General features: G+C 34.8%; 3 protein-coding genes across 3 annotated transcripts; 1 reads left to right on the top strand and 2 right to left on the bottom strand.

The window, feature by feature from the left end:
- The first annotated feature begins 10,746 nt into the window (after nucleotides 1–10,746).
- On the top strand, nucleotides 10,747–18,393 carry LOC107897755 (protein disulfide isomerase pTAC5, chloroplastic). The gene is made up of 6 exons (XM_016823327.2): nucleotides 10,747–11,528; nucleotides 11,775–11,870; nucleotides 12,028–12,144; nucleotides 12,765–13,011; nucleotides 17,845–17,882; nucleotides 18,029–18,393. Exons 1-6 carry the CDS (start codon nucleotides 10,929–10,931, stop codon nucleotides 18,122–18,124), a joined length of 1,194 nt encoding a protein of 397 aa, XP_016678816.1. The 5' UTR covers nucleotides 10,747–10,928; the 3' UTR covers nucleotides 18,125–18,393.
- Nucleotides 18,394–46,413: 28,020 nt separating this feature from the next.
- Nucleotides 46,414–54,522, bottom strand: LOC107897752 (glutathione reductase, chloroplastic). Its single transcript, XM_016823325.2, has 17 exons — nucleotides 54,386–54,522; nucleotides 54,082–54,273; nucleotides 53,132–53,196; nucleotides 52,970–53,039; nucleotides 52,275–52,346; nucleotides 51,970–52,173; nucleotides 51,165–51,238; nucleotides 50,993–51,076; nucleotides 50,560–50,647; nucleotides 50,380–50,461; nucleotides 49,493–49,566; nucleotides 48,794–48,901; nucleotides 48,583–48,647; nucleotides 48,282–48,395; nucleotides 47,455–47,554; nucleotides 46,809–46,862; nucleotides 46,414–46,722 (listed from the first exon to the last, which is right to left on the bottom strand). Exons 2-17 carry the CDS (start codon nucleotides 54,220–54,222, stop codon nucleotides 46,627–46,629), a joined length of 1,491 nt encoding a protein of 496 aa, XP_016678814.1. The 5' UTR covers nucleotides 54,223–54,273; nucleotides 54,386–54,522; the 3' UTR covers nucleotides 46,414–46,626.
- Nucleotides 54,523–55,202: 680 nt separating this feature from the next.
- LOC107897754 (pentatricopeptide repeat-containing protein At4g01400, mitochondrial) lies at nucleotides 55,203–55,916 on the bottom strand. The gene has a single exon (XM_016823326.2). The coding sequence runs from the start codon at nucleotides 55,914–55,916 to the stop codon at nucleotides 55,203–55,205; it is 714 nt and encodes a 237-aa protein (XP_016678815.1).
- Nucleotides 55,917–72,089: the final 16,173 nt, after the last annotated feature.

Raw genomic sequence — 72,089 nt, 5'->3', positions numbered from 1 at the left:
TAATAAGCATAGAATATGGAAATCAATTATTTTTATGACTCGGTTTTGTGGTCCCGAAACCACTTCCCGACTAGGGTCAATTTTGGGCTGTCACATTAGGCTTTTGGATTTAAATTGAGTTGCATTATACTATGTTTATTTACTTAAATTGTGAATGAGTGGTAAGATGTACTTTTTAGCCATACGAGCTTACTAAGCTTAATAGCTTACTTTTCCGTGTTTTATAGAGATTTCAAAGCTTGCTCAGATTGGGAGTTGTAGAAGATCTCATCACAGTATCTAGCCTTTGTTTTGGTACTTTTGAACTTTGTGTATTTTGGCTATATGGCATGTATAGGTCATTTGGCTAATGGAAGCCTATATGTTTTAGTTATTTAATTAGTCATTTAATATGACTTGATTTGGCATATGTTGGTTATGTATGCATATATGTGGTTATTCTCATTTTGGTATGTATTTGGATTGCCATGGAAATGCATTAATTGTTTATTGGTATTTTGAGTACAAAATTATTGAACTTGGGAATATGGTATGCATGTTGAATTAGGCACAAAGTCTAATAAGTGAGTTTGATCATTTAGGTATACTTTGGAGGCATATTGGTATGTTTTTGAATGGTTAATTGTGATGCTTATGAACCTTTTGGATGTTGGTATTAATATTGCATGATTTAGACTTGGTAGAGATTGGTTTGAATGCCTATTGATGATATGGTCATATGCTATTTGATGCGCTTAGGTTGTTGCAAGTTTGGGTGAGAAAAATGGCTTGGAAAATAGCCTATTTTCGTCCACACGTGTAACAACCTGATTTTGGGTCTAGTTAGAACAATGGTTTCGAAACCCCAAATCCAACATAGAAAAGTCTATTTTTATTATATTTTTACGGTCTACAATTTTATGGAATGATTTCGTGAAAATTTTGTTCGAAAATTTTGACATTTGGGCACTCAATTTAGTTAAAAGAACTAAATTGTAAAAAGTGAAAAAGTTGAGTTCTACATGCTAGAGGTGTCTAATTGCTATGAAATTTTAAATTGGAGGTCCTTAAATGGCAACTAGACCATTGGTAAGTTGTTGGACAAAAATGGACATGGTTAGGTATGTTTCTAAAGTTTTTCATTAAGGGTATTTTAGTAATTTAGTAATTAAATGAATTAAAAAGCCAATTTTTGTCCATCTTCCTCCCATGGCTGAAATTCACAAGGAGAAACCACGGCTAGGGTTTTTCAAGCTTCCAAGCTCGATTGTAAGTCCGTTCTAGCCCCGTTTTTAATGATTTTTATGTTTTTGAAATCCTTGTAACATGATCTATCTATTTCTACCACTAATTTAAGACCTAATCAAAGTCTAAAATTTTACCCATAATGAATATTTGTGTATTTTGATGTTTAATGGTAGAAAATGCATGTTAGTTGTTTGATAAACAACTTTTGCTAAGTGATTTTCGATGAAAATGCCTAAAAAGGACTTATTTGTAAAAAGTTGTGAAATGGGTGTTAAAATGAGAATAAAAGAAAAATGTCCACTGCTATAAGCATGTATAAGGTTCGACTAGGCTTGGGTATTGAAGAAATTGAGTACATTTCATTTTACAAGCCTAAGGACTAAAATGTAAAAATGTGAAACTTTAGGGGCAAAAATGTAATTTTTCCATCATATGATTATGGGGTAATTTGAATAATATGATGATTAAATGAGTTAAATGTGATATTATAGATCAAGAAAAACGAGGTTCAGAATTAGAACGGGAGAAAAACGAGTATTTGACGGTTAGGTCCTATTCACCATTTTTATGTCGAGGTAAGTTTGTATGTTTAATACGCATTAAATTATATATGTACAAATGCTTAATTAATATAATCATGGTGAATGTTGTATTACTGAAATGAAATATGAGTGCTATTGAGTACGATACATGAAAATGACCGACAGCGATTCGATACAGCGAAAGTCCCGGTTGAACCTTAGGAATAGATAGGATACAAATGTCATGACATTAGGGTTACTAAGATTACGTGTAAGACCATATCTGGGATGTGGCATCGATACGAGACTTCGTATAAGACCATATCTGGGATATGGCATCGAGGTGAGACTTCGTGTAAGACCATAGCTGGGCTATTGGATTCGATACGAGATTACATGTAAGACCATATCTGGGATATGGCATTGGTACGGTACTGTAAGTACGATATTCCTGAGTATCCTTCAGTATTCCAAGTGGTTCAATGGGTAATTTAATGGGTATGTCAAAGAAAAGAAAGAACATATAAGTATTACAAATTAGTACAGGTATGTACATAAAGTTCATAAGCATTGACTTCATGATATTGTGAATTCATGGTTTCCATGAGAATGTTTTTGTGAAAGCCTTGTGATTATTGGTGTATATTTTTGATGCATGAAATATATGGTAAATTCGGTTGGCGATTGTGTAATTGATTTTTGGGCCAAATTGAGTTATGATATAGCATGCTTTATTCACACAAATTGTGATCTATCGGATATGAGAAAAAGAAGAGATTCGTATAATTTCCTATTAAAAATGATTATGGAAGTATGAGAAGATATGAACTTGGAACAATTGAAAGCTGTTAAAATATATGCTTGAAATGAGAATACTCATAATTCATGTGCATGTTTACTTTGAAGTTTGAAATGACATGTTAATTGTTGTAATATGTTACAAAGGAGAGGTTACGGTCGTTAGGCTAATGCCAAGGCATGTTAAATTACGCTAATGAGTTAATAGAGTAAACATCGTGATTGAATAAAATTATAACTATGCGATTTATAGTAATTGGTATTATTTTGAATTTAAATTGTTGAACTTAATAAAAGACTAATAAGAGTTGCTTATCATTTTCGTATGGACTTACTAAGCTATATAGCTTACCCCCTTCCTTTCCCATGTTTTATTGTGTCGTCAAGCTAGCTCGGGTTGGAGATCGCCGGAGATCCTATCAAAATATCAAGCTATCATTTTGGGTATTAATGAATTCAAGTATTTTAAGTTATAGCATGTATAGGGACTTGGTCATTTTGTTATATGCATTATATGATTTTAGCCAATGTAATAGCTTGTAATCGTCAAAAGCTTGTTTTTCTATTTGGCCATGTAAATTGGCTTATAGTGGCAACATGGTTGTAAGCCTAAGTATATTGATATATGTGACAATGTCTATGGTGATATGATCATGGTATGCTTGGTGAATGTGAAATATTTGGAAATGTGGTTTATGGCATGATTATGTAATGTTTGGAATTGTGACCTATTGATGAGATAAGGAATTTGAGTATAATTTGGTATCTAGATAGTATTTGAATGAAGGCTAATGAATGTGAGATTTGTATGTTTGATTTAGGGCTTAATAAATGTAATGAATATTTTAGATAAAGATATAAAGTTGATATGTTTTAACCATGAATGTGGATGTTTTGGTTGCCTAAGTATGTATTGTTTTATGCCTTTGAATTGGGGTAAGTGTATGTGTCAATAAGGGTGGCAAATGGCTTTGTAAATAGCCTTATTATTGTCCACATGGACCTAAGTTGTTGCAAAACAGAATGCTCAGCATCGAGCACATGGGTATGAGACACAGCCGTTTGTTTCAGCTGTGTGAAGGACACGGCCTCGGGAAACAGGCGTGTGTCTTGGCCGTGTGACTTCAATTTGTTCTTGGGTGACAAAGAGAGAGTTACATGGGTTAGGGACACGAGCGTGTGTGATCACAAGGCCTGCCCACACGGACGTGTCCCAAGGCACACGAGCTTGTGACCCCTGTTTAGGAAAAAATTTTCTAAATGTTGTAAAAATTTCCAAAGTTCTCGATTTAGTCCCGAATCACTTCTAAAGCATGTTTTGGGCCTCGTAGGCTTGTTTTTGGGACGATGTGATGGATCGTTAAAAAGTTTTACTTTGCTGCCAAATTTACAATTAGAAATGTATGTTTGTTTGTGTTTACGTCCAGTAATGCCTCGTACCCTTTTCCGATGAAGAATACGGGTAAGGGGTGTTACATTTAGTGGTATCACATCTATGGTTTAGTCGGTTCACGGGCGGAACATAGCATATGTGGAGTCTAGCTATACATGCCATTTTACTACCTGTGATACGCTGATGAAATTGTTTTGTTGAGACAGAGATGCTTTCCAACTAAGCTACTTTCGAAAATGCTGAAAGTGATACTAAGATATTTGAATATGTGTTTGTGATAAGTTGAAACTTGGAAAGGTATGAATAAGAGTTCGTGATATGTATGTGATGATGTACAAAATGAAATAACCATAAGTTGAGAAATATGGGTAAATTGTCATTATTCCGATTGAGCGTTGTGTTTCGATGGATTATGGTGATTTTATGAAACGAAATGAAAGTTTATATTGTGATAAACTCATCCATGTTTGTTTGCATTAATATGATGTTATGTGCCTGACTTGTTTGATTAAGTGAATGCAATAAGTAAACTTACTCAAAATTTATGGAATGTATGTATGAGTGCACTTGTTTGAATAATATACTCGGAAAGTTCTTGTAACATAAATATTTATGTTAATTTTCCTAAAGTGAATTATATAACTATGATGATATTATGATGATGATGAATGTTAAGTCACATGTGTGCATATATGAGAGTTGTGTTAGAGGCTTTACGACCTCACCCCCTTACCAATGTGGTATTTTATAATGAAAATTCACGAGATTTATGTTGAATGAGCTCAGAAGTGAGAGACTAAAGAGTTCAATAGTGAAATAACTAAAATGTGGTCAGAGTTGAGAATAGTTTGGCAAGTGAATAGAGTTTTGGAAAAGATGCCAGGTTATTCTAAAGATCATTCAGATTTTGCAATGTCACAGTTAAAGAAAAAGTTAATCTCGGCTAATCGACTCATTCAGGTATGATGTCTAAAGTATGTATTTGCTGGAATTTCTTCCAGATTAATTTTTGTTAGTGAATGGAATAAGACGGGATTAATGATGACAGAATTAGTCAAAGGAATGATATTTGAATCGTAAAGATGTCTGAGTGTAACAGTTGAAATTGAATAGATTATGATGATCTCTCTTGGGTATTTTATATATTCATTTATCCTCAAAGATATATGTGATTGTTCGTTTTCTGATGAAATTCTTATCGTATGAGAATGCTAGCTGTTTATAATGTTAGATGAAAGCACTGTTGGTCTGGTTGGTTGATGATCAGCATATCTTATCTCTCTCTTTGGGGTTCTATTCTATTATGTTTGGAATAAAAGTTGATGGTGAAAATTTATGTGAGGCTATTCTTCTGTTTCTATTGGATGTTGTTTTGTTTTAAAGATATATTTGGAAAATATATTATCTCTGTTACAATTGATTCTAGAGTGTGTAAGCATTGTTTTTCTTTTGGTTTTCTCTGAAGAATCATCAAGATCTTTATTATTTTCTTATGAGTTATGTTCTCAGACTTTCAATATGGTACCGCGTCTTGGATTTCTTTATCTCGATTTTCTTATCATCATTATTTCATAAATTATCAATCATGGCTCATCTTTAAAGTGTGCTCTTTAGCTTTTGATAACTATGTCTATTATGGATGTATTTCTGGTTCGATCATAGGAACGTGTTGATTCTGGTATCAGGATTTCTCTAATTTTCGTGAAAGGAATTGACATCGGCAAAGGTATAGATATTAGAAGCTCAAGCTCGAATTGTAAGCTGGCTTTCTTTTCTCAGGTAAGTTTGATTTAGGTCAATGAGTTCAATCAGGATATTTTGCTTTCTTGAGCTAATGCAGTTGTAAAGATCTTTGATTAGCATGTAAAGGGAATTATAAAAGATTGTATGTTTAAGTTGTTTAACGGCATGAAGAAAGGAGTATTTTGATATGTTATTATTTGATAGTTGAGATCGACTTAGTTGTTTTTATCTGCGCGAGCTAGTCAGTTGACAGGCAATTTGAGTTATATGCATTTAAGTTTATCCTCAGGTAAGAAAATAAAATCTTGTACATTTATGGGTGAATAGACAAACAGTTTGAAGGAAGAATTCATATTCTAGAAAGTATGATACAGAGGTATATCTATTAGATTTGTTCTAATTGAATGATGTTGTTATGAGTTAAAGCTGTTCCGATTGATAAAGTTATCACATTTGTGAAAGTTTGAATAGTCTGTTGCATGTTAGCAAATTTGAAAACAGATGAAGGTGTTATTAATCGAAGCACTGGTTCTAGTTTCTGTTTGAATTGAGTAAGGAATTCGTGATTTTTCAACGATGCACTATCGAACGGATTGGAATATGTTTTAATACAAGAATGTAAAGTGACAGATTTTGCTTTTAGACTGTTAAAAATCTCTTTAAAAGAATTGTCCGATGGGTAATTTAGAATCGGCCACTATTATGTCTGTTTTGAGAGTCGATGACATCGTTTGTTCGACGAGAAACGTCATATGCTTCTTGATTACAAGAGTTTAAAGTATCTAATGTTACAGAAAAATCTGAAATTAAGACAACGTTGATGGCTTGAACTATTGAAAGAATGTGAATAGTTAACGATTAACTTTGGGGAAGTAGATATAGTTGCAGGTGATTGAATGGAAAGCCTTTGTTCATTTTGTGAGTGTTAGTTACATGATTAATCTTATTTGATGGAAGTCTGAATTTAGCTAAATTAAAAAGCTAAAGCTACGTTTTCTTTGCAAGATTGAGAACCTCAGGAATGTGATAGTGAGTGGTAAACTAAACAAGTACAGTGTGAGATAACTTTTGATTCTGATTTCTGTTATTATTATGTCGAGATAGAATTTGCGCAATGAATTATCCAGAACTTATGCAGAAAATGTTGTACGAGACTCAATAGTAGCTCGTTTGTTCATTCAAAGAGTAATTCAAATTTTTGACGATATGCTCCGACACTGTGTTTCAGAGTTCAAAGATGATTGGAAAGAGATATACGAGGTGAAATTGATTTGTGATTCTGAGGAAAAGGGTGAAAGTGATTCATGAAAGTTGAAAGCAACTTCAGAATGACATAAGTAGTATACAGATTTAAAAATTTAAGATATTGAATTCCAGATCGATGACAGAGTGCTTCTAGAAGTATTGCCCTTGAAAAGGACTCTTCGATGAGGTAAAGTAAACTACGAGAACATTACTCTAATCTCTTTTCTGGTAATATTTTCGGGGACGAAAATCCCTAAAGGGGAGAGAGTTGTAATAGCCTGATTTTTGGTCTAGTCGGAACAGTGGTTTTGAGACCTCAAATCCGACATAGAAAAATTTATTTTTATTATATTTTTATGGTCTACAATTTTATGGAATGATTTCGTGAAAATTCCGTTAATGTGTCCCCTGCACCTAAATTGTTGCAAAACAAAATGCTCAGCATCGAGCACACGGGTATGAGACACGGTCGTGTGTCTCAGCCGTGTGAAGGACACAGCCTCGGGACACGGACGTGTGTCTTGGCAGTGTGGCTTCAATTTGTTCTTGAGTGACAAAGAGAGAGTTACATAGGTTAGGGACACAGGCGTGTGTGATCACACGGCCTGCCCACACGGGCGTGTCCCAAGCCACACGGACGTGTGACCCCTGTTTAGGAAAAAATTTTCTAAGTGTTGTAAAAAGTTCCAAAGTTCTCGATTTAGTCCCGAATCACTTCCAAAGCATGTTTTGGGCCTCGTACGTTCGTTTTTGGGACGATGTGATTGATTGTTAAAAAGTTTTAATTTGGTGCCAAATTTACAACTCGGAATGTATGTTTACTTGTGTTTACGTCCGGTAATGCCTCGTACCCTGTTCTGGCGAAGAATACGGGTAAGGGGTGTTACAACAAGGGCGTGTGTCTTAACTGTGTGTGACACATGGCCAAGTGACACGGCCAGGTGACACGGCCGTGTGTCCCCTAATGTTTATTTAGAAACCAAGTCAGTAGCTTCACACGGCCTAACACACCGGCGTGTGACTTGGCCGTGTGGCATAAGTCAGTATACCCTCCAGTTTTTACACGGCCTAGCACAGCCTGGCACACGGGTGTGTAAGGCCATTTCGAAGGGTACACGGGTTAGTCACACGAGCGTGTGGTTGGCTGTGTAACCCAAGTCAGAGAGTTACACGGGGTCGGACACTGGCCAGGACACGGCAATGTGATCCCATTTCGAATGTCCACACAGCTTGTGACACGGGCATGTCTCTTGGCCATGTGAGACACACGGCCTAACCACACGAGCGTACGTCCCCTGCATTTTGAAAATTTTCTATGTTTTTCTAAAAATTTATTAAGTATTCGAATTAGTCCCGAACCACTTCTAATGCTTGTTTTGGGCCTCGAGGGCTCGTGTTAGGGACTATATGATTGTATTTGAATGACATTTGTTTGAATTTGAGAAATGAATGTGAAATGTATGATTATTTAAGAAATAAGTCTGGTAATGCTCCGTAACCCTATTCTGGTGACAGATACAAGTTAGGGTTGTTACAATACATATGCTTGGTGAGTAACCGATGCCAAGGATAGCACCTAGTAAAGCGCCCAAGACTACAGCAATATGAGGCATCTACCTATGTCCACGGCAGAAGGATTTTTCGTCCAATAAAGTTCATGATACAACATAGCTAGCACTGCAAGGCCCCAACTATATGAGCAAATGTCATGCAAATCAGATAATAGAGGCAAGTACATTAAGTAGACCTTGTTGCAATTTACATCCAGCTTGAGTACACCCCCTGTGACGTGCATAATGTATGCTCGAACGGCATACATCATCTCTCGTTCAGTGACAGTACTTGGTAAATGCTCAAAATTGGTCTTCAGCCTACAAAACCTCTATCCCGTAAATTTCCCCTCACTAGGCGAACGTCCAAGTAAGTTATAGTAAAGGGCAATCGGCTCAGAGATTGAACTTACGCCCATGATTGCACTCTTGTGATGGGAAGCCCGAGTTGCAGGGCAACATCCTACAGAGTGATGGCGCACTCCCCACATGGCAAATGAAATGTGTTGGTCTCCGAGCGCCATCGCTAGACCAAAGCAGATATTAAGTCGTACCACAAATCAAACGTCTAAATCAATGCCACTGATCCAAATCCGGCTAACTCCAAGTATGGCATAAGGCACTTATCCAGCAAATAGCCTACACCATTCACACAACCCCTCAATGCACTGTACAGGCCCTGACACTATTAAATTACTAAAATAGTTAATATAACCTAATTTAACTCTGTAAATTATGTGAGTAAAAAATAACAATTTTATTATCATCTCATTAACAGTTTTTGATATGTGATCATCATTATTAATCAAAGAACTCATTTAGCAATTTGCAATTTAAAAAATTTAATTTAATTAGCTTGTTGCAAAAACACAGTACGATAGGTAAATAATTTGGATTTGAGCCTTATTTTCTCAATAATAGGAGAAGCAATATTAAAATACAAAAGTAAGATGCCCTAACAATTTGTTGAGAATAACAAATTTCGATAGTTAATTTCTAAATGGTCAATTTTCAATAATTATTAAAACATATTAATATTATACGGTAAATAATACGATAAATATAGTACAATAATAATATAATTATAATAAAAAATCTCATAAATTCCCATATTTTTACCTACATAAAAAATTATGTTAGTTTATAATGATAATATAATTAAATTAAATCAAAATTATCTAAACATAAAAAAGATAAGAATCCAAAAATAAAACTGAAAGATACCTGTTTAGTTTCTTTTAAATAACCTACAAAAATATATAAAAATAAAATTAATCAACATCTCAATAAATCAAAAAATTGTCAAATAAATCAAAAACAAAAAAAATTATTATATTCATAACAAATCACAATAAACATTAAACTAAACAAATAATTAACCTAATCATAAAAATTACTAACAAAATAATTTTAAAATAAATTAAAAAATAAAAAAAAATTACATTTATAACCTAACAAATCACAATAAATATTAAACTAAACAAACAATTTATAATAGTTACTAATAAAATCTTTAAAATAAATTAAAAAAACATAAAAATCACAATAAACAAACTACACAATACTAACAAAATAATTTATAACAATTCCTCATCGTAATCCCTCTTATTAAAAAAAACAAAAATATATTATCCTTCTCTTCTCCTTTCTCTTTTTTCTTCTCATTTATTTATTTCTTTCTTCTCTCTTCTTCTCCACTAGTGATGTTTTTTTTACTGTTTCTATTCTTCTCTACAAAGGGACTATTGTTATAAAGTCCCCCAAATCCCTCTCCCTCTTTCTCCTCTTTCTTCTCATGGCCTAAGGAGGATAGGACTCAACGCTGACAGGCTGCAAAAAACGAAGGGGACTAATACCTAGCAGCAGTGTCGCCTGTCAGTATGGCGTCACTAGTGCCGCTACCAGTCTAGCACCACCCTTTGCACCTTGAAACCGTATAAAAACCATATAAACCCAGTATATTACTCGTATATTTTGGATGTCGTTAATTAATATGACACAACTCATTAAAATATTAATTATTTTTAAAATAAAAATATTTTTTCAGAAAAAATAGGGTGATCCCGCCTATGCACCAACCTCCACCCCACAAATAACTCATTTTTGTATATAATTGGATATGCATATCATTTTCAATTTTAATTATTTATTTTATATTATTGATGTAAAAAAGCTTATTTTGTTAATTAATTAATTTTTGAAGGTTATTTTCCTAAAAAAGCCAAAGTGCGAAAACCATAAAAGTAAAAAGGAATGTTCCCGCCACGCCAGTGGCCACCAGTCTATCGGTGAATTTGGAATGTGTGGTTTAAAACCTGTAATGTAACTAAACTACAAAAATCAAACTAAAATTAATTGAATAAATATGTATCAGCTTTCTTCTTCTTCTTCTTCTTCAGTTTGTTTTCTTACATTCCTCAGGAAGTAATTAGCCTGTATTTTGCAATTCACATGACTTCCTTAGTTCCTCTCTCTTTCAACCCTCCTTTTCTCCACTCTCATTCTCATTCCTTTTCTTCCAAACCCTCCTCCCTCTCTCCTTCCCCTTCCAATCTCTTCGTCTGCTTCTTCTCCTCTTCTCCTCCTCCTCCTCCTCCTCCTTCTTCTTCTTCTTCTTCACATAATTCCTCAAATTTCGACCGCGAAGAAACCAGGTGGCTTCGTGAGGAACAGCGATGGCTCCGTGAAGAGCAACGCTGGCTAAGAGAAGAGCAGCGCTGGCTTAAAGGGAAAGAATCGCTACTTTGGGAAATCTCCCAACTCAAGCTTCAAATCCAAGCCTTAGAAAACCGGAATTCCTTTCATGGAGCTTCGGTTACGGAGACAATATCCCGTATCGGAGCTTTACTGCAGGTGTTGAAAGACAAGAATCGGATTGCGGAAAGCGGAGAAAGCGCGAGAGATATGGTTTTCGAAGAAGTAAAAGAGAAAGAGGTGGTTGTAGAGGAAGGAGTTAGGGTTCTGGAAAAGAAGGCAAAAGAGGTTGAAAAGAAGATAGAGAGAAAAACGTTGAGAGTAGGCAGCGAAGGAGAGCAAGTTCGAGAAATGCAGGTCAGCTAAATCATAGCCAATGTTTTTTCTTTTATTTGAGTATATGATTTTCTTTATTTTTAAAATGAAAAAATTATTCAATAAAAAATGTGGGGAATTCTGGATACAAATCAAGACCCATTTTTACATCCATATAAGAGTGAGTAGAAGTGAGGCAACCTCGTCCCGCTTCTTTGGCATTCTTAATTGAAATTTGAGTGGATGATGGATCTTGATTTGTTCCCTAATGGCTTTTTATCATGACAGGAAGCGTTAGGAAAACTGGGTTTCTACTCTGGTGAGGAGGACATTGAATTTTCCAGCTTCTCCAGCGGGACTGAACGTGCTGTGAAAACTTGGCAAGTAAGCTATAATTTCACTATTGTGTTTTGTCAATGGACATGAGTTTTCCACTATTATCAGAGATACCAATTCTGGGGACAAAATGATTTGTTATGAATCGCTCATCAGATTCTTCTATGATGTTCATTAGCAAATGATTTATGATCCCTCCTGACAGGCAACAATAGGTGCCCGTGAAGATGGAATAATGACGGCAGAACTTCTTCAAAGGTTGTTCGAAGAACAGGAAGTCAAGAGTTCTAGCTCAAGCAATATTGCAACTATTCGGGAGAAGGTATGTTGATATCATGCAAAAGGCTTAAGTTCCACGGTCTTCCATGAACAATTTAGTTTTTGTTAGTTTATACATGATCAAGATTTTGAATCTAAAGTTTGTTCAGTTTATTTGTGCTCATGACCAAACTCGTTTATATTGGTTTTAAAGTTCGTTAAACTTGTTTATTGTTATAATAAAATTATTATGGATTGTGTGCTTATATTTTATTTATAATATAATTCTTAATATTTATATTGACTATTTTATAACTAAAAATTAGTATATATATATTTACATATTATATATATTTATATGTTTATTTATTGTTTGTTTATTAGTTATTCAAGAATATTGTCCATAAACATGTTCAATTATATGTTCATGAAGATTGTTTGTGAACATGTTTGTTTAACTTAAACGAACGAACATGAACACATATAATTTTAAATAAACGAACACGAATAAGCATTTTGAAATTCTTAATGAACATGGACTGAACACAAATAAGCTTTAAATAGACAAACGGACATGAACAGAGATTTGTTCGTTCAAGTTCAGTTTGCTTACAACCCTATGCTGCTATATTTTGATTTCATCCAACTAAATGGTTGGTTTCATGCACTTCGTCTTATTTGTAGGAAGGGACCAATGGAACTGCAATAACGTCTTTGACAGAAATCTCAGAAATACAACAGAAAGTTGTGAAAGAGGAAGGTTCCACAGAAGCTGAGGTATCTCAACACCGAGTTTTTCTGCTTGGAGAAAACCGGTGGGAAGAACCTTCTAGGCTTACTGGTAAGGATAAACAAGCTACGGGGAGTAAAAACATAGATGCCAAAACAAGCTGCCATGCTTGTCGTGGAGAAGGCCGGTTGATGTGCGCAGGTAATAATTATTTCCTACAGTTGAATTGAACCTCAATCTTTGAAGGACCTGGTCTACGGATAGAATAAGACACTGTTCTTTGATTTTTAGAATGAATATACTGCAATTGCAATATTGCTCAAACGTGACCATTTTCATGTTAAATAAACTTAAATGAAAGTTAAGAGTCATGTAAGTGAAAGGTCAAGAGTTGAAAGGTCAAGAGTTATATTGTTTTTTAATGGGTTTAAATTAGTAGTTTTTTGTTTAGGAAAATGAAAGGTCAAGAGTCATTGGTTTATGGTTATTATTAGATTTTAATATTTTCAATTTTTGTTGTTTTAAATGGTAAACTATAGCCTATAAATAGTTTGTAAGCTTTTGATTTTATATGAGAGAACAATTTTATATTGAGAACATTTTCCACAATTTGGTATCTGAGCTATGGAGAGTGTGACTAGTAATGTGCCATTGCCTCGACTAACAAAGGTGAACTATGAGAATTGGAGCATCCAAATGAAAGCTCTTCTCGGGTCTCAAGATGGTTGGGAGGTGGTCCAAGAAGGTTTCGTAGAACCGACAACTACTGCGGGATATACGGCGGCTCAAAACAAGGCGTTGAAAGAAATGCGGTCGAAAGATAAGGCGGCATTGTACATGTTATTTCGAGCCGTTGATGAGTCGGGCTTTGAGAAGATTGCAAGTGCGACAACTTCAAAAGAAGCGTGGGACATTTTAGCAAATGTGTACAAAGGAGCCGACCGAGTTAAACAAGTCCGACTTCAAACTCTTCGTGGCGAGCTGGAAGGCATGAAGATGAAGGAATCAGAAGGTGTCTCCGACTACATCACGCGTGTTCAAACCGTGGTGAACCAACTCAACCGAAACGGAGAAGCGTTAACTGATGCACGAGTTGTGGAGAAGATTTTGAGATCGTTAACTGACAGTTTCGAAAATGTCGTATGTGCCATAGAAGAGTCAAAAGATCTAGCAACGCTTACAGTCGATGAACTCGTCGGTTCTCTCGAGGCACATGAACAACGTAAGAAGAATAAGAAAGAGGAGACACTCGAGCAAGCACTTCAAACCAAGGCATCAATCAAAGACGAAAAGGTTCTCTATTCTCAAAGCTTTCGAGGTAGAGGTCGTGGTCGTGGAGATCGAGGAAATGGTCGTGGTGGAAAAGGTCGTGGTCAAGAAGGGAATTATGAAGAGAAGGAGCATTCAAACCAACAAAATTGGCGGGGAAGAAGACGTGGTCGTGGAAGAGGCGGATGGTCGAATTATTCCAATGTCGAGTGCTACAAGTGTGGCAAATATGGTCACTATGCGAAGGATTGTAACTCTGATAAGTGTTACAATTGTGGTAAGGCGGGACACTTCGCGAAAGAATGTCGCTTCTCGAAAAAGGTGGAAGAGACAACCAACCTAACCACGGAAAATGAGGAGGCAAAAGAAGGTTTTCTCTTGATGGCACACAACGAAGTCAACACCAACAACAACATGGTGTGGTACCTTGACACGGGTGCAAGCAACCATATGTGTGGGCTCAAGCACCTATTCAAAGAGATGCAAAAGGTTGAAACGGGACATGTGTCATTTGGAGATGCGTCGAAGGTTGAGGTAAAAGGCCAAGGTACCATTTGTTATTTACAAAATGATGGGTTAATTGGGTCAATCCATGATGTGTATTACGTACCAGACCTCAAGAGCAACATTTTGAGTATGGGGCAACTCATGGAAAAAGGTTATTCGGTACTTATGAAAGATCGGGTGTTACACTTGAAAGATAAGGAAGGGTGTTTGGTCGCTCGAGTTGAAATGGAGAGAAATCGCATGTTCAGGTTGAATCTGAGAAGTGTTCGAGGAAAATGTTTGCGAGTTGATGTTGAAGACAAGGCGTTGCTATGGCATCTCCGTTTTGGCCATCTACATTATGGTGGTCTAAACAAGTTGGCAAAGAAGAATTTGGTGCATGGGCTACCAGACATGGACTATGAGGGAAAATTTTGTGAAGAATGTGTGCTCGGTAAGCATGCGAGAACTTCGTTTCAAAATAAGGCAGAATATCAGGCTAAGCAACTTCTCGAATTGATTCATACCGACATATGTGGACCAATCACCCCTGAATCTTTTAGCGGTAAAAGGTATTTCATTTCTTTTATCGATGATTTCTCACGAAAAACTTGGGTTTATTTTCTTAAAGAAAAATCCGAGGCATTGGAGGTGTTCAAAAAGTTCAAAGTGATGATGGAAAAAACAACTGGTAGACACATCAAATCTGTACGATCTGATAGAGGTGGCGAGTATACTTCGACGGCTTTCATGGAGTATTGTGAGGAGCAAGGCATAAGACGATTCCTAACCGCACCGTACTCTCCCCAACAAAATGGCGTGGCCGAGAGAAAGAATCGGACTATTCTCGACATGGTTCGATCAATGCTCAAGAGCAAGAAGATGCCGAAGGAATTTTGGGCGGAAGCCGTGCAATGTGCCATCTATGTGCAAAATCGATGTCCACATGCGAAGTTGGATGATCAAACACCACAAGAAGCTTGAAGCGGACAAAAACCATCAATTTCTCATCTTAAAGTATTCGGTAGTGAGGCCTATGCACATGTGCCGGATCAGCGAAGAACGAAGCTCGAAGACAAAAGCAAAATGTTTATTTTATTGGGTATGATGAGAAAACAAAAGGATACAAGCTACTCGACCCGATAAGTAAGAAGGTTGTGGTAAGTCGTGATGTACGATTCAATGAAGCAAGCGAGTGGGATTGGAATAACTCAACAGAGGTTATCACCAAAGATGGAGGATCATCAATCGCTACACCAACAATCATACCGACAAATCCTGAAACTACCGATGATGAAGATGAACCGCAACAACCAAAAATGCGAAGTTTGCAAGATTTGTATGATTCAACAAATGAGGTACATATTGTATGTCTTTTGGCAGATTCCGAGATTATAAGTTTTGAAGAGGCTGCACGGGACAAGAAGTGGCAAACTGCTATGGATGAGGAGATTAAAGCAATTGACCGCAACAACACATGGGAGTTAACAGAATTGCCAAAAGGAAGTCAACCCATTGGTGTGAAGTGGGTGTTCAAAAGAAAGATGAATGCTCAAGGCGAGTTAGAACGGTACAAGGCGCGACTTGTTGCAAAGGGATATAAGCAAAAGGAGGGGATCGATTATGATGAGGTATTTGCTCCTGTTGTAAGAATAGAGACAATCCGGCTGCTCATTGCACAAGCGGCACAATTTAAATGGCCAATATTTCAAATGGATGTCAAGTCGGCATTCTTGAATGGTGTGCTCGAAGAAGAAGTCTACATCGAACAACCACCCGGGTACATGAAAAATGGAGAGGAGAAAAATGTGCTGAAATTAAAGAAGGCACTTTACAGGTTGAAGCAAGCACCGCGGGCATGGAATACTCGTATCGATACATACTTCAAGGAGAATGGGTTCAAACAATGTCCTTATGAACATGCCCTCTACGTGAAGAAGAATGGAGGTAATATGTTATTTGTTGCTCTTTATGTCGATGACCTCATTTTTATGGGGAACAATGGTAAGATGATACTGGATTTTAAGAGCAAAATGACACAAGAATTCGAGATGACAGATTTGGGTTTAATGAAATTTTTCCTTGGTTTGGAGGTTCGACAAGAAAGGACAGGTATTTTTGTGTCACAGGAGGCATATGCAAAGGAAATTTTGAAGAAGTACAAGATGACACATTGCAACTCGGTATCAACACCAATGGAACCAGGTGTAAAACTCTCGAAATTCGATGGAGGAGAACGAGTCGACGCAAGTAAATACCGAAGTTTGGTGGGAAGCCTTCGCTATCTCACTTGCACAAGGCCCGACATTTCGCTAAGTGTTGGCATTGTAAGTCGGTTCATGGAGGAGCCGGTTTATTCACATTGGAAGGCGTTGAAGCGAATCCTACGGTACATTCAAGGAACGGTGTCACACGGGTTATTTTATTCAAATATGGAAGATTACAAGTTGATTGGGTATTCCGACAGTGATTGGTGCGGAGACTTAGATGATCGGAAAAGTACATCGGGATATGTGTTCTTTATGGGTAACACAGCATTTGCTTGGCTTTCAAAGAAGCAACCAATCGTGACACTATCGACATGTGAAGCTGAATATGTGGCAGCATCTTGGTGTGTGTGTCACGCTATATGGCTCAGAAATTTGTTGGGTGAGTTGGAGCAACAACAACTTGGTGCAACTGAGATACGAGTTGACAATAAATCAGCGATTGAGTTGGCAAGGAACCCAGTGAATCATGAGAGAAGCAAACACATTGACATTCGTTTTCATTTCATCCGAGATCATGTAAAGGAAGGAAGTGTGAAATTAGTGCACGTGGCAAGTCGGGACCAAGTCGCGGATATCTTTACAAAACCGCTACCGATGATACTCTTCGACAACTACAAGAAATTAATCGGCATGAAGGATGGCAGATGCATTTAAGTTTACAGGGGAGTTTTGTTAAATAAACTTAAATGAAAGTTAAGAGTCATGTAAGTGAAATGTCAAGAGTTGAAAGGTCAAGAGTTATATTGTTTTTTAATGGGTTTAAATTAGTAGTTTTTTGTTTAGGAAAATGAAAGGTCAAGAGTCATTGGTTTATGGTTATTATTAGATTTTAATATTTTCAATTTTTGTTGTTTTAAATGGTAAACTATAGCTTATAAATAGTTTGTAAGCTTTTGATTTTATATGAGAGAACAATTTTATATTGAGAACATTTTCCACAATTCAAAGTTATTCAAGTACTTGTTACCTTAAATTAACTATTACTTTCATTGACATTTCTCTACTGCAGAGTGTGATGGAACAGGTGAACCTAATGTTGAACCACAGGTAAAAATGGGTTTTGCTTGTTCTGTACATGATTTGTTTAAAGAGGTCTAGTATGATTCAAAGCCCCTATACCCCAAATCCAAAAAGACAAAAATACTTACATCTACTTAGCCACATTGATGATTTGACCGGTTTTTGTGATGCAGTTCTTAGAATGGGTGGACGAGGGAGCAAATTGTCCATACTGTGACGGCCTCGGGTATACAACTTGTGAAGTATGCCAAGGAGGGGCAGTGGTTTAGGTTGTAATGTTCATTAAATACAATAACATTAGAGGAAGGAACTCCAATTATACAAAAAAAACAAAAACCCATAATTCATGATGTTTCAGAGAATCCATTACGCATGAGATTCTTTGTTTTTGGCAAACCTCATAAGATTACTAGTCCCTGTTTCGGAGCATGGGGCACCGAATTTGGAGGCAGATGCATTGTTCTGTGCTCCTAAATAGGGGTTTAGATGTGTAATGTATTTTGTTTCTTATTCTTGAAAGAAAATTCTTTTGCGGCTACTTGTAATCTGGTGCACTTGCAAATTACCTACTGCCGGCCGAACTTCAACGTGCAACATGCATCTCTTGAGCCCAATTTGTCGAGTATATGACACCTTGTTACTCATGTAATCATGAGAAAAAAAGTTTATTTATTACAAATAAAATAAAGAATAGTTAATATATATTTAAACTTGAAATTAAAAAGATAAGTGATTAAAAATTATTAATTGAAATTAATTTTTTATTAACTTATATATTAAAACATAATGGAAAATTAACACTTTTACCAAATATAGCAATAATGTTATATTAAGTGAGCCATTGCTTGATTGTCTCAATTATAACTTAAAATCCTTATGAAAAATCTAAGTGTTCACTACTAAAAGAAAACTAGATCAGTAACGGTAACAGTAATTGGTTTAATTAGGAGTGTATAATTTCATCCTATGGCTAAAATAAAAAGTTAACCGTCTAATTATTGCGGTTTTCTTATTTAGGTTAAGTTTAATCCAACAGTTGATTTTCAAACTATTTCTTTTGTTTTCTTTAAGTTAGGTATTTAAATTAATTTTTGGCGGAATTTAAGTATCTATACTTTATTTTTTAACTAATATTTTCTGCCTTTTAGTATACCACACAATGGATCTAAATTAAAAAATTAAAAAATTAAAAAATATAAATTAATTAAAAAATATAATCTTTTTCACACTAAGAATAAACCTAAACAAATAATTATCTAGATACATTCCAAATGTATTTTATTAATAAGTTTATATATTTTTATTTTATAAAATATCATGTTATTTATATTATTATTGTAAAATTAAAAAATATATAAAATTTAAAATATATAAAATAATATTATTATTAAAAAATTTATATCAAGAATGAATCTAGATATATATCCAGATTCATTAGAGAAGTGTTCTTTAGTTCTTTTATATATATATATATAAACTTATAAACTTATAATATTTTATTTTTTTATTTATTTATATTTTTTTATAAGTTTTAAATTTTAAATTTATTTTTTTTAATAATTTATATATGATATATTCTAATTATTTATATGTTATTCAAAATATTATAGGCTTTTTATTTATTTATAATTGTATATATTTTTATAAATTTGTAATTTTCATATTTAAAATAATAATAATAACTTAAAAATTGATGTTTTAAAAATATATATATATATAAACTTACAAAAAAATACATCAAGAATGAAAATGAACAATTCAATTGTCCAGATTTATATATATTTAAATAATTACTTGTCCAGGTTCATTCTTGATGTGAAATTTTTTTATATATTTTTAAATATTTAAAAATATTTAATTATGTTTGCCATATAACACGCTAATAGGTTGTCATGTGTCATCACTAGATTAGCTATCAAGACTATGTTAGTCAGCACAAACTAACAGTGGTATGTGAAAATACAAACTTGGTGAAAGAATCCAAGTTCAAGTACTAATTAAATCCAAAAAATAATAATAATAAATACCAACTAGATACTTTTACATAAATTCAAGGGACAAACAACATATTAACCCCTTCATAAATGAAATCCAAACAACTTAATAAATGCGATGCTACCACCACTATTTTAACTAATCTATAAAGTATGGATTTTAAAAAACTTTTTAGCCAACGAAAAATTGTTTATTAAATAGACATAGGAATAAAGTTTTATTCTTACTATTAAATAATGAATATCAAAATTAAAACTAAAACTATGCTCTGTATCTTATAAAGAATGATACGGCACATGTGCGGAACAGGATCGTAGCTTGTCTAAGTTGTGGATTTAACCTAGATCTCTACACGAACGTAAACTGAAACGAAAAACAACGAAAACAGATTAGTTGTCACAAGTGAGAGTCAAACGATATTAAAACAAAAGAAAAATGAACCGACTGGTAAAGAGTACAATAAAGAACAAATATGGGTTTCTTGGACGGAAAGAAACCGTCCTTGGACCTCAAAAAAATGCCCCAACTAGATCTGAAGAAACAAAACACAAAATAGATTTGTTAGAAGTGATTTTAAAGACAAAAGCAAATTGTTTTGTGCAAGAATGTTTGAAACAATAAGAAAAGATTAAAACTCCTAATTTTGATGTGTTTCTTGATGAAACAAAATAGGAAAACATCTCTCTTGAAGCAATTTTAACCTAGAACAAAAATCAATAAAATCAGTAAGCCAAAATAGCAAGAACTAAATTAAATAAATAAGAAACAATAAATTAAGTCTAGAAGAGAGAAGATGACGTCCTAAGAAGCCTTAGAAATATTAAAAATCCACAATTCTTTTCAATGACTCTAATTTCCCCTCCAAGAAAGAGATTTTGGCAAGAAAAAGCTCGAAGATGATTCTCACAACCTAAAAGATTGTTAAAACAACTTCTAAAATAAACTTAAGAGCAATTCTTGAAGAAAAACTCAAAGAGAATTATTATTAACTTAAAAAACAAAAATCAATAGTTCATCTATAAGGGTAGACGTCCATGCTACTTATAGGCCCCCAAAATAAGTTTTCCTAACCCTAATGGAATAACTAACATGACAACTCATCAAATGGAAAAAAAAATCTAATTATGGACTTTTAATGAGAATTCAGCTAAATGAATTAAATGGACCACTTATTAAAATAAAATTGGACCTATAGTCTAAATATTTTACAATTTAGGCCACTTTGATAATTTGGCCTAATATTCAATTAAATCACTTTCCAAACTTCAGGATGGGCTTGTAGACATCTTAATGGGTCATTTTTTCAAGAACTTGGTCTTGTGATCTGTTTGCTCTCAAAATTAGGTTATTCAAGCTCGTAGATGAAATCTAATGGATCTTGGCTACAAGATTCGGTTTCTTGGACCAAGATTTGAAATCTTGATTTTCTTGATTCTTGAAATTGTCCGAAACAGCGAAATTGGACTAAAATTCAGTTTCTTGATTTTCTTGAAAACAAGAAAGTGAATCTTGATTTTCTTCCGATCATATGCACATCTAGAGCTTTCGTAGCGAAGTCTTGGATGGTCTCATTTAATCTTGCTCAGATTTGTTTGGCCTTTGACCTCGTTACTGGGCTTTGAGGAAATTTGAGTCCATCATTTCATGGGCTTGATTTTGGGCCTTAGGACTCGAATTAGTATCCATGTTAAATTATATTCGCTATAACTTTTGCATTTTTGAAAACACTCTTATTTTGATTTAAATTATTAATTTAAATTACATTTTTATTAATATTCAATAAGGCTTATTATACAAATTGTAACAGCCCATTTTAAATGAAATAGGAACAGTGGTTTCGGGACCACAAATTAGAGTCAGAAAGAGAATTTATTTTAATAATATTGCATGGTCTACATTATGATAGAAAAGAAGTATGAAAATTTCGATAAGAAAATTTTACCAATTTCATGTTTAATTATAGAAATGACCAAATTGCATAAAATGCAAAAGTGGAGTTCTAGTAGCTATAAGTATCAAAAAGCTATGGAATTCAAAACTTGAGGTCCACATATGGTAATTAGACCAGTAAGAAAAGGTAGCCGATATTTTTGATGATTCATCCATGGAAAATTAGAAAAAGAAAATGACTAAATTGGAATTTAGAATAAATAAAGATGATAATAGCCTAATATCATCTTATTTCATCATCTTCCCCAAATTTTCTATAGAAACCCTAGGAAAGAGAAAGAAAATCAAGAAAGCTTAATTAGGTAAGTAATCATGTCTCGTTTTTAGTAATTTTTATATTTCTAATATCGGAATAACCTAAGCTATCTATTTTGGGGATCAATTTGAAAAGATATTAAAGCATTGAAATTTTTCCATGGATGAATATGATGAAAATTTGAAATTTATGGTAGAAAATGGAAGGTTGTTGATAGGTAAACAACTTTTGTAAAGTGAATTTTCATGAAATTTTGATTTAGGGACTAAAATGTAAAGATGTAAAATTCAAGGAAAATCTTTTATTTTTATAAAATATATGTGCTATAAATGTTATATGTAAAAATCGGTTAGGCTTGGAATAAGGATTAAATTGCATGAATTTCATTTTCCGAGCCTAAAGACAAAATCGTCATTTAGGAAAAATATAGGGGCAAAATGGTAATTTTGCCTAGGATGTGAATTGAATTAAATTGAGTATGAAATGGATTAAATTGATGTTAAATTCATCTATATAGATCCGGAAAGACCTAATCCTAAGTTGGATCGAGGAAAACAAAAAAATATCAGATTAGTAGATCCTTGTATACGAACGTTTATCGAGGTAAGTTCGTGTAACTAAATTGTGAACATTTATATATTTGAATTAAATGTTGTATATGTAAATTCTGTAACTGCCATGTATATGAAATTGATTAAAAATCTGATAATATTCGATAAGTGTTAAATTTCGTTTGAACAAATCAAAATCAATGGTTATAAGTTTCCCGTATTGGTTGTGGTCTTGCATATGTTGCAGACACACCATAGTTTAAAAGAGCATCTCGTATTAGCCTTCTCGAGCTTCCTGTATAAGGTTCTTGCGAGCTTCCTGTTATAGTTCTTCGGAGCGACCCAATATGTTGTGATCCTACATGTGTTGTGGACACACCTTAGCTCTTATGAGCTTCCCGATATAGGTTCTTTGTAAGTTTCCTATTAAATTGGCTCTTTGTGAGTTTGTCGATAGTACTCTCTTGAACTTCCCGATGTATGGCTATCCGGAGCTCCCATTATATGGCTCTTTGTAAGCTACCCGATATGGTTCTTTGTGAACTTTCTGATTAGGGCTCTTGTAACGCCCCAAAATTCTTAGATTTGATTCTGTTAAAATGTGACACACAATTGAGTATCTACTTCAATGGTTAAGTGTTTTGGGTGTGTGTGGAAGGTCCCAAGTTCAAGCCATGACTTGGGAAATTTTGGTATTTTTATGAACAAAGCCTTAACTGGGTTCAATAGGCTTATATTTTATTGTTTGTTAAAGTTTATAAGAATGGGCTTGCTGGTCTAGTGGTTAAGTAAAGTGTTAGAGTTTTGGAGGTCCTGTAGTCAATTCCCTGCTTCGGCTTTATTTTTGTGCGGTTACGAGGAAGAGTATGAGTGGGATTAGAAATCAGAGTAGTGGGTAGTTAGTGGAGGGAATTAAGGAGAAAAATATTGGGCGTTATCAGTTTCAGTCAAGACTGATTTCTCTTCTCAAAATTCGGCCTTTCACCTTTGTTTCTCTAGTTTTGCTGCCGTTTTTCCTTCTTCCCAATCCCTCCTCTTGCTGTCGATTTTTATCTCTAATCTTGCGTACAATTATTTTCTTTTTGTAGTTAAGTTTCTGCTATTTATTGTTTCGATCTTCTCATCATGTTGGTAAGTACGATTAAGGTATTATTATTGTTGTGGATTAGTGTATCATTGCTAACTGGGTCGATTGGTGTATAGTGGATATTCAAAGGACGGGAAATCTATAATTAATGTTTGAGGGTGTGCCAAATTTGATTGATCGACTGAAGGTAATGTTTCTGTGAGTATTAGCATTTGGTCATCTTGAACGTTTTCGTTTAAGTATCGTTTGTAGTGACTAAATTGTGAAAAACTAATCAATGATAGGTACTGGAGTGCTCGGGGGTGTCTTAGCTACAAATCAATACCAGGTGTGTACCTGAAAACACAGAAAACAAGAAACGATAAAAGCCGAAAAATATTTCTGTCGACGCCACGCGGGCGTGTGGTCACCCGTGTGATTGGCCATGTGGAAGTACATGGGCATGTGATCGATGAGCCAGGCCGTGCGTGCAAGACACGGGCACATGAAACAGCCGTGTGATGACCGGAGAGGCTGTATGCGACACACGGGCTCGACCTTTTGGGTCGTATGGGCCACACGGGCATGTGGGCCCATACAGGTGAACCATACAGGCGTGTAGAATTTTGGGTCAGGCTGTGTGATCCATACGGCTAAGGCCAATTTGGGTCATGTGGGCCCACATAGGCGTGTAAGCCTATTTTTCTGAAATGACCTATAAGGTTACACGGGTCGCGCAAGTCGACTGTGGACCTACCGTAAGATCGGTAAATGCTACATAGACCCCTCATTGAGTGTTCTGACTATCAAATTTCTGTATCGAGCATAAACTGAATGTATGATCTGATATATTGCATAATAGCATGTCATTTTTATATGTTGCATTGCATATGGGTTGGGATAATGATATTTGGAGGAAGTATTCTGAAAGGCTTTTAAGCTTGATATCTGGCAGCTCAGCTGGGATTATTCTGTTATGTGCCGCATTTTGGTACAGTACAGTGTGTAAGGATAGATGGGTTGATTATATTCCCACATGGTGTGTAGGGCTGGACGGAGATGGTGTGTAGAGGCTGGTGGGTATGATTCTGATATTCTGATCTACATTTTTGTATCTGATTGGGTTGAGGCCCTAATATATTTCTGACTCTGTATCTGAGCTGGGCTAAGGCCCTAAACTGTATCTGATTCTGTAATGGGTTCAGGCCCAAACTGTACATACATGATTGGTTTCTGATATTATGCTGTGTGCATGTTTTCTGTGGGGATTTCACACTAATTTACGAAACTCGCCCTTTTTCTATTTAATCTATTCAGGTAATTCCCAGCATTAGCGGATCAGTGTAGCAGAGGACTCGACGGTGGCCACACGTAATCGCTTTAAACTATTTTCATCGATTTCTTTCTAGTTTAGATTACTTATTTATTGGAGTTTGTTGCAATTTCTGGATTTCAGACTTTTTGGCTTTTAATTTCGGCTTTTGAACTGTTGATGATTTTATTACTGATAAGCACGACTAAAATTTGGTTTTCTCTAAAGCAAATAGTTTTCCTAAAATAGAAGATTTTCTAAAGCTTCCGCATAAAATAGATATGTTTTGAAGCAAGCCAGTGAGACACATTTTTCGAACTAAGTAAAAGGTAATAATTGAAATGATTTTAATGTATCGATGTATTTCAAAAACACTCTCAAGTGACATCGCCAGATTCGACAATAACATCCAGGCCGGGTTTGGGGTGTTACATTTAGTGGTATCAGAGTCAGGTTGCAAAACTAGGCTGTGGATTTGGGTTTTAAGTTTGGTTTTAAAAAAATTATTTTAAATGGTTTGAAATATTTCTGACTGAGTATGTGGCACATCGAGTCTCTGGCACTGATCCTGTAAGTTTTTGAAACTCTGTTTAGAATTGTCTGAAAGTATGATTAGAACATACTGCAACAACTTTAGGTAGTATATCACACTGAAAACACCCTAGGTAGTGTAAACTGAAAACTATAATGAGACTACTACTTGCGATAACTGATTTTGAACATTCTGATATTGTACTACATAAAATATCTGTTAATAAAATATCAGAACTATTAACTAATGCATAAAATTGTTAATACAGATAAATTTTGAAATTTACGATGAGTGCACGTGGTACTCATGGATAGGGTACTAGAGGCCATGGCAGAGGCCGTGGAGGGGCTCAAACGGGGTCCTCGTCATCTAGGAATTTGCTTAATTTGGACACTAGCGAGACGTCAGTGTCGCCTGTTACAGAGATTAGGTCGGGGTTTCATGATCGTGCGGCTGGGGATGACGCACTGTCCTAAGCCATGCTACAGATTTTGGAGAGGGACGCTGGGCCCAACACTAGATGTGGGGGTCTAGGGCTGGTTACGGAACAACTCTAGTCTAATGGGCTGAGTTATTCAGGGGCGTCACTAAAGTCACCCCTAACGTGGCTGAGTATTGGATAAAGGCCATAGAGAGAATTATGGACGACCTGGATTTTACTGCTGAGAAGAAGCTTAAAGGAGCTATATCGCTACTTCGTGATGAGGCATACCAGTGATGGTTGACAGTTAATGAGGGCACTCAGCCCGACCGATTGACTTGGGAATACTTCAATATGGCTTTCCAGAGCAAGTATGTAGGGGCTAGTTACATTGACGCGAAGAGACAGGAGTTCCTTAATCTCACCCAGGGAGACCGTTCGGTGGCCGAGTATGAGACCGAGTTCTTGAGGTTGAGCTGTTGTGAGCGAGGCATGATGGCGACCGAGTATGAGCGCTGTGTCCTATTTGAGGATGGTCTCAGGGATGGTTTTCGAGTCTTAATAGCTCTGCAGAGGGAGCGCGATTTCTCTGCTCTGGTTGAAAAGGCGAAAATCACCGAGGAAGTAAAGCGCACTAAGTGCCAAAACCGATAGAAAGGAAAGAATAAGAGGGAATCAGAGCCCTCAAGTTCTGGGATGAAGCCTAAAAAAAGGCCAAATTTGATGGGCCAGTTAGAGTTGGGCCTCCTGTTGCGCCTACTGGGGTGGCGCTTTGTGGACATTGTGGTAGACGCCATCCGGGTGAGTGTTGGAGGACTACTGAGGCATGTTTGAAATGTAGGTCTACTGAGCACTGTGTTTGGGATTGTCCATTGATGACTGATCAGATGTAAGCTTCGATTACTAGGAATGCGCAACCACCGAGAGTAGTTCAACATCCACCTAGGGGCCAAGGTCAGGTTAGGGGTGGTAACGGCATGGGCCAAGGACAGAGAACACCGGGTAGAGGTGCAGGACCGACTGAGGTGAGGCAGCCTGCTTTGGTCTATGCTGCTCATTGTCGTGAGGACAGAGATGCTCCGGACGTAGCTAGTACTGTGTCTGAAACCTTGATCATTCCGGTTGACAGTACTTCTAGTGAGGTAACTGTAGTGAGTCCGTTGAGGTAGTTTATCTGAGTGAGTAAATTGTTTAGAGATGTTCCGCTGGATGTCCAAGGGACGGTATTTCTAGCAGATCTAATGGAGCTTCCGTTTGGGGAGTTCGATCTGATTTTGGGAATGGACTGGCTGGTTAAACACCGAGTGAGTCTAGTTTGTACGATGAGAAAGGTTATCTTGAGGATGGAGGAAGACAGTGAGGTAGTGGTGATTAGGGAACGACATGCTGACTAATGTAATATCAACATTGGTAGAGGAAAAGTTGGTTCGAAAAGGATGTGAGGCATTCTTGGCCTATATCAGTATTTCTGATTCCGGGGACTCTTCGGTTAAGGACATCAGAACCGTGAGGGACTTTCTAGATGTATTTTTTGAGGAACTACTAGGGTTTCCTCTGATCTGTGAGGTATAGTTTGGGATTGAGTTGATTCTTGGTATAGCTCCGATGTCTATCGCCCCTTACCGAATGACACCAAAGGAGCTTTCAGAGGTTAAAGCTCAGATTCAAGAACTGTTAGACTGTGGGTTCATTCGTCCAAGTGTGTCTCCATGGGGAGCACCTGCTCTATTCGTAAAAAAAAAAGATGAGACAATGAGGATGTGTATCGACTATCGTCAGTTGAACAAGCTAACAATCAAGAATAAGTACCCACTTCCGAGGATTGATGATTTATTTGACTAGTTTAGAGGGGCTTCTGTATTCTCCAAGATTGATTTACATTCAGGTTATCATCAGTTGAGGGTTAAGGAGGCTGATGTGTATTAGACGGCATTTAGGACTCGTTATGGTCATTACGAGTTCCTAGTGATGCCCTTTGGTTTGACTAATGCACTAGCGCCATTTGTGGACTTGATGAACCAAATGTTCTAACCCTATCTGGATTAGTTTGTGGTGGTGTTCATCGACGATATTTTGGTGTATTCTAAGTCTGAAGACGAGTATGATGAGCATCTGAGAGTGGTATTGCAGATTCTTCGTGAGAAATAGTTGTATGCGAAGTTCAATAAGTGTGAGTTCTAGCTCCGGGAAGTAACCTTTCTGGGACATGTGGTTTCAGCGGAAGGGATTCGTATTGATCCTCGTAAGATTGAGGCTATATTCGATTGGAAATAGCCGAAGAATGTGTCTGAAATCCGTAGGTTTTGGGACTGACGGGGTATTATCGATGCTTCGTAGAAGGGTTTTCCTTGATCGCAGCTCCGATGACTAAGCTTCTCTGTAAGAGAGTTCCTTTCGTTTGGGCTGATGCATAGCAGAAGAGCTTTGATAAGCTCAAGGCTATCTTAACTCAGGCTCCTGTTCTGATACAGCTTGAGCCTGGTAAAGATTTCGTGGTATACAGTGATACGTCGCATGTGGGTTTGGGTTGTGTTCTGATACAAGACGAAAAGATGGTTGCTTATGCGTCTCTTCAGCTCAAGTTTCATGAGGCTAATTATCCGACACATGATCTTGAGTTGGCGGCGGTAATATTCGCTCTGAAAATCTGGAGGCACTATTTGTACGGTGAGAAGTGTATTATTTACACTGATCACAAGAGTCCCAAATATCTCCTTACTCAGAAGAAGTTAAACCTTAGGCAGCGTAGATGGGTTGAACTGCTTAAGGATTATGATTGCACATCGAGTACCATCCTGGTAAGATCAATATGGTGGCCGATGCGTTGAGCCACAAAACCATAACCGATCTAAGAGCGATGTTCACTCGACTTAGTCTTTTTAACGATGAGAGTCTGCTAGCTGAACTTCAGGTGAAACCGAGATAGATTGATTAGATCAGAGATAAACAGTTGAGGGATAAGTCTTTTGAGTCGTGTTTTTGACAGATTGAGAGGGTGTTACTATTGATTTTGAGATTAACAGTGATGGGGTACTTTGTTTCGGAGGTCAAATTTGTGTACCGAGTGATGAGGATTTAAGGCAGTCGATTCTGATAGAAGCGCATAGTAGTCCCGATGCTATACACCCCGGCGGGAATAAGATGTACTAAGATCTTCGAGAGTTATACTAGTGGCCAGGGTTGAAGCGTGAGGTTACTGACTTCGTTGTTCGCTGTTTGACTTGTCAGCAAGCTAAGGCTAAATATCAGTTACCTTTGAGTTTGTTGCAGCCGTTTAAGATACGGACGTGGAAATGGAAGCGAGTAACGATGGACTTTGTTAGTGGGTTGCCTCTAACACCCACTAAGAAGGATTTTGTCTGGGTCATTGTTGATCGATTGACCAAGTTTGCCCACTTCATTTCGGTCAGGACAGACTTTTCTCTGTAAAAGTTGGCTAAACTCTACATTTATGAAATAGTGAGGCTACATAGGGTACTTGTCTTGATCATCTCTGACAGGGATCCTCATTTCACGTTTTGGTTTTGGAAGAAACTGCATGAGGGTTTGGGTTCGAGGTTAGACTTTAGTATTACTTTCCATCCTCAGATAGATGGTCAGTCGAAGAAGGTGATTCAGATCCGAAAGACATGATGAGGGGCGTATTATTGATTTCTAAGGCAGTTGGGAGGAGTACTTACCATTAGCAGAGTTTGCTTACAATAACAGCTACCAGACTAGTATACAGATGGCACCTTACGAGGCACTGTGTGGTCGTAAGTGTCGCACTCCCTTATGTTGGACTGAGTTGGGTGAGCGGTGTATTCTGGGTACAGAATTAGTTTCAGAAACTAAGGACAAGGTCCGTTTGATTTGAGATCGACTGAAAGCGACTTTTGATAGGCAGAAGTCATATGTGAATCTGAAATGTCAAGAGATAGAGTATTCTATGGGGGACTTCATTTTTCTCAAGATCTCGCCATGGAAGAAGATTCTGAGATTCGGTCGCAAGAGTAAGCTAAGCCCTCGATTTATTGGGCTGTACCAAATTTTGAAACGAGTGAGGCCAGTCGCATATCAGTTAGAGCTACCTTTGGAGTTAGACCGCATTCATGATGTTTTTCATGTTTCGGTGTTGATACGCTACCGCTTTGATTCCACGCATATTGTTCCGGTGGAGGACATTGAGATTAGACCAGATTTGACGTTTGAGAAGGAGCCGGTCTAGATTTTGGATCGCAACATTAAAGTACTACGAAGGAAGTCTATCCCCTTAGTGAAAGTGTTGTGGCAGAATCACAGTACTGAGGAGGCCACCTAGGAGCAGGAGGACTCAATGCGTCAGTAGTATCCTCACCTTTTCTGATCAGATAAAATTTCGAGGATGAAATTTCCTTTTAAAGGGTAGAGTTGTAAAACCCCAAAATTCTTAGATTTGATTCTGTTAAAATGTGACACACAATTGAGTATTTTCTTCAGTGGTTAAGTGTTACGAGTGTCTGTGGGAGGTCCTAAGTTGAAGCAATGACTTGGGAAAATTTTGGTATTTTTATGAATAAAGCCTTAATTGGGTTCAATAAGCTTATATTTTATTGTTTGTTAAAGTTTATAAGAATGGGTTTGCTGGTCTGGTGGTTAAGTAAAGTGTTGGAGTGTTAGAGGTCCTGTGTTCGATTCCCTGCTTCAGCTTTATTTTTGTGCAGTTATGGGGAAGAGTTTGAGTGGGATTAGAAATTTGAATAGTAGGTAGTTAGTGGAGGGAATTAAGGAGAAAAAGATTGGGGGTTATCAATTTCTGTCAAGAGTGATTTCTCTTCTCAAAATTTGGCCTTTCACCCTTGTTTCTCTAGTTTTGCTTCTGTTTTTCCTTCTTCGAAATCCCTCCTCTTGCTGCCAATTTTTATCTCTAATCTTGCGTACAATCGTTTTCTTTTTGTGGTTAACTTTCTGCAATTCATTGTTTCGATCTTCTCGTCATGTTGGTACATACGATTAGGGTATTATTATTGTTGTGGATTGGTGTATCATTGCTAATTGGGTTGATTAATGTATAAGGGATATTCAAAGGACGGGAAATCTCTAATTAACATTTGAAGGTGTGTTAAACTCGATTGATCGACTGAAGGTAATGTTTCTGTGAGTATTAGCGTTTGGTTATCTCGAGCGTTTTCGTTTAAGTATCGTTTGTAATGACCAAATTGTGGAAAACTGATCAATGATAGGTACTGGAGTGCTCGGGGGTGTTTTAGCTACAAATCGATACTAGGTGTGTACCCGAAAGTAAAGAAAACGATAAATGGTAAAAGCCAAAAAACTTTTTTGTCGACGCCATACAGGCGTGTGGTCGCCCGTATGGAAGTACACGAGCGTGTGATTGACGAGCCAGGTCATGCGCGTAAGACGCGGGTGCATGACACGACCGTGTGATGGCCGGTGAGGCTGTGTGCGACACACAGGCTCGACCTATTGGGCCATGTAGGCCACACGAGTGTGTGGAATTTTGGGGCAGGTCGTGTGATCCATACAGCCAAGGCCAATTTGAGCTGTGTGGGCTACACGGACGTGTGGGCTCACACGGGCAGGCAACATGGGCGCGTGAGCCCATTTTTTTGAAATGATCTGTAAGGTTGCAAGGGTCGCCCAAGTCGACTGTGGACCTACTGTAGGGTCGGTAAGCGCTACATAAACCCCTTATTTAGTGTTCTGACTGTCAGATTTTCATATCAAACATAAACTGAATGTATGATATGATATATTGCATAATAACATGTCATTTTTGTATGTTGCATTGCATCGGGGTTGGGATAAAGATATTTAGAAGAAGTATTCTTAAAGGCTTTTAAGCCTGATATCTAGCAGCTCAGCTGCGATTATTCTATTTATGTGCCGCATTTCGGTACAGAACAATGTGCAGGGATGTGTGGCTTGATTATATCCCCACATTGTGTGTAGGGCTAGACGGAGATGGTATGTAGAGGCTGGTGGGTAAGATTCTGATATTCTGATCTACATTTTTGTATCTGATTGGGTTGAGGCCTTAATATATTTCTGACTTTGTATCTGAGCTGGGCTAAGGCCTTAAACTCTATCTGATTCTGTAATGGGTTCAGGCCCAAACCGTACATACATGATTGGTTTATGATATTATGTTGTGTGCATGTTTTCTGTGGGGATTTCACACTAAGTTACGAAACTCGCCTCTTTTCTGTTTAATCTGTTCAGGTAATTCCCGGTATTAGCAGATTAGTGTAGGCGGAGGACTCGATGGTGGCCACACGTAATCGCTTTAAACTATTTCCTTCAGTTTTTCTTCTGGTTTGGATTACTTATTTATTAGAGTTTGTTGTAATTTCTGGATTTCAGACTTTTTGGCTTCTAGTTTCGACTGTTGAACTGTTGATGATTTTATCACTGATAAGCACGACTAAAATTTGGTTTTCTCTAACTGTTGATGATTTTATTACTGATAAGCACGACTAAAATTTAGTTTTCTCTAAAGCAAACAGTTTTCTTAAAATAGAAGATTTTCTAAACCTTCCGCCTAAAAGAGATATGTTTTGAAGCAAGTCAATGAGTCACGTTTTTCAGACTAAGTAAAAGATAATAATTGAAACGATTTTAATGTATCGATGCATTTCAAAAACACTCTCAAGTGACATCGACAGATTCGGCCTTAACTTCCAGGCCGGGTTTGGGGTGTTACAACTCTTATAAGCTTTCCGTTATATAGCCCAGATAAGCTTCTCGATAGGCTCTATATAAGCTTCCCGATATGGCTCTTTGTGAGCTTCCCGTTATAAGACTCGAGAGTGTGCTTCCCGGTTATGTGCTTTAAAGAGCACCCCCAAATATGAATTGACGGATCATTAATAAGTACATCTTATGTGTAGTACCTGAGTATCCATTGATATTTCAATAATTCAATGGACAAAACTCTTGATATGAGAAAATATAAGAATTAAATGAATTATGTCTTGAATATTCTTGAATTACCTGAAAATGGATGTATGGTGAGCTCATCTCTTTTTCTTGATAATCATGTAAATTTCATGACTAACTTGTTTGATGTGAGTATGTGTCTAGGCAATTTGGCCACATAGTTTTGGATGCATATTTGTATGCTTACTTTAAATGAATATGATTGGTAAGTTAATTTCCTGTTATACAAACTTACTAAGCATTTGAAATGCTTACTCGATTTTCTTTTCTTTGTTTTATAGTGCTCGGAAGCTCGTAATGGTTGGAATCGGTCGAAGCATCATCACCCTATCTTTCAGCTCTTTTTGGTATAAATAGCAAACTTAATTTGGTATAATGGCATGTATAGGCTAACTAGTCAATGTTGGCATGTAAATGGTTGTTTGTAATCTAGCCATTTGAATGGCTAGTAATGGTATATTTAGTGCATATATACCTAAGGCTATAATATGGTTAATATATGTGTGTTTGATATGGCTAGATTGAATTATGGTAAACATATGTGTTTTACAAAAGGAGATTTTAAATACATGTAATGATATATCATGTATAATGTTAATGTTGGCTTGGTTTAATGTCTTGAATTGGCTGGTATATGTATGCAAGTTTTAATGTAGGTACAAGGCAAAATTTGGGTGAGAAATAAGGCTTGGAAGTGGCCTTATTTTGTCTACATGGGCATGTGTGTCAACCGTGTGTGACACACGACCATGCGCACGAGGGTGTCGTTTGGCCATGTGTCCCCTGCATCTTAAAAATTGAGAAACAAAATGCTCCGAATTGGTCACATGGGTAGAGACACGGACGTGTGTCTCAACCGTGTGAAATACATGGCTCAACACACGGGCGTATGTCTTGACCGTGTGAATCCTATACCTATTTTTGAAAATTAAATTGTCCATACGGCCTAGCACACGGGCGTGTGGCTGGCCGTGTAACCCAAGTCAATAACTACCCTAGTTTGAGCACGGGCTGGGACACAGCCGTGTGCTTCACATTGAATGCCCACATGGCCTGACCACACGAGTGTATGTCCCCTGCACTTAAAAAATTTTGAAATTTCATGAAAAATTCTCTAAGTTCCTGATTTAGCCCCGACTTGTTTCTAATGTATAAATAGGACCTCGATGGTCCATTTAAGGGATAACATGATTGAATTATGATTTGATACAGATATAAATAGTAAAAGACACGAATTAATTGTATTTGTTCTGTAAATTTCGGTAATGCTCTGTAACCTTATTCCGGTGACGAATATGGGTTAAGGGTATTACACAAATTGGTATCTAAACTATATATATATTATTTTGATACTTAAATTTTTTTTTCATTAGTGATATCTAAACTATTTTTATTATCTCGAATTGGTACTTCTATTAGTCCAATTATTAGTCAAATCGTTAAATTGATTTTAAAAATGGCTTACCTCACAATTTAGTAGCTAAACTTTTTTCTCGTCATAAATGGTTCCTAAACTATTCTTTTGTTACTCATTTTATACTAAAATGTTATATCCATTGAAAACAAATCCAACCAATAATAAATCGCCACAGCATATAACCTTAAAAAAATATTTTTAATTCTTTTATTTTTTTTCTTTTACATTATTTCTCTATTTATTTTTTTTTCTTTTTTCTTCATTTATAATGTCCGACAATACCAACAATGCTCAAAATTTGCCTTTTTAAAGTCAATACGCCAACTACCTACCTTACAGGATTGAAAAAGTTATTTTGTCGATCAAAATCGGTGTTTTCAAAACTAAACCAGTCAATCGAACTGGCTTGACCAAGTATTGATTGGGATACTAGTCCAGAGGTAAAGGTTGAAGTAATTGACCAGCTAACCAATACAGACCGATTGGACCAAGCTAAAAAAAATCAGTACAAAAAAAATCAGTTGTATTGATTTTCTTTATTGTTTAAATATTTTATTTTTGTGAATTTTTTAAATAATTTATTTGACCGAACAAAACAAACTGATCAAACCAAGAACTAATAGCTTGATTGGTTCGAACATCGGTCCAATTTTGAAGAGATAAAAAAATATAAAAAAATGATAATATTTTTTGCCACATGTCATGTAGACAATGAGCCTAATTGGAGGCTCATTTAAATTTTTGTTCTCTCTTGGGCTGTTCGAAGCCCACCCAATTTTAGTTAATTTGAGACCTTTATTTTTTTTCTTCTTTTCTTTTTAGGCCTGTCAATGGCCCAAATTATTATTATTATCATCACTACTATTATTATTAAATATCATTATTATCATTTATTTTACAAATAAAAAAGATTAAAAATAATATATATACATGAAACGAAATGAAAAAAAAAAGACTTTTCATATTTTTGTTCTTAAAAAAAAGGTAATAAAAAACAAGAAGTATTTTTTTTTTTTTTTTTGCTATAGACATGTCATGAGGGATTGAGCTTTGGGCTAGAGATTTTTTTCCTTTCCCTTTCTAAAATAAAGGTTTCTTTAAAAAAAATGTTTGATCTTAAGAAAAGTTTAGATTTTTTTTAAAAAAAGAGAAAGTTTAGATTTTAAAACTAAAAATATGTTTTTTTTAATCATTTTAAAGGAAAGTTTAAATTTTAAAACAAAATTTTGATTTTTTTCAAATATTTTAAAATAAAAGCTTTGATCTTTAAGAAAAATATTTTTTAAAAAAAAAAGAAAGTTTAGATTTTTAAAATAAAAATATGTTTTTTAGTCGTTTTAAAGGAAAAGTTTAGATTTTTTAAAACAAATTTTTGATATTTTTCAACTATTCGAAATAAAATTTTGATTTTTAAGAAAAGTACATGATTTTTTTAAAGAAAACTTTGATTTTGCAAAAAAAAAAAACCATCACCAGAGGTTGGAGAAACGTTGGGCTTTCGACTCTCCAGTGGTGGAGCCATTGCTAACATAGAAGGAGGAAGAGAAAGAGGAAAATGTTCTTCTTTTTTTTTTTGAAAAAATGAGGTTAAAATAAAAGAATCAATAGTTTTTTTTCATTTATGGTGCCAAAAATAGGTAATTTATTCTCACCCATTACTTTTTAAATTTACAAAAAAATACCCTATTTTTTGTAGCACTGCCCTCACTCTCTGACCTATTTACACCGTAACCCTTTTGTTTATTCAAACATTCAATTTAATCCGAAATTTCAAAATTAAAAGTAGATTAATTGCTACATCAGTCATCTGCCTTCTATATTTTTTTATCTTCTAGTCCCAAAATCAAGTTATGTCATTTGTTTCCATCTTTAATAAATTATTTACACTTATATCTTCCCTTTCGTTTACATTTATCCTTATATATTTAATGTCAATTATGCACTTTATTTTAATGTTTTATATTTATTCACACTTGTATAATTTTTATTTATTCTTATTTTGTGTTTATTTATTTTCATGTCCATTTATATATATATACACATTCCCCTTACATACATTTTAATATCATTTATTTATGTTACTTTGATTCTTTTATTGTATTATGAATAATGTGTATTATTATTATTATCATCATTATGTCAATGTCTTATTTATTTCATTTATTTAAGTTTTCTTTTTTATTATTGTCTTTTTTGAAAGAGTTTTAACTTTTCATTCACTTTAGCCAATTTAATTAATTTTTCTATTTTATTACTATTCGTTTTAAAAGAGGAAACCTTAGGTCATTTTTTCATCCTATAATTATTGACATGAAGTTAGTTAAGTAGGTGTTACATTTTAATGAAATCATAACGTTTTTACATTTTAATGAAACTATAAGGTTTTTACATTCGAATTTAGGTTAGTCTTTAAGATCTTATCTACCACTTACCCTAGAAAAATTATAAATAATATGTAAGATATTTTTTTAGGGTTTTAAACTAATTTTAAATATCGTATATGATTAGAATATTAAATTAATATGTAAATATTCTTTAGGACTTTATTCAAGATTAAAACTAAAGATTTTTGTAGGTGAATTATAAATCATGAGCAGGTCTTTCTAGGTATTTTATTTTAGAAACCTTTTTAAGAAAGCTAATAAATATTATTTAAGATATATTATTTTAGAATTTTGATGAATTTAAACCTTAGATCAAGAATTTTAAAGTAAGATAAATCACAAACTCGACATAGGATACTTTTGTAAGATCTTGATAAGTTCAATGTTATTAATTAAATCTTTTTAAAAAATAATAAAATATCGAATAAGTTGTAGATGAATTTTATATTTCTCTTAATTCATTGATAATTTCTAGTTTTTTTTTTAGAATTCTAAGATAGAATTAATTTTAGGAATTGAAGATAAATTATTTAGGTATCCTTTAGGTTCCCGTTAAAAATAAAAATATCTAATTTAAGTTTAAAATTTGATAAGTTTGGTGAATACACATTAATCGAGTTACAAGTAAACCGAAGACATTTTCTTTAGAGTTTTTATTTAAGATCTCCATAAGATTTTAGCCTAGATTAAAACATTAATATGCTTAAATATAAAATTAAAAAAAAACTAGCTCCTAAGACCTCGTAGGACTATCCTCGGAGAGGCGTTGTAGGGGTGCTATAACCTTCCCCACAAGTAACCGTACTCCCGAACTCGAAATTTTGTGATGAAATTGAGTCTATACTTTTAGGATTTTTCGTAGTATTAATTCTAGACTTTTAGACGATAGGTGGCTAACCAACCTAGCCCTAATTGGTTAGTGAATAGTGATGACTCTACGTTAATTTAGGCCCTTCGTATCTAGTTTTGCTTACCCGGCCCTCGTACCCTTATGTAGGCAACGTTATGACATGTCATTTTTTATTTGATTATCTTTTTTTTAAAAAAAAATAAACATAACAATTTAGTACAAATTTGACAAAAATAATAATTTGATACCACTTGCGACAAAAAAATTTGAAGTACCAAAATGGAAAAAGAAGAAGGTATAGTTTAAGTGACAATTTATGATTAAGTTTATTTTAAAATAGATATAACAATTTAACTAACAAAAGTATTAAATTGAAAAAATAATAATTTAAATGTCACTTGTGACAAAAAAATATTATTATCTAATTTGAGATAACTTGAGTACCAATTTCTGGATTTATCCTTTCAATAAAATAAAAACAATACCTACCATTATAAAATAAATAAATTAACATTCAACCATTTTCATTCAAATTGTAGTTAATTTATTTTAAAGTAAAGAAATTTCATCACTATTTCGTTTTGAATTTAGTTATGGTTTGATGTTTTAATTATCAAAATAATTAATATATTTTATTAGGGTAAACAACACATATATAAATAATTTTCATATTAAGCACTCAAAATACAAAATTTACAATTTAAATATTCATGTCATATAATTCGATCATTTTAATGGTTCCTGTTAAATCAGAAACAATAAACTGACGTGACAATTAAAAAAGTCAGTATAATAATAAATTTGATTCTTAACTTTTACATATTATATCAATTTAGTCATAATTTTAAAAAATTAACCCTCAAAATTTATAAATGATTCCAATTTGATCCTAATTTTAAAAAGTTCAAGAAATTAAAAATACATAAATATTTTCAAAAAATATAATAATTTTTTAAAAATATATAAAATAAAAAAATCTTATTGACAAGAAATAAAAATATATAAAATTTTAAAATATATAAAAATAAATATATTTTCATAAAATATAATAAAAAATTAAAATTTATATTAATATTCATATTAATATAAAATAAATATAATTATATTAATATTTAATACAATAAAAACCTCTCCACCCGGTCCCTCTCTCCCCCTCCCCTCCCCTCCCCTCCCCTCCCCTCCCTTCACCCTGTCCCTACCTCTCCCTCTGTGACCTTCACTGCCTTTCGTTTGCCTTTGCAAGTATGTGACCTTCACCACCTTCCATTGTGTCAACAATTTTATGTCTTTATTTTCTTCATCTTCGGATGTGAAGATCAGCCTACAAGGAAATATGAGAACAGCTGGTCAAAGTACCGTTGTCAATTAAGCAAGTACAGGTAGACGCTCATAGCCCTCAATGATAGTAAAAAAAAAAAATATTTGTGTCAAAATTGCATTAGGTCTCATAGTCAATGACAGCATCGAGAAATGTGCCTTTTACCTGTCTCTTTCAGTTGAATTGCTAGAAGACAAAACATAATTTGGATGTGAAATATTCTTTACTTCAGCTCCTAAAAGGAAAAAAATTGGAAGTCAAAAGCTTACACCTTTAAAACGTCTATACAATCTAAGTCCCTCTTGGCTCATCAGGTGCCAATAAATAAATTTCTTCACATCTTTGGGCGGTGAGTCTTGAATCATCTGCGGATGAAACTCTTCCATCATCACTTCATCTCCTTCACATTTAATAAAAACTTGATCCACTGACTCGATACGGTGGTGGGATGAGGGGAGGGGACAGTAGATTCTGTGGAAGAGGGAGAGAGGGAGGAAAGTGGAGGAATTTTTATTTTATTTAATATTCATATAAGTATTAATATAAAATCTAAATTTATTATCATATTATTTAAAAAAGTATTTATTTATTTTTATTTTTTTAAAATTTTATATACTATTATTTGACCATTTTACTAAGAAAGGCTCATTTCTTACTTTATTTATAGAAATGAGTTATTTTATTTATTATTTATCGGAATAGGCAAAAATATAAAAAAGTGTCCGCATTGGAGTATTTTAAGGGAAAATTTAAAAAAAGCACGTCCTTGAGGGTTTGCCATGTCAGCAAAAAATGTATTGACATTGATGCGCTTTGCTAACATGGCAAAAGCGCTCCCTTAGGGATGCGTTTTAGCTCGTGTTTTTGACCCCCAACGGTTATTTAAAATTTTGACCGTTTGGGATCCAACGGTAAAAAAAAAAACTATAAACCCCCCACTATTTTTTTCACACAAACATTTCTTCCAAAATTCTGTAAAAAGCTCTCAAATTTTTTCCTAAATTTTCAAAACTCTCTTTAATTTACTATTTCCTTTAATTTTTTTTCTAAATTAGTATTATTTTTTTATAATTTCTAAGATATTTGATGGTGTTAACAATGGTTAGGGAATTAATTCGTCTCGATTATAAACATATCTCCATCCGACAAATGAAAATGGTAAAGGTTAATTTCAATTTTTGAACTTTTTTCATTTATGTAAATTTAATTAATTTTTATTGTATAATTTTTTATAATAGTCGGTAGATCGGGTGTTATAATGTTATATTTGTAACATGTCTGGTCCTCTGTCACAAATGATAGGAAATTACTTAAGGGAAGCGGGTTTTTGGCACGTGGCCAATAGAGGTTAGGGGTGCAAGTTGGACCCGAAACTTATTAGCGCGCTCATAGAGAGGAGGAGACCCGAGATGCACACATTTCATCTTTCATGCGGGGAGTGTACCATCACTTTGGACGACGTGCAATTACAATTGAGCTTATCGGTGGATGAGCCCGTACTCACTGGGTCCATTCAATCTGTTGATTGGGGAGCCATATGCTACGATCTTTTGGGTGCGATTCTGGATAATATTTACGAAGGTCGAATCGATATGGGCTGGTTACGAGGCACATTCCCGGAGTTGGGGGATGATTCGATTGAAGTAGAAAGAATAGGATATGCTTGGGCATACATCCTTAAGATCATTGGAGGTTATCTGATGTCAGACTTGTCATGAAACCTCGTACATGTTAGGTGGCTGCTAAAACTCGTTGATTTTAGAGCAGCTGATAAACTTAGTTAGGGGTCTGCCGTGTTGGCAACACTGTACCGAGAGATGTGCGAGGTGACGAAACCAAATAAAGCCAAAATCGGAGGTTACCTATCATTACTACAATCATGGGCTTGATTTTGTTTTCCATTTTTATGTCATCGAGTGAACCACCCATATACATTCCCACTCATAACGAGGTAAAATCTATATTAGATTTTACAATTATTACATAGATTTAAAATATAATTTTATGCTAAAAAATTATTTAATTAGGTGGAAGGATTCAACGAGTTATGTTGGAATACCTACTGCTCTTGAAGATATACAACTTCTATTAGACCAACGGTCGGAAGTGCATGTAAGTATTAAATGAAATATATATACATAACATAGTCGTTTTGTATTTAGTATTTAGTATTTACTATTATGTATATAACTAATATTTTTATCACGTTCATATAGTTTCAATGGACACCATATGAGGATCCGGCAATTCGAATAGTAATTCTGGATAAATTCTTTCAAAATCCGAACATCTGGCATGTTAAGGCACCATTGATCAACTACGTTACTATCAAGATGCACTAGACGGATAAAGTGTTGCGACAATTTAGATTCTGACAACCGATTCCCGTGACACTTGAGGTGCTCGATGAAGAGCACAAAATCGACTTGCAGGAACTGAATATGCATTGGCCTCTATTCTTTTCGGAATATATCAAAATGTGAGAAAATCAATATGATCATATACCTACTCCCGAACCGATCATCGTTCTAGAGTTAGCGTGCACGCCATATTACATACCATAGTTTAGGATCCATGGCAAGCCATATTTGCTCTCGGAAGAGCAAAGACGTTGGTAAATCCGTGTCGAAAGGTAACGACGGGACCCTTTAAATTCAACAAGAATAAATGATGGGACAAGTCTATCAACAGCGGCCACACAATCACCAGGCCCAACACCTCAAGCAACGACACCCACACTACAGCCCCTTCAGATTATGTTGGTGCATATCCTAGCCCTTATATATATCCTAACCCTTATTTATTTCATTTTCCCAGTCCTATGCCAAGTTAGAATATATGACCTGGTGCATCTCATTTCCCGATGACTCTGACTCAACCGACGATATATAGGCTATCATCGTAGAAGGGATCTCACGATGCACCATTGGGAAGCTCATCTCATTTCCAATCCCCATCGCCTTATGGGATTCAAACACCTTCACTGTGGGTGATGCAAACGCCTTTGCATTCTTTGTTCTATTAAGGTGGGTTATCCTCCTAATGCCCACAACTAGAACAACCACAACCCTCGCCGGAACAACCACAACCTCCGTCAAAAGTTAAACCAAAAAGGAATCCAGCATGAAACTATCGACTTCCCCCATGTGGCACTAATTTCGACTGGCATATGCATTGATTTTTTTAATATATTTGTACAAACTGTTTTTATATTGTTTCATTTAATAAAATAAAAGTTGTTTTGAATATTTTAATAGTCAATTTTTTTTATATTTTGTCTTATTTAATAAAATAGATGTTCTTTTGAATAAGACAATAGAAATAATGCAACATAGTTTCATTTAAGCAATTATAAACTATTTCGATTTGGACATGTTTGAATTGTATGACCTAACTTCTGACACCATTTGCACAACTTCTGTTGGTTTGTTCTTTCCTAGATATCCATATTATCACGTATTCTACTCGAGTAAGTTGACCTTTTGGTTTGTGACACAATTCTCTATCCGGTAAAAACTTAAACGGAGTAAGTGATATAGACGACCACTTATGTTCATCTGGAACATGTGGGAATACGTGTCTCCACATGTTATACATGTATTCTATTTTGTACACTTCTTCAACATAGCTCAAGGGATCCAAACAGAGATTCTGACAAGCTGCAATTACATAAGCACATGGATAACGAAGTGCGTCAAAACCTCCCACAGTCGCAAGTCCTATTTCTCAGGTGTACACGATATTTCCTTTTGGTAATACCTTAATTCGGTTTGTCAAACTCCGTCACACGAAACCATAGGTTATCGCGACCGTGACACACTGTGTGTATGATGTTGGCCCGCGTCTTTGCATTGTTAATTTCTTGCAATACCTTCTGGCACCATACATGGCCTCCTTGCATTTGACATTTATAACTCGCTGCTTGCTTTAGAATAGTGCCGCCAAATGAAAATATGTCTCCCTTACAACGGATGTTATCGGCAAATGACGTGTTCCTTTTAGAACAGAATTTATGCATTCAGCCAGGTTTGAAGTCATATGACCATATCGTAGGCCATTGTCGTATGCTTGTATCCACTACTCGAAAGGTATGTTATAGGGGTAGTCTGCGCCTTAAACGTTAAGTGACCGTAAAATTTCCAACATCTAATGAAAACAGTCCTTATTAATCTCGTACCCTATCAATATAAGTTGATAGCGATAATTACATACCACTCTTTCATTCGTAATAAATTAAATATTACAAACGAAATTATATTAGTGGAGATTAAATACCCATGTTGGTCACTTGTCATCGTTCAATAGTAGACCAATATTGCTTATAGTATTTAGACGTAACGTACCTTTGACAATACCAATGGTGTGTACGATCCCATAGGCTTCCCTGTCACTCAATTGCGGCTAGTATTCTAGTGTCTCGATCTGATATAACGTAGATATCAGGTTGGGGGCAGACATGCCTCCTCAACCTAGAAAGAGAAATCCTAATTATCACCTAACTCCCCCGATGTTATTGCAAACGCAATTGGAAGGATTCTCCCACCACCATCCTGTGCCACAGCTAGCAATAGCCGATGGGCATATCTACCATACATAAATGTACCATCAATTTGTACCAATGGCTTGCAGTACACAAATACGTCCCGACATTGTTTAAAACTCCAGAACAAACGCTTGAACACTTGGCATCTACAGGGTAAACGGTCATTGTAGTACACAGGGCCCATTTCAAGGTTCTTTACGCAACCTGGGATGTACCTCTCTAACACTTGACACCACTGCCACACCTTATTATATGAAGTATCCCACCCACTATACACTATCCAGGCCTTGCAGTAAGAAGGTGTATACTTGAATTGGCTACGAATATTGACAATTAAGACCGACACAGAAGTCGTGTGATCCGTCTTCACCATCGATAGTATTAAGCTAGCTATCATGTTTAAATCCATCTTGGGACGATATTGTCAAACACCTGTCAACGAAGTACGTTAAATAATACAACATTAAGTAATAATAGTATTATTCAAAAACCCTAAACACCTAGTGATACTGTCCCCGTAACACACGTATGTGGACCTTTGTACTTCTTTATTTCTCACAACCCTATCTTTTTCCTAACTGAAACCATGATTTTCTATGAACATATACTATCTTGCACTGCACACTTGGCCTTGAACTTATCATATTTAAATTTAACCACGTGGTAGTTAACCCTATTCATGATGCTATATTGTTTCAATGCACTGAGAAAACTATCCTTATTGGAAAAATCCTTACCAACTTCCAATTCACTCTAATCCGACGACGAACTTTTAAGGTCACGCCTTTTGTGTAGTAGATCTGGAAACTCCAACGCATCATTTTGCCGATAGATCGACATTATGTATGTGGGCTGGAGGCGAGTACGCCGTGAATCGCAGATCCTCTCCTTCTTCATCTGAACCCCCTTCATCGTCTTCAGGTTCAGTTAGAACAAGTTTCAGTTCAGAAAATAATGCAACTTTTGCACCATCGGGGCTAGGCTCTCGAGGTAGGTCAACATCGGACTAATAATCCAACCCACTATCATCCACAACGTACAAGGTCTCCTCACCGGTGGACGTTGTAGCTAGTACATCATCCCTTCTTGTGGACGTTTCGTAACGTTCCCAATCAGATGTGGATTGCCTACCACTAGAAGTTGATGTCATTCCCGAATACATATTTCCAGCATCGAACATTGACCCACTGAGGTGTATGTCCCATCCATTAATCAAGTATCGTGTAGGGATCGTGTATTTCATACTGCCATCAAACACAGGCGCTTTTGTGTTCTGCTTTTTACTAACAGAGTATCGAGCAGGGGTCGTGTATTCCTCTCGAACAGCAGTAGATGTTGAAGTAGTAAATACTTCATTTGGCGATGAAAATTGTACATATAACTCAAGATAGGGTGATCCACTAGCGAGAGGAGTCTACACTATCGCCTCCAAGCTACGACCACATTTGATATCAAATGAGTCATATGTCACGGGATCCACCGAATCACAAAATCGATACTTAATAGACGAAACTCTCATTGGTGTCGTTTCGAAGATTTTGCGCCTAATTCTTTTACGAAGTTCTGTTAAATCTATGTTCTGGTTAAAAACCAGTCGCGCTGTGTTCTCCAATAAAAAATGGTCATTCTCAGTGTCACAAGCCTAACTATTATAGTAAATAACAGCACTAATACGTTAACTCATCTTCAATTTCTATTCTTCTAAACTTCTCTAATTTTTCTTACTGTAACTTATGCAACATGAGAATGAAATTCAGCTCATTTATAGCTTAGGGCCAAGTAGAAGCTATTGTAGAAAAAGAGCGTCTACGTGAAAGCTTTTTTCAGTAATTTTGCTGACAGTGCATCCTACTTGAAGCATTTTTTATTCTATTTTTTTAGAACCGTCTTCTCATAATTATTTTTTAAGGAACTACTGTAGAAAAAAAAGTCCACGTAGAAATTTTTTTAGTAATTTTGCTGACAATGCATCCTATTTGAAGCGTTTTTGAGATTTTTTTTAAAACCGTTTTCTCAAAATTATTTTTCAAAAACCATTATAGAAAATGAGCGTCCACGTGGGAGCTTTTTTTTCTAATACTTTTGTCAAGAGTACATCCTGCTTCAAATGTTTTTGTCATTATTTTTTCATAATCGTCTTCTCAAAATTATTTTTTCAAAAACTATTGTTGAAAAAAAAAACAAAATCCATCTTGTAAATATAATTTTTTTAAGACTCAACCTTAAACCCTTTTACAAAAACCCTAAAACCTAAACACAAAATTATTTTTAAAAAACCCTAAACCCTAAGTTAATTAATTTTCTTAAAAGCCCTAAACCTAATTTAATTAATTTTTTAAAAATCCTAAACCTTCATTTATTTTTTTAAATCCCTAAACTCCAATTTATTTTATAAATCTCCAAACCCTAAACAAATAAATTTCTAAATCATTTTAGCAAAACTTAACTTTAAACCACTAAAACCTTAAACCCACAAACCCTAGGCACTAAACATGCAAAAAACCCTAACTTTAAAAAAACACGGGCTAAAACGAGTCTTGAGGGAGCACTTTTGCCATGTCAACACGTCCACAGTAGCTATTTTTTTGCTGACAAAAGCGCTCCTTCAAGAAAACATTTTTTTGAAAATTTTCCTTAAAACACTTCTACATGAACACAATTTTGTATTTTTGGCCCATTCTAGTAAATAATAAATAAAATAACCCATTTCCGTAAATAAAATAAGAAATAAGCCTTTTCTAGTAAAACGGTCCTATTATTTACTTTCAACAATATTTTTTATTTATATATATATTTTAAATTTACTATTACATTTTTTAAAATTATTTTTCTATTTTTATATATTTCTTTAAAATTTTAAAATCAGAATAAATTAAGAGTATTTGTAAATTTTAAAATGATGTAATGTGAGATTTTCAATCACAAATTTTTCATTTTGACTGTTTAAAATGAATTTTTTTTATAGTTGGTGACAATTTGTGGAGTTTACCCTTTTAATTATATTAATAACATTATTCTATATCAATTACATAAATAAAATTACTATTTAATAAAATACAAAATAAATATATAAAATCACGTAAAAGGCATGTCACATTATGACATTATATGACAAAATACGGTAGAAGGTCCTTTATGGTTGATGTTGCATTCAACGATCATCTAATACCATTTCCTGTGAAATATATATACACGACCATGTGAATGTTGCATTCAACTGCATTTTACCAGCACTAAAGTTACCTTGCTGTACATCCACTACAGATTTGTCTTCGCTTTTCCCCGGGCAGTAACACGCCGTGAAACAGAGCGCATTGTTACAAACTCCTCAGCAGCGGAAGGATGTATGCCGACCTACAGGGCAGAGTTGAAAGAGAGTTGATCCGTAAGACGAGATACTGGCAAATTAGAGTAATCATCTAGTGATAACTTCAACTTACGGTGCTGTCAAATTGTGCCTTAGTCGCTCCACACTTTAGAGCAACAGCAATTCCCTAAAATGGAAAGCCAAAATTAGCAATATCAGAGACATTATTATCAAGATATATACAACATGCAGTTTAGTTCACCTTATTCCTTAATGCATCTTATTGCCAGACATAAAGGCCTCCAACATGGACCACAGTTCATCTAATTCGTAAATGCAGCTTATGCAAAGGAAAACTATGGATAAGGACATTGGCCACATCCACGCATTACCATTTTTTATAATATTTTGACACATAACTGAATCGAGCATTAACTGTTACCCTAGGACATTGCATCTAAATTCTAATACAAGGTGCAAGGTCTCTAAGAAGCCTGCAGTGAACAAGAAATCCGTTGTCATCAGGATTAGTGATTCAATTATCCATCAAGAAAAAGAAGCAAAATCACTCATGGATAAGAAAATTTTCTTCTTAAAGGAAAATGCAGTAGCTCAAATCCGATGAAATTTCTTGAGAATTTGCACTATACACTTGCAAAACCAGACCACATTACCAACTACATTCATATTGTTTATAATAATCTGTATTTAAATTACCAACTCAAGGATATTTAACCAAACACAAGCATGCACATCAGAATAACTGACAAATAAAGTACCTGCATAATTTCAGGTGCATCTGGCCCACACATAGATGCCCCAAGTACTTTATCAGTTTCCGCGTCAACAACTAACTTCATTATCGTCTTTTCTTGCCGTCTAGAAGCAAAAACAAGAAATTATAATTTGCAAAGAAAACAAAATATTACTCATAGAGGTACAAGAATTATGTATGAGGTTGCTGATCAAATGAACAAGGAAATGGAAATTCTGACATCAAGAATTTTGAATCATATTAGATGCTTAGTTGACATTATATTAGAGATAATAGACAATTTTGAAAATTATATTAGCTGATCTGGAAGCCACTTACCGAAGAAGCCAGAATGGAATAACCCCAAGCACATCCCAAATCAATAATAAAATAATAACATCTAGAATATCGGACCATATTAGATGTTTAACTGACATTATATTAAATATTAACGCTTCCCATCATCTTCTTCATGCCCAAAACGTTAGCAGGCTAATCACAACCATTACACTTTATATAGTCCACAACCACTTTCCATAGTATCTTCAATTTACCCTAAACCATCCATATTGGACACCTTAAATTTTTGCAGGCAGATGCCTTAATCCTTGAATAATTATATATATAAGAAACTGCAAAAAGACATCATGCCACTAAGTCTAAAACCAAATCTCAAGTCTGCATAACCTAGGTCCAAAAGTGAAGATGCAAATGAAGACATGTGATATAACTAAGTGATGGATGAACTCTTTCAGAAAAAAGGAAGGGGCAGCTGGGCAGGAGTGACAGGAACAAAAGCAGCTGCACAAGTTTATTTTAATTTTCTATGAGCATCTCAAATCAGTATGATACCCGGATACAGTATTCTTCATTGGGTTGAAGGTTGATGTGAAAACCAGAACATCACCATTTACTTGCTCAATTGCCTCCTCTTCACTGAGACCAACAATTGAAAGTGGTGGTATGCTGCAAAAAGTGAATGGAAAAGCAATTATTTTGCTGAAACAAAAAGGAACATATAACAATGAACTAGAATTGAGCGTATATATACATCCAAAGATAAAATATATGCATTTGTCTAAAATAAAGGATGCACTCAACAACAATAATTATACAGTCCTCAAAGCATGTCGTAAGAGGGAAATCATATTACCTAAACACAGCACAAGGTATATTTCTGTAGTCTGGTTTGCTAGATTCGCCACCAAAAACAGTTTTCTGCAAGCATTCCCCCAACCCCAAAAAAGGAAAGGAAAGAAAAAAAATTAAGCTTAACATGTAACCATATGTGTTAAGTGAAGCAAAAAGCAAAAAACACCGTGTTTGCTACAGGAAAAATAAAAGGCTTCAGATAGAAAATGTACAGCAAAACAAGTTCCCTCCATTAAGGCCACTGGAGTCAAGTTCATTCGATTTGTAACATCACCAACAGCCCATATACTGGGAATATTAGTGCGAGAGTACTCATCCACCTGCAAGATGAAGGTGGTAGACCTCAGAGCTGTAACATAAATTCAAGTAGGTTATGCATCAAATGGATTTCATATAATGTGGGAGAAAATACAGAAAGTGGTTAACATAATTAAATTAACTAAATATCCAACAAACGCTTCAAGATAAATGTTCAGGAATAAAAAGACATCTTCATTTACATCAAAGACATGCCATACGGACAAAACTAATGAAGTGCCCAAACAAAAAGAAATACACCATAGACTATGCCACTCAAAGAAGGCCATTTTAGCTTTACACAATGTAAGCCAGATCATAGTTCTTTCCACAGGCAGGTCTACTACTCAAACATTTATAGGGAATGAGATTGAAAATCCTATCTGGCAATAGTCAATCATTTATCCAAAGAATCAGGAAATAGAAAATTAACAGAACCTCAGAACACATGTTTATTCAGATCAATCATAATGAAATCACAGCCATGCAAGTTGACATTTCAGTAGACAGTCCAGTGAGCAGATGCCAACTTATTTCATAAAATAAAAAATAAAAATAGTAATGTTTGATGGTAAGAAACAAGGATAAAAGATGATAGGAAAAATAAAAATAACCTTCACAGCTCCTGTTTTATCAATTTCAACACCTACAGCTTCCAAATTCAACCTTTTTGTATTTGGTAACCTGCCTGTAATAATTTAAAAAGAGACAGAAAGAGAGAGAGCGAAGGGAAACATCACCACACAATCAAACTTATGAAAAATTTATAGCTCTAAATAAAAAAGAGTATCTTTTCAATGACATAGCAGGCTGTAAGATCAAGCTGTAAAAGTAAATCAAAGTTCAGAACTTCAAATGCAGATCATTTGCAGATATCAAAAAACATTCAATAATGTTAACCAAGACCTCCAAATAAGAGTACAACAGCAAGTCATTCAAAACTTGGCTAACCATTATAAAATAAATAGAGCAGCATAGTAAGGTTCAAGGTGGTAATGGTTACTTTTCTAATCCTACAAGGAGTAATAATTATAACAAACATGACAAGATCTATATTTTGTAGCCTCTAACAGAATTTTTTTTAAAAAATTGTTATTGTATGCAGGTTTTCTCATCCAGATTAACGAACTGTTAAATGACCACAAAACATTATCATGGAGAATATAAACACCACAGAGAACTAAATGGCAATTTTGTAACAAATTGCATAAATAAAGCAAGTAAGCTGACATTATTCTTTAAATGATGGTAAGTATTCGATAGAATTAGAACTGATGGCAACCCACAAATGGTTAGAAACAACCAAAAGGCACCATGGATATCAAAGCACTAAGCGGTGTAATGGCTATTGCCATTGAGCCACGAAATATAAAATGCAAGCCTAAAGTCAATAGTGAGATCCATAGAATATGGAGAGAGAAACAATACAGAACAAACTGAAAGACAAGAATATGGAAATGAGAGACCATTTGCTTGGAATCTAGAAAGGAATTGTAATCACCTGTGGCAAATAGTACAACATCTGCTATCAACTCACCACCATGATCTGTAATAACTTTTATGCCATTATCTGTTTTAACCAACTGAATTCACATATGTTAGAACCTACATTATTAGAAAGAAAAGATATTGATGGATAATAAAAGAAATGCAAATTGAATAAAAAATGGCAATTGAGTACCTCCGTCAAATTTGTCTGTGGGTGCAACTTTATTCCCCTTCCTTCTAGATTTCTTGCAACCACTGCCCTCATTTCATCATCAAATCCTCTGTAGCATAGACACATAAATTTAGTCAGCCCTAGACTCCTAGTTTAGGTCACAGACCTCTTTGATAACAGCCTATCTGATAGCAACCACTAAAGTCTATGTCATCCTATTTGATAACAGCCTGGTAATCTTCTCATGAGTATCTTTAAATACTTGAAAAATAACCAAATACCAATAACAGATTCGGATAATGTAAATTTCCAAATTAAACACCAGAGCAAACATCAGTACAAAGTATGAAGCAGAAAATTTCAGATATCCTAAATTAACTTAGATCATATAGGAATTCTTATGCAATACCAGAAAAATCCAGCAATTATGTATAAAACCAGACAAAATAATAACCTCAAAGGAAGTTCCTTTCGGTAAAAGAGATCCACAGTAGCACCCAAGCCTCGCCATATTGATGCAAACTCAACAGCAATGTACCTGGGCACAAGAGTACATATCATCTATAGGCATTAGCAAACTAAGATGATAAAAAGTACAAACAAGTGAATCAAAAGATATGCTATACCCTCCTCCAAATACAACAGCATGCTTAGGTAAGTCATCCAAACTCAATGCTTCATCAGAAGTTATGGCCAACTCCTAAAACATCAAAAAGAGGGATAATAAGAAACAAAAAGGAGAATGTTAACAGTGATATCTCACTCAAAAACATACAAAATCTAGTAGCCACTGTATTTTTCTATAAAATAAATTTGGTCATATTTCTTGTACTAGTAACAAGACTAAACAATTAAGGGCAAGAAGCATCCACTAGAAACGAAGAGGTTAACCCATAGTTTGGTGGAAAACTATGTACAACTGAGTAACTATAGAAAGATTGTGAAAAACAAGAAACTAAGTTCATAAATAATGACAGGGAAACAATCTTCATTCTTGCTCACAAGAAGCATGTCACGGCTTGTATACTGAACCAAATCTGCAGGCTTGTGAATCCAGCCCAGCAGCATACACAAATAAAATTGGTGGTTTTGATTAAATAAAAGGAAAAAAAAGTCCTTCACACTCCACATGCCAGTATTCTAAATCAACTGAATCTGTTGAGCTACCATTTTACACCCACAAGTTCAAATGTTGCTTCTGTAGCTTATATTATGACCAGCGCACACCAATGTAACTGTGGTCCAGCTAAAGATATAGCTAAAAAGTTAGATCAATTAAATAAATTTTCAATCATGTATCACATGTAGGGCAGTTATAAAAGGTTTGTTTGTACAAATACTCGATGCAACAAATGAAATGCTAATTTCATCATAATATAGCATCATAGTTATATAGAGTACTCAATTCATTGTGTTGAATCAACTTTTTACCTGCCCAGGAATGGGAGGACGATGTGCCCTGCTGCCAGTTGCAATCAGTATATGCTTTGCTGAATAGGACAATTTAGTGCCATCTGGTTGTGTCACCTCAACTTTATTCGGGCCTACAATCTTTCCCTCCCCTTCCAACAATTTAACGCTAGCATTAGACAATAACCGTTTGTAAATTCCATTTAGCCTGTTTATTTCATCAGTCTACAAGTTCAAAGAGTAAAAAAAAATATTAAATTAAATTTAAAGAAAAAAAGAACACCAAAAAAAAAGAAAATTTGGAACAGAAAGATACTACAAAGTACCTTTTTCTGTAGAAGCTTTTTCCAATTGAAATCAAGTTTCTCATTCACCTCCCATCCATAATTTCGAGCATCCTAAATTGAAAAAAGAGAGAGAGAGAGAGAGAGAATGCATTTACCAAGCCCTGAAACCAATTGGCTTACTAGCAACCTTAGATTACTTCATGTCAAAATAAAACATAAAAAGCATCTTTAAAAAAATGTAACATCAAAAGGGGGAAAACAGGCCTACCAAACATCTAAATCAGAAATATTAACAACAACGTAACAAGGTTTTCATGATGAATACAAAAACTTCATCACAAGAACTGATTGATATACTGTCACTCACATCTTTTTTCTAAAAACATAAAAATAAATGTAGAGCAATACCAAGATAAAGAATGGAATTTTCACAATGGCTGGTGCAACAGTGTTATATTATTCCTAATTGGAGAGGTCATAGCCTGAAAGAATTCTAGCCTAAGGGTTAATGTATATGCTTCAAAATAGAGCTGAATCCAAAAATCTTTAAATGTTCCAACCATTATATAAGAAGTTACTGAACAGATTATTGTATGACATTCTTGAATCTTGTATAATTAACAAGCAAATCTCTTGATGTACCAAGATAGTCACAAAGAGATCTTTCATATAACAAAATCATTCAATCATAGATTTTCCATAGAATGTGATTCTGATAAGGATTACTGTCTCACCTCAATTTCACCTCCAAACGTGGCTCCATAGACCAAAATCTTTTTGGGAACACAACCACGAATAACACACCTGTGAATCAGAAAGTGAGACAGCATTATAAGCGAACATAGCGGCATAAAGAAATGCATTAAAACTATTTTTAAGTTAAAAAAGTAACTTACGTTCCACCAACCCCTCCAATGACTTCTGAGCTGATTGGATGAAATGGGAGCTCACAAATCCCAACCTTCAAACATGAAAATTGATTTAAATAATAGATAGATAAATAAAAATGGAATTTTTAAAATACAAAAATGAATATTTGAGAAGAAAAGTATAGAAAGTAGAAATAAAAAAGTCAAAATAAATTTCAAGACAACAAAGTTGCAGAAGAGCGAAAAGCTGAAATGACTAACAACTCCATCACAGCAGAAACAGAAAATGTGCAAAAAGTTTAGTGATCAAAATTAAATGAAGGAAGAAAAAGAACAGAACAATAATCAACGAGTTAACCAAAAGAGTATCTTAATATAGCAGAATATAGCACTGAATTTTACTAAAAAAAAAAAAATCTATTTCTCATTTTCTATAACAGAAAAACCATTTAGATTAAACAATCTATGTCGCTAGCAAAAACAATTATATAAATATATAAAAGAGAGAGAGAGAGAGAGACAGAGAGAATTCAAACATCTGATTAAGCCACCAGCCCACTACCCCACCATAAAAATAAATAACATATACGAATGAGACCCTAATTGTTTTTCTCCCCCAATTTCAATTGTTAGGCAAGAAGCAATTAAACACAGGTTGAAGCCGTTGTTTTTTTGCAGTTCATTTACATGTTTCTCTTCAAATGCTAGCATCCAGTAAGAACACAAATCCGAAACAAAATCTCACTTAAAAAAAAAATTGTCTCTTCACCGTTGCTAAATTAAGGAATATAATCTCATTTAAAAGTGATACTCTTCACCTTCATTAACCGAACACAATCAAACCATCCCATTCAAAATCGATGATCACATTTAAAATAAAAAGAAAATCTATGTTTCTCCAACCAAACATTAACAAAGTTCTATTTCGTTTAATTTATTAGCTTAAATGAAGAGATCATGGAAATCGGAACACACACCTTTGCTCCATAGTTAGCGGAGAACCTGGCAGCGCGAACACCACCGCTTCCAGCACCGATGACAAACAAGTCGAAATCATATTCAGCTCCCTCTTTATTCGTTTGGTTTAATTCTCCATCAACCAACATCTTCCTTGCCATGATTGCTTGCTTCAACTAACTATGTTAAAAACAGAAACTCTAAATCCAAGACTGGAACAACAACAAAAATCAATAAGCGCCAGCCTCAGTTTGGCTTCCAAGAAAATCACAAGATATAATAAGATTGAAGCGTTGAATTTCGAAATAAAAAAAGGAAATATACCTGAAGTGAGTTTTCCTCGATAAATGAAAAGCAACGAATTTGGGATTTGATTTGGGCGTTTGCGAGGCTCTATAGTGAAGAATAGCAGCCTTTCCAAAAAAAAATAAAATTCTTTTTGATAGTCAAGACAGGCCTTTATTAATACGTAAGCACTAACGTTTGCAATGACAGATAGTTGACACGTAGCACAGTCGGCTACTGCATTTGCCTTACCTCGTATATCATAGTGTGGTGTAAAATATGTAAATTGCACTAACAGTCACTCAATTTTAGAATAATTAACAAAATAGTCACTTAGGTTTCATATCAGTCACTCAACTTTTAAAAAATAATAAAACAGTCACTAACGTTATAAAAAAGTGACAAAATAATCACCGATTAACAATTTCCATTAGGGGTTAACGGGACAGCTGATGTGACAATTTAACCAGCTGATGTGGCAAGTTAACTTGCCACATTGGATGTACATAGTAAAACCCACCCAATTTAAAAAAAAATTGAAAAAAAAATAACGTTAATAATAGAGAAGAAGAAGAAGAAGAGACTGTAAAAAAAAATCTTCTTTGCCTCTTCCTCTGTAACCTTCCGCCATTGTTGTCCTGGCAATATCGATCTTTCAATTTCTTGGATTTCCCATGGACTCCATCTCAAAAAAAAAATCTTATCTGTTCAAACAAAATCTTCGCTGCTTGGTTTAAGTCAATGAGTTCTTCTACAAATCTCTACACTTTCTCTATTTGGTATTACAACACATCTAGAAATAACGCCCTTGTTTGGTCGGCTAATAATTCTCCACTGACCCAAAATTCGTCTCTTGTCATCGGCCACTGATGGTGTAATTTAATCGATTAACACAGCCAATAAAAAAGTGATGACAGGCAGGTAACTTGTCATAGCAACAGCTAAAGTTGCAGTGGTATAAACAAGGGCGATACCATTGATATCCAAGCTTAAAGTTGTCCTGAAATCTAAAATTTCGCAATAGTTGATATGATTTCTTCCACTGTAATGGCTGTGCAAAAACCTTAATAGCATCCATAGCTCTTCCTTCTCTAAGCTTCTTCTTCCTACACAAACTATTCAACAAAGTAGTATAACTCAATGAATCTGGTACAAATCTTTTATTCAACATATCTTCTAACAAATCTACAGCTCTATTCACTTGACTCTTCTTGCATACCCTTTGCATTAATATCCTATAAGACTCGACATCAGGCATAACACCTCTCTCAAACAATTTTTTGAACAGTTTGTATGCAATACTTAAGTCCCCATTCAAACAAAATGCACCCATCAAAATGTTGTAAGATTTGGTATTGGGGAAAACACTATATTTATAGGCAATCTTGAAAAGGTCGAAAACAGGCATGATGAAGTCACGATGAGAAACAAGCAGCTCAAGGATATGATTTAAGTTTCTGAGTAAAGGCTTAACATTGAATTCAAGCATTTTGTAGAACACATTGAGAGCTTTCTGGGATAAATCAGCTTCAGCATAGATTTTGATGAGGTAAGAAAAGAGAGTCGACATAGATTTTGATCGGATTTGAGACGAATGAGAAGGTTGTTGACAAGATAAAAGTGCTTGGAACCACCGAATTTGAGAATGAGGATGAGGAAGGAAGAGTAAGAATGACAAAAACCGGGTTGGGTGGTGACAACATCGAAGATTTCTTTAGCGAGGAGAGGGTCGGATTAGGCGGATATCAGTTTCAAGACTCATGTAGGGGAAGCTATTGGCGACAGCGACGGTTGCCGTTGATTTGAAAACTGGACACATCTCTATTTTTTCTCTTCTTCTTCTTCTTCTCTTTTTAAACCCTAAATTAGTGCTGATAGGGCTGTTAAATTGGTGGTAACCGGCCACCTAGAGACCGTCATCTGTTATGTCACTTTACTGTGACGTCTGTGACGGAAATGACTGTTTTGTCACTTTTTTAAAGTTAAGTGACTGAAATGAAATTAAGGTAACTGTTTTATCAGCTACCCAAAATTAAGTGACTGTTGGTGTAATTTACCTTTTTTTAATCAAAAGATCTAAACAGGCCGAAATCTCAATTAATCGCTTAGAAATTTCGTACTTATGAATTTCCTTAGGATAATTCTCATCAAAATCCCAAGAACATTTGTTATCAAGAACAAAATTACAAATAAAATCAACTGTTTTGTTGCAGCACCTAGAGGCCCACTTAACATCAACCGAAGTAAAGCTTCCCAACATTGTTCTAACTTTGTCCGCACACTGCCCAAAGATGGTGATGTCCCGTCCATTTCTATTCATCCTGTTTACCATGCAGTCGTAATATGACTTTGATAATGTATTTTTAAGTTCGAGATAATTTTAATACTTAATTTGCATTAGATGATACAAGTATTTAAGCTATTTTACTTAATTAATATTTATTTTTATATTTAAATATTGTAATTATTAAATTTTATATTTACCGAATTAATATTTAGATATTAATTTGTTTTCATTTATCAAATTAAATTAAAAATGTTACTAAATTTATTATAAAAATTTATAAAAAGAATCAAATTTTAAGAAAAACTGAGAAAAGTTTTAGGGGCTAAATACAAATTTGTCCTTTTTCTTAAATACTAATTGTAATATCAAAATAAAAAAATTAAAATTTAAAGAGACTTAAAAGAAGTTTTCCAATTAAAATTGTCTTTGATTGGTATAGCGTTAAAAATTATTTTTGAATGTAATTGCTTGTAATTACACAAAAGTGACATGTTTGAGTTACCATTATAATTGGTAGGTTCACTAAATTTGTATAATTTGAGCATTCAATTACACTTTCTAATTCTTAGGGAAGAGGGTGAGAATTAGAGTAATTATGTGAGTAATTACACCTAAATTCAATTACCCATAATTTTTTAAACATTCATACATGATTTTAGCTTTAAAAAATTTATTTTTTATACAAGTTTAAGTGATAAAAATTATATTATAAGTATTAACTTATATGAGTGTTTTGGGATGGTTATGACAAAAAAAAGTTATACTATAAATCATAAAAGATCATATCATAAAAAATAGTTTGTGTATTTTATAAAGTTAAAACAAATACTTATATTATGTAAGTCTTAGAAAATTTCTAAATTTATGAAAAAAAAGAATATTATAAAAAATAATTTATGTATTATAAAATGTTATAATATATTTATTTACAAAAAAAAATTATGATAAAAAATATAATTTATTTACGTGTTCATGCTATATATTATAAAATATATACTTATTTATAAAAAAAAATGTGTTATTATTTTTGCTATTACTTATTTATAAAAAAATAAGTTTCTAAAGTCATCACTAAAAATTTATAAGAAATGTTGTAGATATCATTGGATACTTTATAAAACATTTTTTTATAAAGTTTATATATTATTTTTTAGATAACTTATGTATTATAAAGAAAGTTAAAACTTAGCATAAGTATTTTTCTAAATTAAGTTTATATAAGTTTTTATAATCAAAGTTCTTTATATGTACATATAAAGAAAGTATTTCTCATAGCAACATCATTTAAGTATAGCATAAAAAACAAAGTTGGATTGTACTAGTAGGTTGCATATTTCATAACTTCATTCCTAGTCAGAATTAGAATGATCTATGCCTTGAAAAACATATAGAAAAAGGAGATTTTGATAATCTTAATGATACATATTTAGATCCAGATGATAAACTTAGCAAAGGACCATCAAATGATGATAATGAATATATATAAAAAGTTATAGAGGGAATAACCCAACAAATATGGAACGTTAGAGCAATTAGATAAAATTGTGTAGGATGTTTATTTTTCTTATTATTTTTATCAGTATCATACTATTGACTACATTCTTAGACTAACATATTACATGTGATGATTTTATTTGAATTTTTGTTACTCATTTAAAAAAATTATCAATATGATAACTTTTTATAGTAATAAATATTTTTTTAAATATAAAATATGTCAGCGTATAATTACAATTTATACTGCGAAACATGATATAGGAAATTACAATGTAATTGCACTTTATTAACAACACGTTTAGGAAATTATAATTCTTCATAATTACAAGATAGTTTATTTTTTACCCTAATAATTACACTTTCATCTAATTACTTTATGTTGTCCAAACAAACTCTTATGTATAATTTAGAAATTTTGGTATGCCTTTTTTTTTCGAGTGCACAACATAATTTCCACGGTGATGACATTTGATTTTCCATTCTTTAAACTAATATCATATATATATTATAGGGACAAATATAAAAAATCTACATGAATTTTGATCTAATGTGTAATGTTATATATGAACTTTGATTTGTATGATTTTACGCATGAAGTTTTGTTTTGATTTAATTTTTACATATCACTAACAACACCATCGAATCAACATCATTTTATGTTAATAAATTGCATACACCAACAATTATATTAATCCGATATAAAAATAAATGTATTTATTTATTAAAATATGTACAATTGAATTAAAATAAAATTTTATATATACATATAAACCACAATTCAAATTATATATAATTACACTAAATTAAATTTTATATATCAAATTATACATTAAATTAAAATTTATGTATATAGTTATTATTTATCTATATATTATATTACAAACTACCTAAACAATTAAGGAGACTTTTATAGTTGGACAATCTAAAAGTTAACTCTTGGTTTACCAATTAATTTACACGTGTTATATTTGTTTCCCAAATAAAGTTTAAGCAAGTAAACTCTTGACAAATATTCTGAATCCCAAGTTTTGGGAAAGAAGTAAAGGCTTCCTCTATCTCATATACATACACACTATAGCCAAGGTTTAAGAGCAAAATTGGTAAGTAATTTATGTGGCGTGGTTTAGAAGTTACCATTTGATTCTATGAAATTACCATTCATATTGGTTGGAATTTTAGAAAAATTTAAATGCATTAATTGATTAAATACAAGTCAAAATTATTCAAATTTATATTAATATTAGGCTTAATGGTATTATAAGTTCTTAATTTTTTTCAAAAAAATCAATTAAGTTGTCAATTGAGTCTTAACTCGACTGGCATAGGCATTGTTATCAATATAGGAAGACGTGGGTTCGAGTGTACTGAAGTGTTATGGGTTGTGCATGGGAGCCTGCAACCATGACACACTTGAGTGATTCATCATGTTCAAAGGAGGTTATTTGGCCCAATCGGACTGACCTATTGCTTGGAGAGATTGAAGGCCTATCTACAAAGTATGGCAAATATGGAATGTAATCTTCGAAGATATGTAATCTTGGATGATATGTAATCTTAAAAGATATGATTCTGAAAATCTTAGAGATTTGATTTTGTAGATTGTTTTTAATCTTAGTCGTTGATGTATTTTAATCTTAGCCGTTGATGTACTTTAACTTGTACCGTTGAATTTGGGGAGGCTTAACTATAAATAGATGCCTCTTCTTCTCATTGTAAATCACATCATTCTTGAGAAATAGAATTCTTGAGAGCATTCATTCAAACTCTTATGTTTTCTCTTTTTTGTGCCTTTTCTATTCTTTCAAGTTCTTTTAAGTTACTTCTGTTTGCTTTGGTGCTTTAGAGAGTTCTATAGAATTCTCAATTTCGAGAGTAGGTTGACTTAGGCACATTTGAAATGAAAGAATCGCTTAAGACTGCACAGATTTCAAGGCAAAAAATCTAAGTTCATGATAGTTGGTATCAAAGCTAGAATTGCAAAGGCACCATTCAAGATGTCGAAGGAAGTTGTTGATCAAAATGAGCCAATGAAGACCCATGGGAGGGCCAAGAAGGTTAGTCAATCAAGGGAAACGCTATCGAGCTTGGAAAATAGGATGGTTAATCTCGAAGAGTCCATGGGGGACAGGAATGAGACACTCAAGGTGGTCTTGGGACTTACTGAGGATCTAAGCTCCACGAGGGAGGATTTTAGGGACTTTGTGTGGGATCTTCTCAGATCTACTACAAAAAATCTGATAGTAAGAGATGATGCTCTCGAGGCCATGATGACGGCTTTAAAGGAGGAGATTACTAAGCTTAAGGGGGAGCTCACTATTTACAAGGCTGCCTTGGGAAATGGGATGTTGACTTCGGGACCGAAGCAACGCAAGGTGGATGTTCCAAAACCAGAGAATTTTAAGGGGGCTAGGTCTACAAGAGAAATGGACAACTTTCTGTAGGAATTAGAGCAATACTTTCTAGCGATGGACATCGAGGATGATGCCACCAAGGTAAACACTGCTTCGATTTATTTTACAAATGTTGCTCTCTTATGGTGGCTTCGTAGGTTCACGGATGAGAAATATGGTATAACGTCTATTGGAACGTTGGAGGAGTTCCAAAGAGAGTTGAAGAAGTAATTTTACCTATAGTATGTCGAGAAAGAGACTCAAGCCAAGTTATGCCAGTTTATGCAACAGGGCACTATTCGAGAATATGTTCGGGAGTTCAGTGAGTTGATGCTTCAGATCTCATACTTGAATGAAAAAGAAGCGTTCTATTGGTTTGGAAATGGACTAAAAATGTGGGCAAAACTAGAGTTGCGCCGCCAAGCCATCACTGAACTTATTGTAGTTATGGTTGAGGCAGAAACATTCTATGAGTTTGGGGGAAGAAAGTCTGAAAGTCTTGAGTCTTCCAAGCCTAAATCCAAACCAAAGGGCAATGGTGGGGGAGACAAAGACAAAGCAAAACACAATGGTGATGGTCCAAAAGCTAAGCATGATAAGACATGAGAGAAAAAAAGGACTGATAAGGTGCTTTATTTGTCAAGGCCCACATAGAATAAAGGATTTCTAAAAAAGTGATGCGAGTATCAAGGCCCAAAATTAAGCTCATGAACGTGATAAGCTCAAATTTCCTTAAGCCAACAACGAGGTCAAAGGCCAAGCAAATCTGAGCAAGATTGAACAGGACCATTCAAGACTTCGTTACTAAGGCCCTGTATAACACCCCTTACCCGTATCCTACGCCGGGACAGGGTAGGAGGCATTATCGGACTTAAACATAAACAACCTAGGCCATAAAATTTCATTCATATTTTAAAACATTCAATCATATGAACATAGTTCCTTATTTGGGTTTACGAAGCCCAAAACATACTTTAGAAAGGATTCGGGACTAAACTGAGAACTTTGGAAAGCTCTGAGAAAAACTTAAAAATTTTTCTCATGAAACAGAGTCACACGCTCGTGTGGACACAGGGGCACGCCCGTGTGCCATCAACAAGCCCGTGTCCTCAGGCTGTGTAACTTTCTGTTTATGACGTCAGGAAATAAATTGAACCACACAGCCAGGCCCCACGCTCGTGTCACTAGGCCGTGACCCTCACACAGTTGAGACACACGGCCATGTCTCATCTCGTGTAGCCAACGCTTAGACTATTTTCCAAGCCTTCGTGTTACCCTTAATTCCACAACTCATTACACACATTAAGGACACAGATCATGGCATCATCTTAATGATTTAGCCTCCTTCATTAAGATATATTGTTAACATTAACATGTCATCGTTCACGTATTTCACATACTCGTGCAATATCAAGTCTAGATGCAATCATCCATATCCATTAGTCTTACTATTGCACCACCTTTACTAATAATCTAAAATAATTCACTTATCACTTATTTCTTTAGACCTTAAGCATTCAAGTTCAATCAACATCATCTTAATTTCTTATCATGCACTTTCTCATGGCAATAACCAGTTTGATTGGTCATGAAGCATTCATCATACACACATGTTATACAACAATCATGCATTTTCGACAAGCATATTCACATCATAAGCATTAGAACTTAGCATGGATAAATAGGCTTACAAGCCATAACCATTATAAGCCACATTTCATGGCTATATACAATGAATTAATATAATCCAATACATTTGGCTAATCATAACGACATCTATCATAAAACTAAGTCCCTATACACGCCACTCACTTAAAATCGCTAGTATATATATATATATCAATACTTCAAAGATGATGTCTCGATAGTATGATGCTGCCTCCGACGATCTCCAACCCTGAGTCGACCTGACAACACTAAAAGAAATGAAAAGGAGGGAATAAGCTTTACACTTAGTAAGCTCGTATGAAAATAATAAGCAATGTATTAACATGATATTTTTCAATTTCTCTTTATTTATTCAAAGTCCAGTTAAGCTATTTTCTTGAGTCACGGTCATTAAATTATTTATATCTAGAGCTACAGAACTCCAAATTAAGATCCGCTAATGTTTCCTGAAACTAGACTTAAATATCTTATTAACATAAAATTTTCATAATTTTTGGCCTAGCCAATAAGTAAGTTTGTTCTTTAAATTCTCCCCTGTACTGCTGTTTGATAGTTTCAACCCTTCTTCACTAAAAATTAAGGATCTCATAGTACGATATTCGGATAATGTTCTTGTCTGATTATCTTGAAAATAGACTCATTAAGGACTTATTCATATGAATTCTAACCCATAATTATTTTTGAACAATTTCTAGTGATTTTCCCAAGTCAGAATAGGGGATTCCAAACTCATTCTGACTCTGTCTCACAAGAATTCAAATATCTCATAATATTAAATTCTTTTTCTTATACTGTTTCTTTTATGTGAAACTATACTCAATAAGCTTTCATTTCATATTTAATTCAACCTTTAATTCAACTTCCACAATTTTTGGTGGATTTTCAAAGTTGGACTATTGCTGCTGTCCAAACAGTTTTAGAGCAACAAAATGATAATCATCATAAGATTGCCATAAAAATTATTCTCATATGTATCACTCATTTATTTGCATTCTTACCACAAGTCCATTTCACTTCCTATGTCCAACACATGTTCGTGGGTTTTGAGTACGTACTTGTGCTATCTCTTAGCACCACCACTCGTCCAAACGTGACAATCATATTCATCATAATAGTATCTTATAACATAAATAAGTTTGTCATGGCAAAAACCCTTTTTATTCATTTCTCATATTAATCCTGTTGAATTTTCTTGGAAATTTCGATGGATATCTCATGTATCGTCAAATCATACAAGTGATCATTTCAAGTACGCACTCCAACGAACCTCGCATCTTACGGCGAGATTACTAGTCTAGGCTAAATCCCCCGTAGTATAAACTCATAAAGTAAATGTCGGGATTATCAGTCCAGGCTGAATCCCCTATAATGACAATTACACTCATGAGCTTGGATTTGAATTATCAGTCCAGGCTAAATTCAGACCCTAATCGGATTACCCATCTGGGCTAAATCCATATTGCACACATATTCTTCAGGAGGCTAGATCACTTTACAAGTTCATGTCCGTCAATTCGTATTTTCCCTTTCTAAAAAAGTACACTCCCGCGAACCTCCTTTTTCACAGTGGGATTACCAGTCCAGGCTAAATCCCCTATAATATAAACTCATAGAGTATTGTCGGGATTACCAATCCAGGCTAAATCCCCTACAACGACATATACTCAAATGAGATCGGATCTGAATTACCAGTCCAGGCTAAATTCAGATCCTAATCGGATTCCTCGTCTGGGCTAAATCCGTTTACACATATTCTTCGGGAGGGCTATATAGGGATTGGATCACCCGTCCGGGCTAGATCCTTTTTACCATCAATTCCTTTTCAAGAATCCATTGAATATCTTATTTCATTCAACTGAGATTTTTCTTCCTCTTATTATCAATCATGTCAATGTTTCACAAATTTTCATGCATTGAGCATTCAAATCATATCCTTGTCAAGAGCGTACATTTATCATATAATCATCATTTGAGCAATTAACATACCTCACACATTGTATTTACTTACAAATGGACTTACCTTCCTTTTCACTCTTTCACAAGTTATCCAACTTAATAAAACATCATGTTATATCAAATTTTCAATATATTCAGCTATTATATAGCAAGCCATCAATGATTGAACTATCAAACATTTCATGTGCTACTAGACATATATCATTATTCTCACAAATTTTATTTACTATTCTTTCATCACTTTTCAATATATATTAAATCATGTCATTCATGCAATAATAATATAGAATTTTCAATTCAAATATAGCATTAAAATATTATTGACACACGAACTTACCTTGGCACCAAAATAACAAAAAAGAACCTAACCATCGATTTTCCATTTTTCACCCGATCTAGGTCTAATCCTCGTTTTCCTTGACCTATAATATCAAATTTAGTCTAGTTATTAGTCACATTATTTAATGTAATCCAAAAATCATATTTTGAAAAAATTATGTTTTTACCCCTAAACTTTATAAAAATTACACTTTTGCCTCTAGGCTCGTAAAATAATTTTTATTAATTTTTCCCACTTTATAGGCCTAGCCGAACCATTTTCATAACTATGACAAACAATTCTAATCAAAACACCATTTTATACCATTTTTAAAAATTTTACAAAATGGTCCTTTCGAACGTTTCATCAAAAATCGCTTCGTATAAGTCGTTTATTTAACACCCAACACTCATTTTCTACCATTAGACATCAAAATGCATTCATGTCACACATGGGTAAATGTTTAAACATGAACCCTAGCTCAAATTAATGGTAGAAATAGATAGATCTTGTTATGGGGATTGCAAAAACATAAAAATCAGTAAAAATGAGGCTAGAACGGACTTACAATCGAGCTTGTAAGCTTGAAAAACCCTAGCCATGGTTTCTCCATGCAATTTTCGGCCAAGAGGTTGAAGATGGACAAAAATTGGCTTTTAATTTTGTTTTTAATTCATTTTAATAACTAAATAACCAAAATGCCCTTAATGAAAAACTTTGGAAACATGCCTAACAATGTCCATTTTTGTCCACCAACTTAACCAATGGTCTAATTACCATATAAGGACCTCCAATTTAAAATTTCATAATAATTGGTCACCTTTAGCATGTAGAACTCAACTTTTTCACTTTTACGATTTAGTCCTTTTAACTAAATTGAGTGCCTAAACGTCAAAATTTCGAACAAAATTTTCACGAAATCATTTTGTGAAATTGTAGACCATAAAAATATAATAAAAATAATTTTTTTCTAATCAGATTTGTGGTCTAGAAACTACTATTTTGACTAAGCCAAAATCGGGATGTTACACCCTAGATGCCCACATGACTGAAAAAGAAAATCAAGATTCATTTTCTTGTTTTCAAGAAAATCAAGAAATCGAATATTGGTCCAATTTTTCTATTTTGGACAATTTCAAAAATCAAGAAAATCAAGATTTCAAATCTTGGAAATCTTGGTCCAAGAAACTAAATATTGCAGCCAAGGCGCATTGTATTTCATGTATAAGCTTGAACGAGTCAATTTTGAGAGCAAATAGGTCACAAGACCAGGTTTTGAAAAAATGGCCCATTAAGATGTCTACAAGCCCATCCTGAAGTTTGAAAAGTAATTTAATTGAATATTAGGCCAAATTATCAAAGTGGCCCAAATTGTAAAATATTTAAACTATAGGTCCAATTTTATTTTAATAGGTGGGTCATCATGTAAGAATTCAGTCCGAGGAGCCCATTTAAGTCATTTGGCTGAATTCCCATTAAAAGTCCACATTTAGAATTATTTTGTTTTTTTATTTGATGATTTGTCATGTTAGTTATTCCATTAGGGTTAGGAAAACTTATTTTGGGGGCCTATAAGTGGCATGGTCATTCACCCTTATAGATATACAACTGATTTATGTTTTTTTGAGTTAATAATAATTCTTTTTGAGTTTTTCTTCAAGAATCTTGAGTTTCTTTTAGAAGCTATTTTAACAATCATCCAGGTTGTGGGAATCATCTTCAAGCTTTTTCTTTGCAAGATCTCTTTCTTAAAGGGGGAATTAGAGCCATTGAAAGCAGTTGCGGATTCTTAATATTTCCAAGGCTTCTTAGGACATCATATTCTCTTTTCTATCATTAATTTATCCTTTCTTGCTTATTTAAGTTAGTTCTTGTTGTTTTGGCTTGTTGATTTTATTGATTTTCGTTCTAGGTTAAAATTGCTCCAAGAAAGACGTTCTCCTATCTTGTTCCATGAGGAAACACATCAAAAATTAGGAGTTTTAATCTTTTATTGTTGTTTCAAGCATTTTTGCACAAAACAATTTGCTTTTGTCTTTAAAATCACTTCTAAAAAATCTGTTTATGTTTTGTTTTTCCAGATCTGGTTGGGGCTGTAACACCTCTAACCCGTATTCATCGTTGGAATAGGGTTACGGAGCATTACCAAAAAATTTACTTCAAACGAATACAATTTATAAACATTTCAAATAATATTGATAATCATATTAAAACCAATCCAAATCTTACATGTTGTCCCTTATACGAGCCCTCGAGGCCATAAAAACATATTAGAAACAAATCGGGACTAAATCAGAAACTCATAAAATTTTTCAGAAAATAATGAAAATTTTCAAAACTATAGGGGTCACACGGCCGTGTGATTAGGCTGTGTGACTCACATGGCCAAGAGACATGCCCGTGTCTTAGGTCGTGTGGGCATTTGAAAATAGAGACACACAGTAGTGTCCAAATTTGTAATACCTCTAACCCGTATCTGTCACTGGAATAGTGTTCGGAGCATTATCGGAGTTTTCAAAACAAACGGACATAAATTTCAAACTTTCTAAGTGATATCAATAAACACATTAAAACCAATTCAAATCATATATATTGTCCATTAAATGAGACCTCAATGCCCTAATAACATGTTAGAAACAAATCGGGACTAAATTAGAAACTTAGAGAATTTTTCAGAAAAAGATGCAAATTTTCAAACTGCAAGGATCACACGGCCGTATGAATAGAGACACGCCCGTGTCTTAAGCCGTGTGGGCATTCGAAGTAGGGACACATGGCCGTGTCCCAGCCTGTGTCCATGCTCGTGTAGCTCACTGACTTAGGTCACACGGCCAAGCCACATGCCCATGTATCCTTTGAAATAACCCCACATGCCCGTGTGCTAGGTCGTGTGCTAGGCTATGTAACAACCTGACTTGCAATCCATTAAAACCTATAGGGGACACACGACTGTGTCATCTAGCCATGTGTCACACATGGCCGAGATACACGCCTATGTGGATGAAAATAGGCCATTTTACAAGCCATTTTTCTTACCCAAACTAGCATGTACCTATAACCAAAATGCACATATGCACATGCCTTATTAATGCACCAAAATCAAGCATAAACAAGTCATATACATACGGTATAACACCATACAACCAATATGCCCTGAGACACCTCAAATGTCAATATATAGACATGATTCACCATGTATTCAAATTGGCCAAAATGACAAACTAACTTTCAATTAAACTTGCATAAATTCAAACAAGTAAATTTTACGATTTTTACTATTTTTGTACCGAGGTAAGTTATTATGTAAATAATGCATTGTTTTAATTATGTTTTAAATGCTATATTATTGTATGAATTGTGATTGACTTATGGACGTATTCGATAAAGTTACGACAAGAGTGAAATCCCGTTTGAACCTTAGGAATAGATAGGATATAAATGTCATGACATTAGGGTTACTAAGACTATGTGCAAGACCATATCTAGGATATAGCATCTATGTGAGACTTCGTGTAAGACCAGAGCTAGGCTGTTGGCTTCAATACGAGATCCCATGTAAGATCATATCAAGGATATGGCATTGGTATGGTACCCTGTGTACAAAACTCCCGAGTATCCTTTAGTATTCCAAGTGGTTCAACGGGTAATTTAATGAGTAGGTCAAAGATGAATTGTGTGTAAATCCAATTTGAGATGACTCAGGTATGTATGAAAACTCATATGTGATGAGCTCGTTATGTGATAAACCCTCGTTAAGGTTATGATTGAGTAATTTATGATTATAATATCTTAATAATATTTATGCTAATTATCACCATATTAATTGTATGTTAAATGTTAGTTTATGATGTCTATTATTTGCATGGGAACTTACTAAGCTATATAGCTTACTCCTCTTTTCTTTCCCTTGTCTTATAGTGTCACCAAGCTAGCTTGGGGATCGGAGACTGTCGGAGATCCACTCACACTATCAACTGATTATTTTAGGTACCAATGAATTTGACATTTTGAGTTATGGCGTGTATAGGGACTTGGTTATTTTGTTATGTGTCATAATTGAATTGGCCAAATGTGTTGGCTTATGTTGGTTGATAATTCATTTTGTAAATGGCCATTGAAATTGGCTAATATTGGTTTAAGTATATATATGCATATGGTGATGTTTTTATGGATGTGGAAATTTGCATAGTTTAAGTTAATAAGTATATGATGTTTGTATATGGTGAATGGTAGCATGTGAATGATGTGTGGATGTCTTGATTGTGGCTGAATTGGTTGAATGTAATTTCTTAGATTGGTGTTATGATTTGTTGTGTAGGTATGTACATAAAAAGGGTGACAAAATGCTTGGTAAATAGCCTTATTTTTGTCCACATGGTAGACACACGGGCGCGTGTCTAGGCCGTGTGTGACAAACGACTTGCCCTATGGGTGTGTATTTTGGCCGCATGTCGCCTGCACCTTAGTTGTTGCAAAATAGAATGCTCAGAATTGAGTACACGGGCAGAGACGAGGGTGTGTGTCTCGGCCGTGTGGATGACATGGCCTCAGGCACTGGCGTGTGAATTCTTCACCTATTTTATGAAAAATCATAAATTTTAAATCGATCACACGGCCTAGCACACGGGCATGTGACTTGGCCGTGTGTTTTCAATTTGTTCTTGGGTGACAAACAAAGAGTTAGATGGGTTAGAGACACGGGCATGTGTGAGCATATGACCTGCCCACACGGGCATGTCCCAAGCCACACCGGCGTGTGGATATTAAAACATGAAAATTTTTTCTAAGTGTGATGAAATTTTCTAAAGTTCTTAATTTAGTCCTGAACCGCTTCTAATGTATGTTTTGGACCTCGTAGGTTCGCTTTAGGAATGTTATGAATGTTTGTGAAAAGTTTTAAATTTGGATGGAAATTTACGTCTTGGTTTTATGTGATTGCTTGTGTATAAGTCCAGTAATGCCCGTACCCTGTTCTGGCATTGAATATGGGTAAGAGGTGTTACATTTAGTGGTATTAGAGCTACGGTTTAGTCGATGCTTAGACTAATGTAGCGTGTGTAAGAGTCTAGCTATACATGCCATAAATGAACTGTGATAGTGTAATGACTTTTGAAAAATTTAAATTATTTTTTCGTATAGTGAATGGATCCCAATCGAGCTGATGTTGATGATGTTGAAAGTAATGCATCGGCTCTCGCTTAAGGGGCAGTGCCGTTTGATAGTAGACCCCCAACGGTTGGTTAGGGAGAAGGGGGTAGGGAAGCCTTTCTCTACATGATGATTGAATGGAATACGAAGTTTGTTCAAACAAACCCGAATGCCCAACCTCCTCCACCCCCATTTATACCTCGATCGGTTCCTCTAGCTCCACAAGATATAGAATTTTTAAGAATGAAGCCCCCGGTTGATAAGATTCAGAAACATGGGGTTAAAGATTTCAGAGCTATTATGGATGATGATCCTGAGGGAGCCGAGTTTTGGCTCGAAAACTTTATTAGGGTATTTAATGAGCTGTCTTACACATCGAATGAGTGTTTAAAGTGTGCCATCTCACTTTTGAGAGATTCTGCATATTACTGGTGGAATACACTAGTATCGGTGGTACCAAGAGAGAGGGTTACATGAGAATTCTTTCAAGAGGAGTTTCGGAAGAAATATATTAGCCAGTGGTTCATCGATCAGAAACATAAGAAATTTCTTGAGCTGAAACAGGGTAGAATGTCAGTAACTGAATATGAGCGAAAATTTGTCAGGCTTAGTAAATATGCTCGAGAGTGTGTTTCCAACGAGGCTATCATGTGCAAGAGATTTGAGGATGGATTGAATGAGGATATTTGTGTAATGCCCCAATCCCTCAAATCCCGAAAACTATGTTAAAATTATTGTTGTGTATATGTGACGTGGGTATATGTTGCCTTAGTGGTTAGTGCTCTGGGAGTGTCTGGGAAGTCTTGGGTTTAAGCCTTGACCTCAGCAAATTTTTGCTCCTAATTGAATAAACCCTTGTTTTCTATTAGAAGACTTTTAAATTAAAATGAGTAAAACATGGCAATGTAACGCCTGCTAGCTTAGTGGTAAGTTGCATGTGGTGTGTGCCTAGGGGTCTTGAGTTCGAGCTACCCTATGCGCAAAGGAGTTATATTTTGCTGCTCTCGCAAGGTAGGTAGTTGGGGTTGACCGAAACTTTGATGGTGGAGTGGTTGAGTGGGGAGTGAATAGCCGATTTTGAGGAGGGAAAGATGGGATGAGATTGAGAAGTTATCAGTTGTGAGATATGGGGAGGATTTCTTGGAGGAAAGTTAGGAATGTAGAGAGAGAGGGGTTGTTATGCCGAAATGGGATGCTTCTCAACCTTGAGGGTTGAAGTGGGGTATATAGTCATTCGATCATGCTCTTGGTGCCAAAAGTGAGAGCTTGTTGCTTATATATTGTTCGATAACCTTTTCTTTTCCTCTCGATTTTTGTCAATTTCGGTATTTTTTTCCCTTGGCATACTTCTTTTGTGTCTACCTCGATACTACTTCTTCCTTATTCTCTACCCTCTTGTAAATAATCTTCTTGGCCGAATACCTCTACCTTGGTGGTGAGATGACTTTCTTCTTCCTCTCACTTAATCCAACGTTGTACCTTCTTGGGGCGAGCATCTTCTTTCTTCGCTTTCTCTTTTCTTTTCCTCTATACCTTTTCTTTTCATGTTGGTATTTTGGTCGAATGCCCATCTTACTTTTTCATTCTACTTTGGTTTGGTAGGTGTGTTGTGATATGTTAAGTTGGTGTGATTCTCTTATCTCATGCTTGTGCTTTTATGTTGGCTGAACATTGCAAGGTAAGCCTCAACGGGTTTTCTTTCCTTTTGATTCGTCACCTTGTTGAGTCCATTTCTTGCATTATCTCTTCCTGCCGATTACTTCTCTATTTCGTTTCAGATTAATCTCTATTTTTGGTGCGGTGTACATTGCATCTTTAGTGCAATATGCTCAGACATGTTGGTAAGTGTGCTGCGATTAGGTTGGTATTATTATTACTTCAAGTGCGGGTCTATTATGGAAAAGCGATACCTTTTGTGTAGGTAGTGGTCAAGTGGGTCGGCACATTCCTTAAGAACCAAGGGTGCGATTTTTGGGGACTTTTGCTAAGAAGACCATAATCGTTGGAACTCCATTAGTTTCCTTTTTAATCATGAGTTACTAACTGAATGATTGAATTATGAATCATTCTTTAGGTATAAGAGTGTCCGGGGCATAGATTAACTCCAAATTGCAATAGGTGTGTAATCACACTACTTCAATTGTGACATGGCAGAAGCTGAGAAACTGGTACCATCGATGCCACACGGGCGTTCTCTTGCTCGTGTGGTCAACTAAATGCATAAGCACGGGCTTGTTATTGTAGAGGTCACCATGAGCGATCTCATAGGTTTATGCCGTTTTGGGCCACGTTAGGTCGAAACTCGTGGGCCCCATACAGCTAAACCACATGGATGTGTGGAGTTTTTATGGAATAGGCTGTGTAGATCACACGGCCAAGGTCACTATTGTGCTTAATGTGCTACACGGGCGTGTGGGCCCACATGGGCCGTATCATGGGCTTTGGCCCATTTCCATTGTTTGACTGTTAAGGTTGCAT

Source organism: Gossypium hirsutum, chromosome A10 (genome assembly GCF_007990345.1).
Source record: "Gossypium hirsutum isolate 1008001.06 chromosome A10, Gossypium_hirsutum_v2.1, whole genome shotgun sequence".
In the NCBI taxonomy this organism is placed as follows: domain Eukaryota; kingdom Viridiplantae; phylum Streptophyta; class Magnoliopsida; order Malvales; family Malvaceae; genus Gossypium; species Gossypium hirsutum.
The sequence above is the reverse complement of the archived record's forward strand: the minus strand, read 5'-3'. Positions and strand labels throughout refer to the sequence as shown.

Bases quoted from the DNA above. Each gene is read 5' to 3' on its own strand.
- LOC107897755 (XM_016823327.2), top strand. From the start codon at position 10,929: ATGACTTCCTTAGTTCCTCTCTCTTTCAACCCTCCTTTTCTCCACTCT. The intron at 13,012-17,844 runs GTAATAATTATT...TCTCTACTGCAG, and splicing joins AGGCCGGTTGATGTGCGCAG to AGTGTGATGGAACAGGTGAA. The intron at 17,883-18,028 runs GTAAAAATGGGT...TTTGTGATGCAG, and splicing joins AACCTAATGTTGAACCACAG to TTCTTAGAATGGGTGGACGA.
- LOC107897752 (XM_016823325.2), bottom strand. From the start codon at position 54,222: ATGGCAAGGAAGATGTTGGTTGATGGAGAATTAAACCAAACGAATAAA. The intron at 52,347-52,969 runs GTGAGACAGTAA...TTTTCAATTTAG, and splicing joins CGTTTGGAGGTGAAATTGAG to GATGCTCGAAATTATGGATG. The intron at 51,239-51,969 runs GTAAAAAGTTGA...TTGATGTTTTAG, and splicing joins GTCCTCCCATTCCTGGGCAG to GAGTTGGCCATAACTTCTGA.
- LOC107897754 (XM_016823326.2), bottom strand. From the start codon at position 55,916: ATGTCGACTCTCTTTTCTTACCTCATCAAAATCTATGCTGAAGCTGAT.